The following is a 72,089-nucleotide window of genomic DNA, read 5'->3' on the forward strand; positions in this document are numbered from 1 at the left end:
TAAGTCTATGTTTGACATTTTAGACCTAAATGTTTTAATAAGTCTAAGTTATTTTTTTTAAAACAGGTAGTCGGTATTCGACATCTTGAAACACTTCACCGTATAATGGTGAAATCCTATACGTACTATAGACTACGAGATATAGACCATAGATCGTTACAGGTGATTCAAGAAAAAAAAATCCACAGACTTATCACTCCTAAGAGTCAAACCCAATTACTTGTGAGAAAAACCAGAGATGCATCTGTTAGTTGAGCTAGCTTCATTTGCGTCTAAGTTAGGGTTAAAGGTTTTCAACTTGTCAACTTTAAACCGACATTATTGATAACCATAGATTTAAATGATTGTTGGAAGGAGGAGTTACGTTGAATATGAATTGAGATCATTTATAATTAAAATAATATTGTACATGTATAAAATTAAACAAGAATCAAACCCAAGATCTGTGGGAAAAACCAGATATGTATATGTCAGTTGAGCTAGCTTTATTTGCGTCAAAGTCAGGGTTAAAGGTTTTCGACTTGCTAACTTTAGACCGAGATTATTGATAACCATAGTTTTAAATGATTGTTGGAAAGATGAGTTACGTTGAATATGGATTGAGATCATTTAAAATAATATTATAGATAAATTTATACAAGAATTAAATATAGGGGCAAAACTGAAAATTATATTTGACTTATAACTATTAATTTTTATCAAGGGTAAACATCTCCAATTTTAGGCGGTCTTCAAATCTTCATCAATTGAATATTGAGAGGTTTTCAATTGGTCCTATTGGAGGTAAATTACGGTGGAGATTCAAAATGAAAGTTTGGTCGGTCAGTCGGTCAAAGGATTATTTTGGTGGAAATTGAGTCAAATTAACTAAAACTGTTCATCAAGACTCCAAATGTATATTCGTTCAAAAAAAAGACTCCAAATGTATTAATGTAAATGGTATTAGTGATTTTTATTTAGGCTTATTATTATTATTAATTTTTCTAAAGATGAATTTCGCTTGAAATTTGGTGTCGCGATTCGAGAACATGAGGTCTAATATATGTTGTCTTAACCGGGTCCGCGCTAAAGAGTTTTCTCGAAGTATAAATGTCTATTTCAAATACCAGGAAGAAAATCCTCTACTAATCCGCCTAAAGTCACGACAATTAATAGGGGTAAACTCTGCCCTTCTCAGACTTGAACCTGGGTATACCCAATCCAAACCCTCATAGAGAAACTCCTATATCCTCCTCAAGATTTGAACCTAAAATCTCTTAATGAAGGATCTTTATAGAACCAATGATCTAATTTCAAGGGCTATTTGCCCAAGGTCTTGAGTTCGATTCTTATGCATGGCAAAACCTTGGGGATTTTCCCTCTGAATACTTGTAACGGCCCATGGTCAACTTTTCGTTGTATAGGATACGTGCAATGTTTCACCATTATACGGTGAGGTTTCCCCAATTTTGTGTTCCGACTGAATCTTCAAAAAAAATTTAAAGTTATACGAGTAATAACATGAAAACGGACTTCTCATATACTCAAAACACCCACCCATTTGAACAGCCAAAAGAACCCTATGTATTGGGAACTACCAAAACCCTTTCATTATCCAATGCATATGAAATGAATCATTCAATACCCTTTAACTTTTGCTTCCTATAAATAAACATTACATGAACTTGTCATTCTCATTGTTAACTTGTAGCAAGCATTAACCTCATAAAATTTTTGTAGCTCCAAATTAAAGATCAATGGCTGACTGGTTTGCGAAGGTGCATAGTCAAATTCACAATACGGTTGCTCAAGCGATCTCGGTACCTTCGGTTGCAAAGGTCCATAGCCAGATTCACAATACGGTTGCTCAAGCAATCTCGGCACCTTCGGTTGCAAAGGTGCATAGCCAAGTTCACAACGCGGTTTCTCAAGCGATCTCTTCACCAATGGAACTCGCTTCTGTAGCCGCGAATGTTGCTACTGTTGCTACCACTGTGTCAACGATAGCAACCACCGCTGCCACGGTTGTTCCAGCGGTGGGCGTGTTGGTTGGTCCTGCTGGGGCTGTTGCAGCAACTGCAACCGTTGTCAAACATGTTTTGAAGCCCAATTAGTGAATCTTAATGAAATAGTAGTGTGCTTTAGTATGTAATGTTTATGTTGGATTTTAATGGAAATGAATCTTTTGGTGGTGGTTTTTTGCTTCTTTGTTATCTTTCTTATATTTACTAGTTAAATTAAATCAAGGAAACTGATATAAATTAGAGATGTTGGATGATCATTCGGCAAATAACAAATTCATAGCTTCTTTTATATATATATATATATATATTGATGATGTACCATCTCCCTAATAGTTTTGAGATAATAATCTCTCTTTTACCTTGTGGAGGCTACTATGATCCAATCCAGGCGTAGCCTCCGGACTTGAGCATGGTTGCTCTTGAGAGGCTTCGGACATAGCCTCTGGATTGATCCATAGAGGCTCCTAACATAGCCTCCGGACCCTCCTCCATTGAAGCTCCTGACATAGCCTCCGGACTCTCCTTCGTTGAGGCTCCTGACATAGCCTCCGGACCTAAGCTGCGGAGGCTCCTGAAACCTTCAGACCTGAACATGACTTCATCTACGTTAAGTCATGGGCTTGATTTAGGTCGAAGCATGGAAAGCCCATGACCCAATATCATCAAACCCTAGAATCTACTCCCTATAAATAGAAGACAATAAACATCAAGCTAGGGGACTTCTCTCCCTGACTCTCTCTTCCCCTCAATCTCTTACACACACTCTTTAGCCTACTTTGGCTTGTGGCGTCACATCTTGTGGTCACCAATTGGGAACCGCCACCCGAAGTAGCAACAATCTAATCCAGGATTAACCCCCAAGTACTTAAAAAATGTTATACCTAAATAGGTGTAGACTTATACTTAAACATATATGATTTAGTTTTAGCTAAAATGGAATGCATCATATAACTGTGTTTGTTTTCAGAATACGGTCACCAAGTATGAGCTATAGAAATAAATCTTGCAATATTATCCGTTAACTTGATGATCATTTTAAGTGTAACACTTATTACATAGCTTTTGTGCGAATAACGACATCAATGACCAGTTTGATATTACCCGAAACAGGGGCAGTGAACAGAAAGGATAAATATTGACAACCGTAGAGAATCGAGCCCATTTAATTCTCCGAAGATTTCTTTTCCAACCCGAAGATCCGTTGTTCTGTTTTTGATTTTGTGGACATGTGCTCGCAGATTTATCAAACCCGAACCATTGTCTTTGATACTCCTTTTGTTGGCTTTAATTAGTTTAGCGAGTTCAACTTTGAGAATGTTTTTTTTAAACGTAACTCAAAGAGGGCACACTCAAACTGCTACCAGCAAAGACATTGTATTTATGTAAAGGGAATGAGAATATAAGATAAGTTTATATGTCGGACACTCACATATTAATTTTTTAAACTATAAAAATTATGAGGGCCCAAACATTTATTCATTAAACAATAAATAATAAAATATTACTCCCTCCGTCCCATTTTGATTACGATGTTGACTAACTTTGACCGTAAATAACTTTGTTTGTATTATATATTAGTTGATGAAACTTATATGAACGAAATGTACATTAAAACCCAATTCATTCATATATTTTATATCAAGTGTTACATGACACAAACAAAGTTATTTACGGTTAAAGTCAATCAACATGACAACTAAAATGGGACGGAGGGAGTAGTATGTGAAGGTTTTAACACCTAAGGTTAGGTGTCAGACAACCTTATATTCCTTTTTCCCTTATGTAAATAATGTTTTTCAAACCGTATACTCTCTATTAGATTGATTTCAATTATTATTGCTACCAACTTTTAAGAACGGTTATTAATTTATTACGAACCATAAGTAAAGAAAAAATAATTTTCAAATATAATTTTTATAGTTATCACTTATCACACTTATATGTCAGACCAATCAAGTCAGCAGTCATGGTATGGTTTTTATTACGCTCATGGGGATTAGGCAAAGGACAAAGTGGACGACCGTTCGAGGTCCGATTTTTCATGGCCCATATTTTCAATTTTTATATATACGTATGTGTAAAAATTATATTTTATATATTGTTTATACCCTATACCGTTATTAATAAACTACTAGCATTTGGATTAATGGTTAAGACGTTAGGTACAAACACATTTTGGTTTTTAGGTCCCCAGGTCAAATTCGTTGTTCTTAGCTTGGGGGCTTTTCTTCAAGCTCGTTCTAGACCCAAGTTTCCTTAAAACCGGTCTTGGTTACGTTGTATTTTTTTCTTCTTTTGCTTTTTGAGGCCCAATTTGGAGCATACATAATGCACCCAGGTTTGTCAATTTTATAGCCCGTGGCAACTACACAGGGTGGTGGGGACATTCACTATGCCATTGGTGGCGCCAAGCCTGACCTCGACAGATGGCGTGGGAGGAGCGGGTTGCGAGATTTTGGTGGTTTATAATAAAAAAAATGATAAATGCAGCCTTTAGGGTTGCACTTAACGTTCGTGTTAATAAAAAAAGTTGAACCTTTTGTATAAAAAACCCATCCCTTAAATAGAAAATAAGTTTATTGTTGACGTCACTTGATAGCGCAGAGGTTAGACACCCTCCCACCCCGGATGTTATACCACGGATCACACGTTCGAATCTCATTTTGAGCATTGTTTCTAGCCAATATTCTTGGCGAACGAGTTGAATTTAACGGGTGGATCGGGCGGTGAGAGGGGATTGGATAGGCCCACGGTATTTAGTCCAGATACCCATGATCTGACCCTTCGTTGTTCTAAAAAAAATTTAGCTACAATTAATCCGAATGAAGAAATTGCTAATAGAAAAAACTATATTATATTGGATTAACAAATCCAAAAGTTTAGTGTCATAGTGATTAGTGATATAAATATTTTCTTAATTTTTTTTATAATTTTTAAACTGTATTAATTATATACTGAGAATAAGTAAGATCTAAATTCTTGATAAATAAATTTAGCAGTGTTATCGATGCTGTTAGGTCCGTAGTTATATTTTCCATCATGCATATGAATATGTTTGATTTTGTTACCAACGACTATATTGTTAGATTTATAGCTAAAAGCCTACAACGTGTTTAATTTTTGGTGCACAAATCTTATGCATTATACAACATTTACGGCCCGGACATAATAGCCCAGTACAAGCTAAGCTACAAAGTTGTACCTCAAATGGGCCTTGAAAAGGGGCCTTAGCGATTTTCAGATACGGACATATAGTAACTCAAACGGGCCTTAAAATTTTACCACGTCAGTGCTTTCAAAAAACCTCCGCCAAAAACTGATCAATATGGTGGGTAAAAAGAGATCTAAATTCAATAAGAAAAACACTGCAACAAAATTTAACTTTCATGTACACAAAAACTGATCTTATGTTCCAAAAACAAGAATTTACATCTATATTATATTACAAGATGAACTTAAATAAACAAATACATTCTGTAACCATTTCATAGCTTTTGAAGTAGTCGAATCTTTACTCTATAATACTACCTAACTTTTTGTATTCTAGAACACAAATTACACAAGAGTCTAGAAAATCATTACTACTTTTACTCTTTAATAGCAACGAATAAAGACCAGTTATCCGGGGTAACCCAAAGTCGAAAGACAACCTCATATGCTCGTGAAACGCAGATAGATCGAGCTTGATAGCCCAAAGTCCTCCATCTCCTAATCGGGAAACATATTACTAGATTGGCCGATACCACTACACCAAATTGTCGGTGGTCAAATCGATCATTACTAATTACAAATTGATTGCCTAAACTTGATTTAGCAATCTTAATAGCAGAAAGACATTTTTAGTAATGGTGGGACAATACCAATTCATTACAATTTCAACTACCAATTACATTACAATACAAGAATTCAATTGAAATCAGAAGTTCATATATGTTGGTAAAAAAACAAACATACACCCCATGTTGACCTCTCTGATCATTTTCACCGCTAATTAACATTAAATAATGAAGTACTATTTTTACCACGTGAAACTACCAAATAATTCATTTAATTACTAGAAGTAGTATTATTTTTCTCTAGCTCCTTACGAATTAAACCAACAAATAAAATCATGTGTGATAAATTTATGTTATGCCGTTGGATTGGCATTCAACACATTGCAAGACACATAAATCAACATATAAAGATGATTAATATAAACATCACAAAAAATGACATAGAATAAGTCATAGAAACAGAATATATATGAAAGAATTACAACTGATAACGGTTTTTTCAGAATGTATATATATTGATAGAACAACCAGAAAGACAACATTATTTCACAAATTTACAACATCATTTACCAGTCCTTCATCACCTCAGCTTCATTTTATCATAACAAATTAATTTTGAATAAAACATTAATTAGCTAACATACACCCATATCTTATACCTCTTTTTGTTTTTCATTGTGCTCTATGATATGGATACCGTTGTACTAATCCGATTACTAGTACTTCATTTCTCTCATTGCGGCTTATCAAGGATGCCGTTTGAATCCCAAGAGTTTGATGAAGCTGAATTTGCATCAAACTCGTTAGACCACCACGTCATCATGTCCTTTGAAACATCCATGTCCTTGAAACAATCAAACTCGTTCGCATTTGCTTGATCTAGTGACACGGAATTATTAGCTCCTTTGTTGCTTAAGTATTCGTTGATTTCCGCTTGGAATTCCATGTACTGCTGGAATTCCAAGCTTGGTTGTTTATTGCTATCGGATTCTTGTACTTGCTTCGATGGACTAATGTTGATTCCATTCATGGAGTTGTCTATTTGATTGACCAACATATTATGAGGTTGAGAAAAAACCGGTGGAAGGAGGCTATTAGATGGTCCAAAAAGTTGAATCTTTTGAAGAGAATCATGTAAAACATGTTGTATCATTAAAGGGTTTGATGATTCATTTAGAAGTTGAAGACTTTGCATCATCTTTTCTTGAGTTGGATTCAATTTGCAAGGCCACATAGTCGGGTTATTAGCACAATGAGCCAAATTAGGGTTTTCAAGGCTTTGGAGTTGCATGTGAAGTTGAAGCCTTTCAATAGCAGAATTACTTAGAGTTTCCATTCCATTCCCATCTTTGGAATCTTGGGTAGTTGAACCATTGAGCCTACTAGCATTAGACTGTTTACGACGACCGAGCAATTTCTTCTTCAATCTTGTGTTCCAATAGTTCTTGATATCATTATCCGTTCTTCCAGGCAGTTGGGCAGCAATTATAGACCACCTATTTGATTTTGCAAGTTATTTAAACTTATTTTAGATAATTGCCTAAAAAACTAAAAGAAAATTTAAAGTATGGAGGAGTGCACAAATCAACAATAAACTTGTGCATGTTATGACATATAGGTTGTTATATATATATATTCTTTGAACAAAAGCATCATGGCAAGTAGAAAGGACAAGCAAAGTTTGGTTGAAACTTGAAAACCTGACCATAAAAGAGTAATACATACCTGCTGCCAATACTAATATAGAGGTTGCAGATGATGTTGTCTTCTTCTTCAGAGAATCCTCCATGTTTGATATTAGGTCTTAAGTAATTCAACCACCTAAGTCTACAACTTTTTCCACATCTTTTTATACCTACATACATAATAATCATTGTTCAAGGTTATATATAACTTCAACAAACAAGATATATATATATATATATCTTGAAAAAGGATAAGATGATCAAGAACAAAGGACGAAGAAGCATACCGATCTTTTGTGGAAGAGCGATCCAGTTTCCACCGGTACCATATTTTTCGATGTAATCTTTGAGTTTAGCATCTTCTTCAGGAGCCCATGGTCCTTTCTTCACGTTTGCTTTGTCACAACAAGGAGCTCTTCCCATCTTTATTCTTTAGTACTTTCCTTTAATTTGCCTTTGTGTTCAATTAATTAGTCTTCTATCTCTCTAGGTATCTCTTTGGCGTCTGGTTTGTTTGTGGAAAAATGAATGAGGGAAGACCCAAGCTTTATAGTGGGTATGACAAATGACAATTAGGGTTGGACAAAATGCTTTTTCAAAGTATAAAAAAAGTCATCCCCTATTAGGGTTTTCTTTGACATATATTTGACAACTTTAAGCATTATTATTATTAGTTATTATGTATATATAATTAGGAGGCTCATTCTATTTAACAGACAACGAATAAAATCGAGCTACCAAAAATAATTTAGTGGCGAAAGGCGACTTCATACACCCTCAGAATTTGAACCACTAATCTAATAAGTATTAAAAATTAGACGTATTACCGGTCACTACTACTCCAGCTATGGGTAATTAGCAATCCGAGACTCATTACATTTGTGTTTCTATACTCTAAAAAAATATACGTTTTACTTACGTGTATAACAAACTACCTTCGAAACTAATTTTATTTGGGTCTTCAAAATAGTTAAAACCATTTATAAATTTTTTTTTTATCAAATGTGCAAAGTATAAAAATAAAGATAAAACCAGATAAACAACTAGGCAAATAACTTTTTGGTATCTTTAATTATTTTGAATATTTTAAAGTTAACAATGCATAAGTAGTAGTTTTATTGTATAAAGGTAATGGTGCAAGTAAAATCAAGAAAGAAACCTCCATACTCTTTGTTTGTCGCCAACCTCTTGTGTATTGTTCCATTATTAGCCATGAATGTTTTTGTGATTAAAAATAGCAACTGTCTCAAAGTTTGGACCATTTCTAACTTTCAAAAAGTTAATACTTGATTAATTAGTTTTCTTAAATAGAAGAAATTGGTCACGGTTTTCTGACATTCACAGGCGGAATAAAAGAACTTAATTAATCACTGGTGTTTACAATAAAACAAAACGAATGAGGATATATGAAAACCATTAAATTGATGAATGATATAGATACCATGTTATTTGATATATTTACCATATAACATGCAATTATAAGCCATAAGTTTGAGTGATAGATAAGTTTGACAAATATGTCAAACTATATGATATTATATATCATCTCCTATTAAAATTAGAAGGAAATAAAAGCTAATGTTATCTAGCTAGCTTGTCTTCAGTAAGATTGTATAAACTTCATGTCAACATTACAGAATTGCCACCTAACTCTTGACTTCTTGGATTTTTCCAAGATCCTGCTTGCACATATATATTGTGACGGTTTGGGGTTGTTAGTTTCTTAATCCAAGTCATACGAAAACTAAGAATAAAAATGACCGACTCTAATGTAACTTTAATTTATTCACAGAATTTATCGTGATTGATCAAAACAATCGAGTTCAACAAAATGGACATAGATATTTGATTGATCAAATATATATATATATATATATATATATATATACTAGATTGGTGTGCGCGCAATGCAGTGGCGGTAACGACGACGGTGATTGTGTGGTTATTAACATAAAACTAATTTCATTGCGGTCGGAGATGTGATGAATTGTTGTGTGGGATACGAAAGCGGGGAGGAGGGGAAGAATTTTGAGTTAGGGTTTTAGCTATGTGTTTCTGCGTGAGAAAGAGATAGTGGTTGAATTTTTTTAAGGGCATTTTAGTCACAGTTTATAAAATGAAAATAAAGATGTATTAAGATGAAAGGCAAATGTATCATTTCAGGTTCTTAAAATTAAAGAAGGGGAGGGGGAGTTTGTTTTATATATATCGTGCCTAGTAAAGGGATCAAAAGTGAGAACTAAAAGAATAGGAAGAATCGCTAAAAACAATCTCTAAGGACTGAGGCGCCCTTAGAGACGAGGGTTATGCCCGTACCGTATCCAACCGCCACCATCTTTTGGATCGCGGCCCATCAAATCCAAATTATGCTCATATGCGTCAGGTGACAACCCTTTTAGACCGGATGAGGGCAACACCCATACCGTATCCATACGTTTTCAACACGTAAGCCATATGATTCTTTTTTTAAATTAACTTTCTTTTGGAATGGGATTTTATTAAAAGAAAATTAAAAAATCTAAAAATTAAAAAACCATACCAATTGAAAAGGAGAAAAGAAAGAGAGAAATTAGTGGTTTTCATGTTTCTCTCTCATGTTTTGGTTTCACATTAACCCTACCCATCGTGCCTATATATAACAATCGAAGAAATATTGCTAAAGATTATTTACTTACGTCTCCACAAAAAAAAGGTAAGATCTTTCGTCTCAACAGTAGGTGTCTTTGTGAAATTATCATCTATACTCTTTTATAGAACAAACTACCCCTCCCATTATTGTTCCACACACCACATCTATCCAAAATATGTCTAAAATATTTTCCAACCTTATCAATCCAAACTATTTATCTTCTTTTTTCAGTAATTTAAATATTTTCGCCTAATATATTTAATTAATTATAATATTCTTAATGAGATTATTTATAATATACATTTTTTAACCCTTAAAATAACTACACTACCCCTTCTAACATCAATTACATTCACATTAATAATCACACCGTTACCGCCACCATCGCCGCCGCCGCCACTACCACGCATCGCCGTGATCGCCGCTGCATTGCGTGGGTACCCCTCTCGTTAAATTAATGTTAGCGTTAATATATACCTATTGCTATGTTAATTACAATATATGACATAAACATACTTAGCTGTCCACTAAAAAGGAGGAATTGAAAGGCAAAAGCTTAAAGATTAATCTATTTAATGGGAATGCATTGCAAACTTCTTCTGCTTGGCTGCTTCTTCTTTTTTAATTATTCTTTGATTTTTTATGCCCTTAAGCAATATTTAAATTAATCCAAAACAGTTTCTGTTGATAAGAATAAAAATTAGCTAGCATGTCAAATGGCAAAATGCTTGGTGTTCTGAAGATCGATATATATTACCTAGCTAGAAATCAGTACTTATACATATTTGTATATATAAACGTATACGTATTCGTTAATTTATATTTATATGTCAAAATGGCATATATATCCGCCAATATCTAGAGCACGTACATCTTTGCTTTAAGAAAGCTAGGCTTTTAAATTCATTAACAATAAACTTATATTAAGGTTACAACTTTTAATCTAATCCAGAAACCAATTAATAATTAGCCGTGGGATTTCTTAAAGTAGGACTTTATAAAATGTGTAGGAATGGGCACCACCTCATTGACCCGTGTTTCCAACATGACATATTGTTTAATTTCTTGTATTGTGAATTAAATATGATTAACAAGAAAAGGTTAGGAAGTGAACAAATATATCCATGAAATAGAACAAGCACAAAATTATAAGAAGTTTGAGTAAAGTTACTCACTCCCACAACTATTTATATATTCTATTGATATATTCTTTATCAACATATTGACTCAGATTTGTTGAGATGATAATGAGGCCTTCCTCTTGTCCTTCTTTCAACAACAGATTCTTTTTTTCTCTCTAATATGTACAAGTGATGAATACGCATAAATTATCAATGCATGCATTTTTTTCATACTTAAATATGTGGAACAAAAAATTCGCATTAATAAATATGTACAAATCCTATATTTATACGCATTTTTAAGTATCTTTCCAAAAAAAAAAAAGAGGTTCACTAGTAAAGAAATGATCTCTTGTCATAAAACTGTTATTCTCAATTTTGTGTAATAAAAGTATAAATTAATTGCAATATTGGTCTTCTTGTTTTGTATGTTTTTGCAATGGGGTCCTTTTTTGAGTATCGTTGTGATGGGGGTTCTTATTTAAATATTTTTTCGCAAAATTGGTCTCTTTTTAACAAAACCGTTAGCGGGTGCCGTCAAGTATGCACAAACCAAAAGGGACCTTTATTACTAAAATGAAGAAACCAAAAGGATCAATTTTGCAGTTAAATTTGATAATACATATCATTATTTATTTTTATTTTTTGTTTATATATATACTACAATAATATTGGTTAACCAATTAAAAACCTTAATTAACTTTTATATATAGTTTTACATGTATCATAATTAAAATTATTATTTAAAAAATATGGACCCATAAAAAGAAATTAATTATTAGTTATTAATAATTGTTGAAAAAATGTTATTATTTAGATTTCTTTTGTAATCCATCACTAAATTATACATTTTAATTTTTTCATAAAAAATAAATGTAACAAAATATTAAATTTAAATATAATTATTAACACTTTTTAGCATTTAATATTTATTAACTATCAAATTACTAAAACATATTTCTATAAAAAAAATCAAAAATTTATAAATGTTTCAATTAAAAAATTGTTAACATCTATATTAAAATAAATTTTCACATATATTTAATAATTAGTATTTATTAATCAACCAAATGCATAAATTTTTAATATGTTACATAAAAAACTAAAATACCTCATATGACATGTATATTATTGGAACATGCATGTTTGTTTTTTTTGGATATCAAATTCCTAACATACAACCTCTTATTTTTTTTAACCTTAAATAATAATAGTTTTGTTTAATTAAGTATACAGAAACTTACTAATTAAGGACCTGGCACACGAACAACTGTATGATGCAATCACTTGAATTAAGTAAAAAAGATCCTAATATGTTAATTGCAATTGAGTTTACTAAAAGAATACCCGAGCAATACGACGGTGTAGGCAACGACGTATCGGTGGTGGCGGTGGCAACTTATCAATTAGGTAATGAATATACCTAAAGTTAAAGTAAAGTGTGAAATGTGGAAAATCGTTCTAGCCTTAGTGTTAGTGTGTAATACGTATGAAAGATATAAATACGTGGGAAATGTTATAGTTAAATACGTGAGACTGACGTGGGAAGTGTTAAGCTTAACCCGTGATAGTTGTAAAGCTAGTGCGTATGTGGTCGCTTTAGTGGCTCCTTGCGACATAGTTACGTGGAATTAGTGTTTCCGAGTGGAGTGACTAATCACCAATGTTATAAGCATAACGGGATACTATGGAAATGACTTTGCCTTTTCTAAAAGTAAAGACGTGGAAAATTGTGCTAGTTGTAAAGCTAGTGCTTAATATGTAAGTTGTAAAAATATGTTGATAAAGACGTAAAAAAAAGAATAAGTTGATTAAGATAATATAAAATGTGTGTGAAAGAAGTATATGTTATAATTGTAATGGCAACAATAACGAGTAAGATAGATAATTGATGTAAAATAATTCATGTGATTTAAGAAGTTAATGAAAGTCATTTAATAGATAAAAAATGTATGCTATAAATGTTTTAAGATATTAAAAAATTAGAAAAATAGAATACCTAGTATAATTATAAGGGAGTATAGACTAGCAATGAGGGTTGCTTCTGTGTTGTATGAAATGACAATATTGCCCCTGCAAGTGATGGGTGGACTTAACAACACCCGCTAATGATTTTGTTACAAAGGGACCAATCCTACAAAAAAATTCTCAAAATATAAACCTCCATTTGAACGATATCGAAAATTAAAGAGACTTCATTGCAAAAATGGACAAACCACATAGACCAATCTTTTCAATTAACTCTAAAAGTTATATAAACTAAAACAACTTAACTAAAGCAATTTTTATATAAAAGTAATTTTGAAGACGAACGCATACTTAACAAATGATAACCCATTATTAAGTTGTGTTGAAAAATTACAAAGAGTGCTTGCCGAAACAAATAATGACTCATTAAGTCCTTTTCCATCAAGGTTTTTGAAATGCCACTAATAATTTCAACCAGAAATATCAAAAGCATATGATTATACTTTATACTTAGATTTTTTTTCAAAAAATTAAAATTACCAAATTTGAAAAATAATAGATGAATCTTCTTAATATGTTAATATAAGTTTATAGTATAAGTTTGAGGTCCGGAAAGGCCTAATGAAGCCTTGACAAAATGTTAACGAAGATCACAGAAACTCATGCTTGTTTGTTCCAGCTGTCAAGATACAAACGACCATCAATTGCAGCTTCATAAATTTGACACCAAGTATCGTCAACATTGACTATCAAGTTAGACCGTCCGGAGTAGCCCGTTCATTTTCGAAAATATCACCCGGAACGCCCCCTGAACGCCGGACATCGGTCTCGGGGGGCGTTCCCCAGGCGTTCCACACGTTCCAAATTGAAGCCTCCGGATTTTGAACGGGCTCCTGATTTTGTTTTTTTCTTCATTTTCCCCTTCCCAATGCAAATCTTTATTATTATTATTTTTTTTTAAACTCTAACTTACACAATACACACTATATATACATACACATAACACTTATTATCAAACCAATTCTCATTTTATCTCCAAAAACTTCATATTTCTTTCATTCTTCTTATAAAATTTATACACTCATACAACAAATGGCTAGAACTTGGACAGTGGATGAGACTATGAATTTAGCGAGAGCTTGGCTTGACGTAGCCGAAGATCCAAATATAGAGGCTTTTCAACAACAAAGAACTTTTTGGAGCCGTGTAAGGGAGGTATTTATTAATCTCCAAAATCATCAAGGCGAGCAAAGAAGCCTTGAGAGTGTGCAAGGAAAATGGCGGAAGATGCGCCACTCTATTCACGAGTTCGGGCACATCTATGCTCGTTTGCACGTCTACGAAGATGACCCGAGGCGTGTCGAACTTGCTTTAAAGGAGTATCGTATGACGCATCCTGATTTTCAGTACCTCCCAGAGTGGGCATTGCTACGAGCAAGTGCAAGATTTATGATGTGATGTTCTCGAAGATATTTAAGTTTCTATGTTTTATGTTTAAAATAAATGTGTGTTTTATTTATGTTTAAAATAAATGTTTGTTTTATTTATGTTTAAAATAAATGTATTTATGGTTTTATTTGTTAAACACGAAATTATAACACTTGAAACATTACATTTATTAAAAATGAAATATTACAGTTATTTCAAACACTTAACACTTAACAGGAAATTAAAACACATAACACAAATACATTCAATAAAAATTAAACATCAGGAGAGAGTGGCGGGTAACGCCAGCCATAAAGGGAATCGGTCGATGAAATGTCACTGTCACCGTCATTACGGCGCTGGTATTCGTAGTGATAATCTTCTTCTTCCGATTGAAAATCGTTGACGTACTCTTCACCAGGATCAGTCTCGTATCCTTCAGGTCTCCCGTCATCATGAATTCGGTTTTACCCTGGAATGCATGTCCTAAGTTGGCCGCTTTCGATTTGAGCTATGGTAGAATCCCATACCGCGTTCAGTTCTTCATTAGTGAAGTCGTCTGTTGCTTGCAGGTTTACGCGGGTTGAAAACTCCGTCGTCAATGTGAACTCCAGACGACAAGGATGCAGTCCTTCATGTTGAACTCGTGGTTGAAAAGGTGGTGGAATGGGTGACTGAACAGGGGCACGAGTTGGTCCGCCTCCTGCTCTGTCTCGTGTGGGTTGCCCTCGTGCTCTTCCTCGTCCTCTGCCTCGTGTGTGTTGCGGTTGTCCGATAGGACGGGTTGGTTCATCTCGTCCTCTTCCTCGCCCAAAGTTCATCTCGAATGTGTGTGTTTTTGAATTATTTGAAATTTTGAGTTGTGTTTTGAGAATGAGAGGATGATGGAGTATTTATAGATGAAAATTCAGAATTTGAAAAGTAGTCGTTACTGTTTAATATATCCGTTAATATGTAAGATCTGTATATTTTTATATTTAATTTCAATATTTAAAAAAAAAAAATTTAAAATAATAAAAAAATCAGGGAATGCCCTTGGAGGGAATGCCTCCACTCCAAGGGAATGCCTCCAATCATTGATTAGGGACATGTGTCAAGAGGAGAGTGGTGTAAGGGCATTCCCAAAGTGGAGGGAATGCCTCCACTCCTAGTAGTCTTATAAAAAGCCGTCAACAACAGTTTCGATAAAACATGAACTTTTTGACGTAATTCAGTTTTCTGACCCAATTCCAAACTTTTCAAAACACTTTGACTATTTAAATATGAAAATGATCAATCAACTTAATTTATATGCCTAAAACTCAACTTAAAACCTTAAAATTTGTCACGTAGATTCCACTAAGTCTCTATCCTTATCTTATCCTTTGACTATTCCACATGTAATCATCCTATGATTAACTTGATTTTTAGACACATGAATTATGTTGATTAATCATTATCCATTCAAATAAACTAGAAACATGTAACTAAACATTTCAAAGCTTTCACTTGTTCAAAAGAACCAAAGTTACAACTAAATGGAATGCTTGTCCAACATATTCAAAGATAAAGATTCATAATTTGTAATGCAACAACCTTGTGACAAGAAACTAACAATTACACCATACAAAATACAAAGTTCCGGATACTTGTGAACACATAGACTATATGGATCATCTAACCATCAAAAAAAAAACAATTACACTGTTGGTAGGGATCGAACCGCTTATCCAAAAGCTTCACAAAATAAAAATTTTTACCTCATCTACTACCTTATATAAAAAAAAAGTAAATACTAAAAAGTTAAGCAAAACGTTTAATGAATGCATACATAACATATATTCATATACAAGTCAACAAAATCAACAAGATTGTCATGCAACCTATAAGATGAATATTAATGCTATCTCTTGCATACAAATCACAACAATAACAAAAATTATATGGATTCATACAAAATGCTAGAAACCTACTAGTCTTTAACAACATGAATATGAATATGTGAATATACACTCACCTTTTACTTGGTTATTTGACACAACTAAACGATCTTTTGCACAACCTATAGTATTACACATAACACATATACATTAAGGTGTTTGGCTTGCTCAAGGTTTTCAAAACTTGTCATTTCACATTTTGAAAACTTATCATTTCACATATTTTTGACAATTTAGGAAGCTTGTGTTGTGTGGAATTTCAGTTCGAAACAGATTGAAAAAAAGAAAGGCTTTACAAAATAAGATCTTGAACTTATAATTTTGGATTAAAGCAAGATAAAGTTTTAGGTTGTATAATTATTGAATTGTTATTATTACTAGAAAGAGGTTTGCGCAATGCGATGGAAATGATGGTGGTGATGGTGACAGTTGACGGTTGTGACGTATGACGGCGGTGGTGGTAGCGATGTATTTAAATGGGTAAAATAGATTGTTTTGGGTTAAGTGGGTTGACGGGTTGAATTATGGGTTACTTTTGGGGTCAAATAGGTTGTTTTCGGGTAAATCGGTCGCTAGTTAGATATTGAACTAGTAAATAACTAATAGAGAAATGAATTTCAAAATATGTTTTAAGTTAATTAGATGAGAAGATAAGTATGATCCTCGATAGCCTAGTAATAAAACAATGATTATTACACTATCATTGGTGTTAACATATATTGACTTTGTTGTATCTTATAGATATTTTAGGATTTTAATTGTCAATCATAGGGAAATAGAGAAGACTTTTAGTTAAGCAATAGTTTTAGAGTCAAAAAGGCAGTACCCAATGCACACATAGGGTTAAGTACATTTGCTACTCCATTCGTTTTTTTGTTTTGATTCACTTTGTCTTCATGGTTTTATATCTACCACCCAAAACTACAAATATATTTTGTGTTTTTATGCAACTAAATTAAATTAATATATGTTGTGAAAGTCAAAAGATGAGTGGTTGTTAATTACCGTTAACTTTATTAACCAAAAGCATATATTTTGAAGCTCATAATAAAAATAGACAAACGTACACAACTAATAGTTGCATCTTTAGTTTTTTCATAAGTTTTATGTTTGACTCTCTGAGTTGTAATCTTGCACCAAAATTTATAGGGAAGACATGTATTACTAGAAACTTATATGGATAAGAAATCTTAAGTTCATTATTTCAAACAAGTTACTGTATTACACAATCGTGCATCATATAATTGTCAGAATCAAATCATCAAGAATATTAACTAATTAATACTATTATTAATTAAACATCTGGTTGGATGATGTCCACTTTGATTAAATCAAGACAAATAAATTTGAACAAAATAAGACATAGAGGGATGATGTATGTCCACTCTGATTACAACATTGCCGTTGTCCAATTAGAAATTTTTGAGGAGTAAATAAAGTTAAACCAATGGGGCCTTTTTTCTCTCCTACCTTTTAGCTCATCTGAATTAGTCACTTTGTTTCTTCAACTTGATATTTCAATGCAACTTGCCAAAAAAGACTAGCATAAACATATAAACAAGGGTTAAATCCATAAAAAAGGCAACCTATTTACATGAATTTTCTATTAAAGGTAACCTATTTTGTTTTCGTCTATTTAAAAGATCTTATTTTCAAAAAATTCCTAATAAAGGACCGGTATCTCGTTAGTTTTTGATAGACGAAGCTCGTGAAGTGCCACGTCATTAGTTTTGCTGACGTGACACTTGAATTTGACCGGTCAAAGTCAAGTCAAGTGTCACGTCAAAGTCAAGTGCCACGTCAGCAAAATTGATGACGTGGCATCGATGAAGTGGCACTTCACGAGCTCTGTCTGTCAAAAACTATCGAGATACCCTTTATTAGAAATTTTTTGAAAATATGATCCTTTAAATAGACGAAAACAAAATAGGTTACCTTTAATAGGAAATTCATGTAAATAGGTTACCTATTTATGAATTTTTCCCTATAAATAAACAAGATTTTTCTTATTTAAGTTATGGAGGAATGGCTAGTCATTTTTTCCTGATTAAGATCCAATGTTTTCTCTCTAGTGACTTGCTAGAAATCAGCATTAATACAATTCTTATATTTGAATTCATTTTTGAGTCAATCCGGCTTTAAGAAACTATTAGGTACAAAGACCGACAACAAAAGGTTTCAAGAAGGCTTGATAAACTTGCAAGGTAAACTTGAAACCGGTGTTTCTGCTCGATTCGTACTTGGCAATAATTGAAGATGGATTATGCCCAAATAATGACGCAACTTTGGGATTGATCTAGAGTGATTATGTACGTTCAGGCTGGATGTCAATTTGCTAGATTGATGATATTACATTACAAATGAATTGGCATAGAATATAGTCTATAATATGAAAATATTGAACAAGTAGTAGTTGATCTTCAATTATACATAGAACTTTCGCTGTCTAGAAGCCAAGAACCTCTTTGGTTTACCTTTAATTTCAATATTATGTATTAATATTGATCATATTAAGCTAATCTAGTTTAGGTCAATTGTGTAGGCATGGCTTTTGGGCCAAGGAAGGAAAACTTTCTTCACAATGGTTGACAAAACTAAATTAGTATTATCCTTCAGATGCATGTAAAAACAAATAAACTTCATTTAATAATTACTAATATAATCCTTTAGGTACACAAAAATTATTTGAAAGAGACACCTAATTATCGACCAACTCCCATTCCTTTTATTAATTAAATTATAATCAAAATGTTGTAATATATTTTCGACACTTTAAACCCTTTTTTTTTTTTAAATCTTATAATCAAATTTGTTTATTCAACTATTATCTTTAGCAAAGCTAAAGTAATTATCGAGAGATTTGAATTTTGAACCTAAAGACAAGTCTATGATACCATTTAAGACGTATATATACGGTGCAGAGAATATTAGGGGCAAGGTGTGGTGCCGATTTGTCAAAGTTTTGGCAAGGTTACACTCAATCACAAGTGGACACATGACCAAACAAAAAAGAAGCCAATCTTAGCCAAAAATAACCAAATTAGAGGGTGTCCAAATTTCCGATCGGCATGTTTTTGGTTTCAACACAAAAAACAAAAAGTAGGTCCCTCCCTATTTTTATGAACAAAAAACTTGCCAAAGAGTACCAACAATCGGTCAAAACTAACCGATGTTGCTTGCCAAAATTTGTCGATTAAACAAGCCGATGCATGTGCTATAGGGTTGCCAGTCAGCTGATTTAGCCGATGCTTTTTGCCGACTACACCCATGCCCTTTAGAAACCAAGTGAAAACTAATAGAATGACGATACATATATCTAACCAAACAAAAGTATAAAGTCAACAACAAATATTAAAAACCAAGTGAAAAATAATAGAGTGGCGATATATAGACAAACACTTTTAGCCGTATGCCCTCAATTTGTGCATTATATATGGTGTTGCAGATTTGGTGGTATAAAACAAAGAATTTAGGAGTAAATTGACACATAGGTGTATTTTCAGTGTGCTTTGTTCCTCTATTAATTTAAAATTACATTAAAAAAATAAACTGCTTACTATCGCCTTACATGGGTTTTGAGCATCGATCAACACTTCGACGGTGTATGTGGAGCTAGGTTATGAGATCCTAATAGTTAGTCGTTAAAGTTTAAGGTAAGGCGCCTAATCAAACCATTGAGTTTGATCTTAGATTGCTTAATTGCGTGTTTTGTTTAATTTTTATCCTAATATTTTAAAACCTCAAAGTGTTCTACTTTTAAATTTATAAGTTAAAAAGGTCTTTTTATAAAAGCTTCACCATCATGGCTTTATGAAAAGGGTTTCGTCCCAAATAAGTCTAAAGGCAAAAGCCATTTGAAAGAAAAACGTTAACTGAGCCTCGTAAGTGATTTGTACATCACCATATTTTGACTATACATTATACACCACTAATCATGTTATATAGTATTGTACTGTAAAATACTCTAAAACACACTTAGTGGTGTATGGTCAAAAAAAAGTGATGTACAGATCACCACCCATATTTATATAATTAAAAAAAAATTGGTAGGAATTTAAAACGGACTCACATTCATAGTTTCATACACACTCTCTCCTCTTCTCCATTTTGTCGAATAAGGGAGCGCCTCTCCTTATAAGGGTTGTTTCTTCCCCACTTCTTCCACTATTCATCAGCTTTCTCTCTCCAAGAACACCCCTCCTTATAATACTCACTTCTTCCTCACTTCTTCCACTATTCATTTTATTATTTTATTATTTCATTTTCTTTTACAAAAAATAAATAAAAACACATTTTATTATTAAAACAAACACATTACATTTATTATAAAATTAAATATTACACTAAAAAACATAAAATAAAATAAATTTTGAAGAACGACATTATTAGGAAATTATAAAGTAGACATCAACGTTGACGGCCGTGTTCCGGGAGGTTCCAAACATGTTCGATTAGAGCATTGCGGAGTTGATGGTGAGCCGTTCTATCGCGCAGCTCCCCGTACATACGAAGCTGCGTTGAACACCTTTCAGTCCATGTACGGGTTGGGAGTGTAGTATTAGCTATCAACTCTTCTTCAAACTCTGTAATTGCACGCCCGTTATCTTCAACGATCATATTGTGCAGAATCACACAACATAACATGATCCGTTTAATTTTGTTGGTACTGTATGGCCGCGCAGGACGTGCAATAATCTTCCAACGACCTTGAAGAACCCCAAATGCACGCTCGACATCCTTTCTTGCAGCTTCTTGGTATCTTTTGAACTTGGTGGTTTTCGGCTCCATCGGGCACTTGAATGACATAACAAGAGTAGCCCATTCTGGATAAATACCATCTGCTAGGTAATATCCCTTTGTAAACTGCTCCCCATTAACCGAAAACTCTACTTTAGGAGCCCTGTCTTGTAGCAAATCGTCGAACAACTCTGACTCGTTGATGTCGCTGTTCGAACCAGCAGGACCAAAGTAGGCATGCCAGATCCACAAATCATATGAAGCAACCGCTTCAAGCATGATTGTTGGATGTCCCTTGTCGCCTCAGGTGTACTGCCCTTGCCATGCCACTGGACAGTTCCTCCAACCCCAATGCATGCAATCTATGCTACCAAGCATTCCCGGAAAACCATGAACCTGCTCATGTTTGGCAGTTAACCATTCGATATCTGCTTTCGTTGGCCTTCTCAAGTACTCTTGTTGATACAGGTGTATCACACATTTGCAGAAAGCGTCTAAACACTGGTAGCCCGTATCTTGAGTCATCAGCAAGTACTCATCTAAAGCATCAGCCTTATAGCTATACGCTAACTGGCGTATAGCAGAAGTACATTTTTGGAAAATGTTGAAACCGGGACGACCACTAGCATCTGTCGCGCCTTTGTGGAAGAACTGAAAGTGTTTCGGTAGCGGTTCGCTGCTTTCAAAGGAGTTTATGTCTCGCACTATGCGCAGAAACATTTCTTTTCGCATTCGGAACCTTCTACAAAACATATCAGGTGGGTAAGTGCAGTTAGGCGCAAAGTAATGATCGTAAAAAAGCTTTGCGGCACCCACGTGATCTCGCGAGATCACCATTCTAGTAAACTTGGGTGTTGAAGAACTTGACGCTTCTTGGTGTTAGTTTTCTTCTTCTTCAAAGATAACGTTAAGACACGCACCTATGGCTTGGTGATTGAAAACAACATTCATTTGCGTAACAGCATTATTGAGTACTTCGTAATAGTTTGATTCGTAAACGTCACTAGAGGCCGATGATGATGAACTAGACATTTTTGGTAGTAGAGTGTGATGGAAATGCTTTAAAAGTTATAAGAATGGATATGTTTAGATTGTTGTGTTTTGAAATGGTAATGTAAATGAGGTTTAAATAGGAGTAAGAAAATAATAAAATAAAAAAAGAACAAACAAATTTGAACCAACTAGTCGTTGGATTCAAATTTTTAAACAAAAAATATTTTTTTTTTATTTATGCAACGGATAACCACAATCGGGACCCACACCCACCAATGCCATACGTCTAGATCTAGAAGAAACACACAAGACGCGGGCCAAGACGCCGTCATGCTTATAGCAGCGGCACCGTAACACGCGACGGACGCGGGGAGGACGTCCTATAAGAACCGGCCTAACAAACGAAACACAAAGAAATTGAAAATTGAAAGGGTATGTTTACGGTGTCAATTTTTTAAGAGTTGACGAGCAAACCTAAGTGGCCTATAGGGAACCCTCTAAAATTTGGACTTTAAGTGTTAATTTACTTAAATTGATGATATAAAATGTAATTACTATTTTTCATAACTGTTACTCGTACAATGTTATATTTTATCAGCATATTATTGTGTAGATTAATTACAGTAATATTTATGAGTAGTAATTTAAATCCAAATTGTCCTCCCTCCGTCCCAATTTAAATGTCCTATTTTGACTTTTGAAGTCTTTCTTTCGTAACTTTGACCGTAAATTGTTTCATGTGTGTTAAGCCATAATTGATATAAAATATATGAATAGATTGAGCTTTGGGTGTACTTTTCATTGATATAACTTTCATTAAGTATTATATTATACAAATAAAAATACTTAAAGTCAAAGTTAGAGAAGAAAGACTCAACAAGTCAAATGTGGACACTTAAATTAGGACGGAGGGAGTAATTATCTGTTATTATGAATTATTATTATGACATTAGTTAAATACCAAATGCAAATTGTCAACACTCCATCTCCTCAACAAATCAAATTAATTTCCTTTAGTATCCAAGAAATTGACTTTACCTTTTTGTTAATATTATTTTCTTAGATCTTCTCTAACTTTTCTAGCTAGAAAAAAGAGAGTATATATATATTTGTGTGTGTGAAAATTAGCTAAGTGAAGATATGGCAACAATCTTACATATTTCTAAAAGAAGTTGTTAAGAATTTTGTATTTTCAGTAACAATTAAAATCTGATGACATCAAAAGTTTTAATTAATCACAAGCTTAGTTTTTAAACAGAGAGAATTTTTTATTCATGTTCACCACAAACTTAATATGTAGAATATTTTATATAAATAAATACAAAATTATTTCTAGAACTTTTCGTCTTATGTGTCATGACAACATTTTCTCTTAAGTTATTTTCTATGACATAATTAATTTTTTTTATTTTCAAAAAACTATTTTTTATATTAAGCCCTATGTTATCTCTTTTTTACATATTATTTTTGTAACCTTATTTTTTAAAAAGTTAATATGAAAAAACATTTTCTCTTAAGCTATTTTTACAAATTTATAATGTCATAATTACTTTACTTTATTTTCAAAAAACCATTTTTTTTATATTAGGGCCTATGTTATCTCTTTTTTTCATATATTAGTTTTGTAACCTTATTTTTTTAAAAATTAATATGAAAAATGATTGATTGTATAGCTCTTTATTTTTAATTCTATATCTACCATTGATTTATGATAGTTAGTTTTAGTTTTTATTACCTAATCGGTTTATGAATATGTTGTTATCTTCATATCAAAAATTATAATGTATCGACAACAAATTACATACAACAACAATAACAACAACGGTACTCCGTCCGGTTGGGGGAGTTAGAATATAGGCAGCCTTACCCCTACACAAAGGTAAAGAGACTTCTTCCAGAAGGATCTCCGTCCAAAAAGAGACAAAGGATAGAGAGTGTAAAAAGTTTAGTAATCATACATGTCGGTCGAGTATCGTCTGACTACATTACAATTAGCGAAGAATAGCAAACATCATATAACACACTTTAGAGTAAAATGGACAATACATAGCAAAAAGGACATTTAAACCTATTAAACGTCAACCTGCAAATGTAATAAACATGTCCATGTGCATACAACCAAGTAAGGATCCAACAATTACGAGCGGTATGTGCAGGAACTCCCCTAAATCCCCTCCCAGCAAGTCAAAGAAGCAAATAGGGTTGAACCAGATATACATAGAACTCTCTTAAATTACATACATAAGTCTATTTATTTTTTGGTTTTTACTTTTTAATTATACGGCATGGGTTGAACCCGGGTTGATTAGCTAGTTTTATATGAAATATGTATTCCACTATCTTTAAAAAAATCTTTAATTTTTTTTCCTTTACAGATTATAGATCATTGGTTAGCCTAAAAATGAGTGTTTTTTGCTGATTAGCCTTATTTTCTTTGAAATGAAATATTTGCTACAATTAGATAAATAGTTGTTGTCATTTTAGTACAAATCAAGTTGCTCTATGGTGGACATTGGGTGAAGTCAAATGGCAAGTGACAAGTTTGACTTTATTGGATTCACAAGTCAAAATAGAGTATTAGGTATGAAGGTTTTGGGCATATTATCGGATTCTTTTTGTTATATTTTTCAATTCTTGGATATCCATATCCATATAACATATATATAATACTATCGTCTTTTTAGCAAAAATAATATGATGAATGAGGTCATGCTTATTGACCCTTTTAAGTTTTGTTTGTTTGTTCCTAGCGAAACTTCATTATACAACTTATAATAGGTTCCTTAAAAAGAAAAAGTCAATATCAGGGTACAAAATAAATATTGTATCATAAAAAATATCATGAACTATATTGGTTTAGACTTTGGTAATGCATATTGGAACATTAACTCTCTAATGTGCAATCTCTTTATCGTTAGTAAGGATATGACTTCTCTTACACCCTCGATACTCTTCATAATAGGAGAATCGGTAGGTGTTGTTAATTGTGATTGCTTGCAACCAGGCAAATAGTAGTCAAGAAATGATCACGCAATCCAAGTTGAAAAATTAGAAGAAAAACTATATGCTTCATGGCCACATAAGTTCACTTATGATGACTTCGGACTACCCACAAACAGGTGGCCGCCATGAAATTAGTTGGCCCGCGAAGCGAATCAAATACTCAAGTTCAACACAAAAAAAAATGATCACGCAAAAGTTTAATAAAATACATATATGTTATGTACCTCTTAATAAGTTTGTCAATACTTAGCATACTTAATTGTTGTTTGTTTAACCTCTTCAAGGTTAAGCATGTACCGTTCACACGCACACATACATACGTGTGTGTTCGCTCAAAATTCTATTTGACAATCATAAAAATCATATCATATCATATAAAAATAATAATATAACAGAATAGAAAATGATGTAGTATGTGTGACAATGACAACCCAAACAAAGCTACAAGTTTTATGAAACCGGAAAATACGCTGAAACTCGTTTCGTTAATTAATCTAGGAAAGTTTTTCATGTTTGTCGTGGTCAGGAGTCCCAAAGTCTATGGTTTCAAAGTCATCAAATATAATGTTACTTTAATATATATTATTTACTACTACAACATAATATGTATTTAACCAAATAGTGAGATAACATACTGTTGCACTAAATATTTAAGAAGAAAAATAATCATACTGTAAAACGATATCATAACAGAACAATATTTAATCAAATATATAAGAAACATCGATAGTTACGAATAGATAACTTTCATTACCATATTTGGCGATCTGTTAGTACCATGTCACACCTTAAAGAACTGAAAGTAATTTTGATTGTGCATAAATCACGCCTCTTACAGGAAACATGTAACTACAGGCTCAATCTTATTCCAATTCAATACTATACTAAGCATTGTTGATTGTAACTACGCATTGGTTTTTCAATCTATACATCTTTGTTTCTTCTATAACGGACTACGTTAGACCAACAATCAAATGTAGTTGACAAAAGTAACTAAAACAGCAGGAAGCACCCGTCACGTTAGCAATTTAAATAATGGATAAAGTTTTAACAAATTACATTTTATCTCTTGCAAAACATATCTAGATTTAAAACGAATTAAAACATACATTGCAATTGACATACAATTACAAAACAGTTTTTTTTCCTGTGTCCCCCCAAAAAAGAGGAGTGAAGTCTATAGAGGGATGTAATGTGAGAATTATGCGATCTAAATTGATCATCATCATCATCTATGTTTTACACGGAGATGCTAAATATATTATTGCCTGCTAAAACAATAGACAATAATAATTGCGTCCCGTGGGTTATTATATACAGATGCACTCCTTTACGGGCTGCAACCACTCTCGAGTCTCAACCTGCAAGATTCCATGTCCACTATTGTCCATGGCGACCACTTTGGAACTACTCAATGAGTAATCCATGTCCTTGGTAATATTGGATCAATCCAATACGGTGCAGACAATCTCATTTTACGTTGATGGCTGCAGCCATAGTTCTCAGTTTCTGTGAAATTTCTGAAAACGACGGTCTTTCTGCAGGATCAGCAGACCAACAACTTCCCATTAAAGCTTTCCATTCGGGATCACACCAGGTTGGGATTGTTGGACGTAACGAGTTGTTCACAATTCCTCCTACATGACACATCATATCATGTTCAAACTTTTGTTTTTAACTAGTAGCAGGAAATCTACTCAGCTTTTTTTCCCAAATGTGGAGTATATGAAATGAGAGCCTGCTTTATATATAGTATTATTACAAGTATATTCATTGTTCAATATCTTGTGTTGTTGCTAAAGATTATGTGACATACTATTGTCATGTAACTATGTAAGACTCGTTTGTGCATAATATCATATACCTCAATGGTAGAAGTAGCAAAAGGGAGGTCGGGTGGGGTTAAGTAACATGGCAATATGGGTGCTCTTCGTATGGTTAGGAGTTGAACAGACCAGTACCACTTTTTGTAGATTAGCTTTACTTATTTTATAAATGGTTTAAGAGTGAAATATGATTACAAATTTACAAAAGACACAGTGAGATAACAATCTAAATATTGAACAAAATGATTTAGCAGGTTTCTGCAGAGAAAAATAGAGTTTGGGTGTCTTTCAACCTATTTCTGCAGAATGCCAGAAGCTAATTATTTTTTCTTATTATATCTGCTTGTCCCATTAGATATAAAACACAATCCCACATGTGCCATTAAAAGTACATGGGTTGATATTGCTATATGTACATGATGTTTGTTGTACACGACATACAAATGAGACGACACTTGATAGAACCTAAAGTTGCCTATTCACTTAAATCAGGGCTGCTCAGGTTTCATTACCTTTAAGCATTAGGCTTGGAAACTAGCATATTATATTTGATCTCCTTATCTTTAAACTTTACTCCCTAATATGCAATCACAATATCCTAAACAATATATACTTCCCTTAATAGCTTTGGACAATTTTATCAATAAAAGTAACATCATAAACTAATATGAATTAGGACATACCAATTATGGAAGCACAATGCATATCTCCATAAGGTTCATCTCCGGTAAGCAATTCCCACATTACTATCCCGAATGAGTAAACGTCAATCTAGATTTAAACATTAAAAGATATATGGTATTGTAAGAACAATAATTGCGAAGGAAAACCTACCAGGTAAGGGAATTTTCTTTATAATTTAATGCTTGGTGATTTACCTTTTCTGTTACCATGTGACTTTTGCCACTAAGCAGCTCAGGTGCCATCCAAGGCAACGTTCCTCGAACACCTCCAGACACCAAAGTGTGTTGCTTTACCTTTGATAGGCCAAGATCTCCTATCTAAAAGGAGCACACATATATTAAGCTCAACAAAAGCCTCAAAGCAAACATAGAAACGAAAGTAAAGTAACTGTAAGTAGCAAAATGGGCCGGATCAGGCTAGTTGGATATCGAAGTAACATGCAAAACAGGTGCCGATCCAAACTAGTAATTATATATGCAGGTTTAGATGGGTCTGGTTGGATGTGCTAACCAGACAGCAAATTGTTCATTTTTTTATCTTTGTGAACAACAAATGCATTAAATATGCCGCTTTAACAAAGTACAAAAAACAATAATAACTTTTTTTAAATGAAAGGTTTGGGACATTCCAAGTACTTAAAACACTTCATTGAACATTTGACCCATTCCATTTTTAGCTAATGTCTTTATATTTTGCCCATTTGACCTGCTATTACCAACAAAATACAACCGATTTACATACAAATGGGAGATTGTTGCCACAAAAGTGAACACTCACGCACCACATACCTTGCAAATTGGTCGATGTGGATCTCTCATATTGACTAGTAGGTTCTCACATTTAAGATCAAAATGAACAATATTCTTTCCATGCAGATATTCCATTCCAAAAGAAGCATCCATAGCAATAATAAGTCTCTTACGCCGATCAATAGTTCTGACACCATATCAATCCCATAATAAATGCAATGTTTCATAGGACACAGGTTGATAGAAAATTTATTAATGCCACTGAGCCAAATGTCTTGTAAATCAAAATCAATGATATCAATGTTTTCCAATGACTATAAAGTATATACTAAAACTTTGCCAAAGAGATCTTGCCCTTATTTTGAGGATCTTGGCAAGTAAGATTCAAAAAGTGTAAATACAAAACATGTTTTTTAGATAGTAAGAAGCTTGGGGCAAATTGAGAACAGAAAAATTGACAAAAGATCAAATAAAACTGATACCTGTCTTTTTTCTGTAAGAACTGCTTTAGAGATCCATTAACCATGAACTCTGTTACAGTTGCCAATGAGCCATCCGGTCCATCTCGGACTATACCATAGAAAGAGACAACATTTGGGTGGTGCAATGAGCTTAATATCAATGCCTCCTTCCAGAAATCAGCAATCTACACATAAATAGATGTACAAATGATTAAGAAGAGGGACTTGCAGAAATCTTCTAATTGCTGAGTGAATAGATCCAGCAACACTAAATTACTGATACGACTAAAGAGTAACTGAAGAGTATCAGTTATAGAAAGTTGAGAAAATTTGAAGAGTTGCGGGGAAAAAATGGCCCTCTTTAATTAACGTAACATTCGTCTTAAATATTAATAATTCTTCAGATATTAACAAGATAGTGCATAAGACTGATGATTACTAGCTGTTCCCATTTCCTCATATTGAGCTTTGGACTGTTAAGACATAACTTGCTATAATAAACAGCTTACTCTGAGCAAAATCAATAGCAAAAATGAGCCACTATCTCTTACGCGTCAAGTTAGGCTGACCAAAAACATTAATTGTCAAGTTCTCTTGTTACCTATTAACCCAATTAATATGATTACAAATGCTAAATTGTCATAACGATAATGTAATTTGATCAAACAATGCAAATTAATATACTCCATTCATTAAAAGTACATGGTGGTCAACTTCGACTCTTTTGCTGATTTTAGTAATTTGACACCTTAGACATAAACCACAACCAATTAAAACCATTCATAAGTAAATGAGTCGGAATTCCCACTGCAAAAAAAATAAAAACATTTTAGAAATGATGAGCAGAAGCTAGGATGTTTCTATCATGTGTGGACACCTGCTATGGGGTTGTAGTTCTTCGAGATGATAACAGATGTTCTATGTTAGATCTTAGATATGTTATTACAACTTTGTTTTTATCTGCAAGTGAATCCATCATTGAACAACTTAACTAAAAAATAGACCCAAAAAACTAATAAAAGAACAGACAGGTAGGGTAAAAAAAACCACAGTTATCTTCCTAGGTGTATATTTTCTTGCACCGCTTTCATCAAGAGGTGGCAGAACGGACAGGTAGGGTAACCAGTCAAATATGGCAATTTTTATATGGGCTCACTCAGGTCGGATGACCCACTAACACCTTTTGTCCATCAAACTTATCTAAGTTTTCATAGAAGAGATTTAAGTAACCTGATTTATTTCAATTTTAGGTAAAGAAAGCGGAATTGCCAGTCCTAAATTTTTAGGTGCAGAAAAACTTTATAGCCTCAAGGTCTTCACCCAAGGGAGAAAGAATAACCACAACTCTTTTAACCTTTTTAAGAAGAATCTAATAGATATTGACAGTTTATAGAGGACACTAAAGCACTTTATAGCTCATACATTCCTTAAAATCTGATATACTAGAAAACCTGACACCTCTCCCATATAAAACCCAACATCATAGTGAGATGATTATAAGTAGTCATCTTTAACTTCACTAAAAAATAAAGATTAAAAACAAAAAGTTGCAGGTAGTGACCATGGGAGCTCAAGATAGATAAAGAAAGCAGAACTCAGAAGTTGTAGCAGATTAATGTAAACAGAGCTACATATACTTCTAAATCTTGGCACAATTTCATTTCCTGATATTCAAACAGTTGCAAATACATGAAAAGACAGTTCTGTTAGGACCTAGAAGAAGTTAAAAGGATCTTATCCATTGTGTACAGGTTACAGAAATTTTTGCAAGAAATTAATGGTATTTATGACTGGAGAACAAAAATTTGACTAGTGTTAACTTATGTTTAACTAGTTGTCAAAATTTTAGTCAGGAAAGAGAACTCAGCTAATGATAAAGCGAGTAAAACAATAGCTATAATCACACTATGCTGTTACGAGAAACAGGTCATACTCAATGGAATGTGTCGCAAGATAACAAAGAGTTTATAATTAGAAACAGCTCATATTAAAAACGCATGCTTCATATTAAAAGCTAGATGTAATTTTTGTGGTAAATCAAACTTGCAATCTCTCACCAAGTATGGAAGTAGACACTCACTAATGTATATTTTAGAGAGGAAAATATGGAAGTAGACCCTCACTAATGTATATTTTAGAAAGGAAAAGAAAAGCTTAAATAGCAGCTATACTGAGCATTTGAATCATAAGAAACTATGATGATCATAACAACCGATCTTACCTGTTGTACAATCTAACCGCACTAAATTAACAAAAGTGAACTTTGAAGGGAGTCAAAGATATATATTACTCTACATATTTCCACATACTAATCACTACAAAAGAGGCAAATGTATAAACTAGATTCACGTGTTACATAGAGAGCAAATGTATAAACTAACAAGCAAATATTAACTAGTTAAGCAAAATGACCAAAAGTGGAGTATCAATTAACATACCAAACGTTCTCTTTCAGATGGCCTCCCAGCAAAGCAGCTGGCTTTAATTCTTTTTATTGCCACATCTGAGCCCTTCCATTTCCCATGATAAACAGCTCCATAGGTACCAGATCCTAACTCCCGTATTTCCTCCAGATCATCATTCTTTATAGTCTACGGAAAAGCATTAATCAAGATATATATAAATCATTTGTTTGTAAGTTGAGAATTAAATAATATATATATATATATAGGTTTTGGTTCAAATAAAAGAAGTATTAAAGTAAAACAAATAATACAATCCTTTTCTATGAACTGAAAACTGTTGTGCATCATGAAAATCATTGTGCATCAGTTGTATCATGATCCAATCAATGGTCAAGATTTATATCCTATTTGCTTTATTAGTTTACTTTAATACTTATTTTACAATAACTGGCCCCTATATATATAGAGAGATAGATTTAAACCTGCAAACCACGAGAAATAGCTTCCTCCTCTGCCTTTGTTGGTTCGATCTTTGTATTATTTTTGGTCTCACTGTCAGAATCCAACTCCAAATCCGCAGAGGGGTCCTAGAAAACAAATAAACAAATCTAAGTAAATAAAGAGCATGGGCAGAAAAAACGGAAGCTCACTTAACCCGATGTGAAAAACCTTTTTTTTCACTTTTAGTAAATAATTAATACAATGATATGATATGATTCAAAAACACTTTTTTTATAACAAAACTCAAACTTTGTTATTAAAGCGATTTAGGAGGTTGTGTGCCTCAAAAAAAAATACTTCACACAAATGGATAATTGACCCATTATCGGCCTCCTGCCGACAACCAGTTTGACACATTCCTTTTATAGCTGGAAATACTAACGAGCCCATTAAACCAGTTTCAAATAACCCAAATGGACCCACTCAGAAGTTAGTACCCTTTACTCACCACTACATCTAATTCCTGTGCAGTTCCTTCATTAACTTTACGATCAATCACAGCAGAAGAAGCTGCAATTTCTTGAGTTTCATCTTTCACCTCCTTAGCATCTTCTGCAATCTTTACAGATCTAACACGTTGAGGCATATGAGTCAACCCCTCAATTGCAAGTTCCTCGTTTTTCAGAACAGGAGCATTTTCTTGATCAGAGTTCACAGCTCCAACAATTTGTACCGTAGCTGAAATCATATTTTCTCTATCAAAACCATCTTTTCTGCTACTGGAATTATTCACTCCATCTGTATTCAAGCTGTTGGAAAGCACAATATCATCAACCAAAGCAGGTGCTGAATCAGACCTTGTGGCTGGTTCTATAGGAATCAAACAGTTCGGCAAGTCAGGAGTAGATTGGACTGGTTCTAAAGTTGATTGAGCACCTTCAGGGGAAAATTGGATTGGGTCGGGAGTTAATTGAGCTGAGTCAGACGTAAGTTGAATGGGTTTAGGAGAAAATCGAACTGGATCGGGATTAGGTTCGACAGATTCAGGCATAAATAGCACAGGTGCAGGAATGAACTGGACGGGTTCAGTTGGTAACTGATGCTGATTCGGACTTTCCACCCCGACTGGAAATCTAGGACTGGAATCCATTGTAGTCCTAACATACCCTAGGTTATACGTACCGTTTTCTTGCAGTGGGACACCCGATGCTTCATAAGATGGATGACCATGTATTGGACTCTGACCATTTCTCCATAAAGCATTTGCAGGCAGATGACCATGCGATGGTGCCGCATGGTACATATTTTCGGCCCCATAAGCATTAGAAAAACTCGTAGCAACACCCTGATCATGAAACATCTCGTTGCCAAAATCAGGGCCATGACGAATATAGCGTGGGCGATCATCATGATAAACATAATGTGATGTCACGTGACTTCCATCCGGATATGCACTCTGCCCAATATTCATATTCATACCATTCCCATCTACAACATAATGATCATTAAATCTCGGTGGGTTATGTAATCTAGGTTCCTCAACTCGCGGGCTTGACTGATGCATCATCCATCCTCTTTCATGCGGATGAGTCTCATTATAATAAGTTCTAGGAGAGCATTCAACACACGGATTAGAACCATTCCCAACGTTAGAACCTTGAAGTATATTACCCGGAAACCCCGCCTTCTCACCTTGCGTCGGTGGTAACCAAACAACATTCTCGGGTAATGGAGACTGTTGCTGGTCATACTGCGGTTGATGCCCAACATGCTGCTGCTGCTGTTGCTGCTGTCTAAAATAATCATCTGAAGGACTATGATAACGTGAAGATGAAGAAGGTGAATTCAGAAAGTCATTACCATGATGCCTAGGAGAATAATATGCAGGACTCCACGGTGACTCCATTTCACTATAACGTTGACTAAACGACTGTTGGTGAGGTATTCTCACATTCTGCAAGTTAACTGGAGACATGGGTATCTCAAAATTCCTCGGGTTATAACCATTACTACCCGTATTACCATTCCCATCCAAACTCAACTGACTATAATACTGTTCAAGTAACCCGTCATCTAAACCCAAACCCGGTTTCCCAAACTCGGGAGAATCATTATGACTATTCAACGCATCAACATACCGTCTCTCATTATCCCTCTCGTCAAAATGCACAACCAAGTTATCATCTTGATCACCACTCGAGAACAAAAATATCCTAAGACGAGTAAACCCATCACCCGACCCCAACTTCTCATACTCTTCCATCATATTCGTAACATCGTCATCGTTCACGACGGAAACCAACGCGTCGAGATCCTCATCGGGTTGTTGATATTTCAAAACACACACATCCTCAAACAATTCTTTCATCTTAATCATAAGTTGTTCATAACCTATATCTTTCGGGACATTAACGATCCGCGTCTCACCGCCTACGTATCTAAGTTTTCCGTCTAAAGGTCGAGGTAATATACTACCATTAAAACTACATAAAAACTTTAACCTAGGTTGTTGTTCCTCATTCGATTTCGAACTACGAACCGAATTCGGACTATCCATTTATTTATTCCTACTAAAAAATGCCCAAACCCTAACCCTAACCCTAATACGTATTACAACAATTATTATAATTATAATTATACATAATAATAAATAATATTAACAATATTAAGAAAAAAAAAAGTAAATTAAAATGAAACGCTTAACTTGAATATAATTAATTCAATTTGATCTGAATCTGTGTGGTGTGAAATTGGAAAGATAAGATGATGGGAATTGAAATTATTTTATTTTTTTATATATATGTATATTTTTATATATATATATATAAGAAATGAAAATAATAATAATAATAATAATGTGATTGATTTTTGTAAATAAAGATATAATAAATTAAGGGGGGAATTTTGATGAGATTTGATTTGTAATCAGTGATTGTAATTTGAGAGATTAATTAAATAATTAGGAGAGAGTGGTGAGGGATTAGGGCCACACGGTGGACATCGGATTCTTTCTTTTGATTTTGAGTTGATATGAAAAAAGGAAAAATTGTGATGAAGGCATCAATATTTATATCTGTTGGATATTCGTTGGATTTGATTTACAAGAGCATGAAAAGAACATAAACTTTTTTCTTAACAACTAGGTATTGTTGAACTCGAACTTTGATGAATTTTCTTAATTCAAATACTTACTAAGGTAGGTAGGAGAGAGTAGGAGTCGGGTAAGGGGTTGGGTACGTGAAACCCAATCGGGTACACCACCCCCACCTATCGGGTAAACATCGGCTAACAAGAATCGGGTATGAATTTGAGCTAAGTAATCGAGCTTGGGTTCAAAATTGTAACATTACACAGCGTGGGTCCCCCCCCCCCTCAACTGCTACCTTGACCAGATTTTTTTTCCCTCCTTTCCTTCTTCTTATATATATATATATATATATATGTATGTATGTATGTATATACCTATATGTATATATTTGTTCTTCACCATTTCTTCTTCTTCACCACCATGGAACCACCAAGAGGTAACAAACGAAACCCACCACCGAATCGTCATCAACCACCACCACCACTGAATTGGCAACCACCACCGAATCATCATCAACCACCACCACCACCGAATCGGCAACCACCACCGAATCCACCACCGAATCGGTACTATACACCACCACCACCATCGACTCACTACTCCCAAACACACCAACAACAATACTATACACCACAACTTACTAATCTAGCCTACGGCTACAACATGGGTCTACCGCCAATCGTCATCGAACCACACCACATTATACTTGCACAATCGAGCGACTTTGGTGCTTTTGATAATCTCGCCACTGACGATGTTGTACCTGAAACTCCAAATCCAACTCCATCCACAACTCCAACCGGTTTGAATATACATATATATTTATACACTTTGAATATACATATATATATATATATACACACATTCAAACTGTTTTGTAGAAGAAGACGACGACGACGAGGTTGAAGAATGTGATGCTCGTGGGAAGAAAAAGTTTGTCGGGAGGAAGCCGCGTGAACTATGGACGGAAGAACAAGAGGTGGCGTTGGCTCAAGCATGGATTCAAATCTCGGAGTGTAAGAAATTTGGGAACGAACAAAAGGCGGAAGGGTTTTGGAAGCGGGTTCTTCAACACTATGCTAGTACCTTGAGTTCGACTAATCGAACCTTTCATAGCTTGACTACCAAGTGGAAGGTGATGAATGCGGAGATGGGTAATTTCAACGGGTTGTGGATTCAAGCGGTAAAAATATGAACCATTGTTTATGTTCTATATCGTCTTTCCGTTTTGTGTACGTTTGGTTTATGCGAGTTTGTGTTTTGGTTTCTATATATGCGATTATATATATAGTTTTGGTATATATGAACCATAGTTTATGTTTTCGTTTTGTGTTTATGTAGTTTCGTGCAAAGGGGAGTTGATGCAATGACTTGGATATTACGACGACCGCTTTGTCCGATTACTATACCAAAACGGACAAGCATTTTACGCATATACCGGCGTGGAAGGCAGTGAAAGATCATGATAAGTGGAGGCAACAAGAATGTTTCTCTAATATTGTAGGAATGGGAATCCCGACGTCTACCGGATCTTCAAAGAGAAAGTCATCGGATTTTGAAGAGGCAAGCAACGACAATGTCCTACCCGACATGAATGAAGACCCCTGCCCGCCCCTGCCGCCAAAAAAGATGAAAAAGAAGCAAGTTGCATTGTCCTCTAGCTCGGCGACAAGTGTGGTCGATGAACTCACGAACTACGCACAAAGGAGGACCCGATATATGGAGATTAAGGAGGAGAAAGAAAATTTGGCGAAGCGTTTGATGGTTACACAACTCGAGGGGGAGATGTTCAAGAACCGCCAACGTGAATGGAAGGTGTTTAAGGAGCCGCATGATGACATTGTCAATCCCGTTTTGTTGGAATGCATTCTGGAGGAAAAACGCGCCCTCAGTAAAAAAACGGATGACCATATAATTTTTAATTTTTATTTGAAGTATTATGTGTTGAACTATTTATTTTTTAGACAATTGTGGTTTGTATGTTTTTTTTTTTAAAAAAAATATGAATGTAATGTGTGTTCTGTGTTTTATTTGTTAAATGTTTTAGTATTTATATTTATATAGTTTAATTATATGTATTAAAAAAAGAAAAAGAAAATAAAATTGGGTAGGATTGTGTATGTATTGCTAGTGATTTGGGTAAAAATTAGGTAGAATTGAGTTGGAATGTTTTGATTGGTAGATGAATTGGGTAGGATTGGGTATGAAAATTGTGTTCCCTCCTACCTAATGAGCCATTAAAATATTGGCTAGAAAAAACTTATTTTTAAGTTATTGTAAACCAGATATCCCATGAGACATTACGTGTAAATAATTTTTGTTAAAAAAAATAAATTATTTATATTTATTATCATAATATGGCTCGCAACAACTATTTTAACGACGATCTAAGAAGAATAATAAATGTTTTACAAATCTATATAATTATTAAAATAGTCCGAACAATTTTAGAGCTTCTAAAAATCAAACCTATTTTATAAAATTGCCACATAAGATTATAACCTATGTGGCATCTCCATGTGTTTTTATACAATATTTATCTTATAACCTCTATTTAAATATTATAAAATAACAATAATATAATATAATCCATAGATTTATTCATATCCCGTATAAATAAAAATAAACTATTTTGGCAAAAATCTTTCAAATCCCACAAACTCTTATTAATTAATGACAAATATTTACTTCTCGAATACTTTTTTTGATAGATATGAGCAGATCTCTACTTCATAAATATAATTAAACATCAACATATTATATCATAACTAGCTAGCTAGCAAATAACAAAAAGAAAAGAAAAAAAGGAGACACGAGAAAAGCCAAACAGGACAACAAGCAAAAGAAATTAGTTAACGGCCTTTGTGCTTAATGTAAGAGTTAATTTAATATTACGTCAGAGTTTGTAAAATTTATAAAAGATGTTATTTAATTTAATATTTAATACTAGTATCATATTAGAGGCCTAGAGTTTGCAAAATAAGTCTACATAGTTAGAGTTTGATTTGCAAATAGACAAACGGTTTTTTAAGACTCTTGGGAGGGCATTGCTTGCTTTTCATATTATTCGTACGGTATGTTTTCTGAAACTAATAGCGCGTTAATAGCTAATTACTTACATTCACTTAGATGACGTAAACATGTCATAGTCTTTTATTTTGTTATTCATGATTGTTTACTTAACCTTTTTTTTCTTTTGGTCAATTTTGTTATTTAAGTTTTTTACTTTATTTATTATGTATTTTTAGTATTAGCTTAAGATCATCATCGTCTTGAGTTAATTATTCGTCATTCAAATAGCAATTACGTACATCATATTTAGTGCTTTTATCCAGGAAGTTTTGTCAAATTGTTTCAAATACATCATGTCAAAATCACACAAAACCAAGCTCTTTAACAATTTAATAAAAACTATATCTTACAAATTTTAAAAAGAGATTGTAAACTTCAATGACAATTATTTTTAGAAAAAATATAAAAAGATCTTTAAGAAATAGTTTTTGATTATTAGACATATTTACTATCAAAACTCATTTTTAAATAAAAACAAGCACCATTTTATTTAGACTTGAGGATTCCATAAAGTTACTAATAACTTGATAGGTCAAGTTAGAGTAATCTTGATCCTTGATTTAAAATCAAGGGTTAAGATTAAGTAATCATCTTTTAATCTTTTACAAATATGATATGAAACAATAATAGAAAGAACAATAGAATGAAGTGTTTTTAATATTATACATTGATATCATATGTTACAAATAATTGCGTTAATGAACCAACACTTGAAAACACAAAAAATTTTAGGGAAACATGTAACATTCTTCTAATTAAAAATAAAACATATGGGAAAAAAGAAATCAAGTTGGCACGTACTAGTAAACATGAATATTAAAATTTTTGTGTAAAAATGAAAAGGGTTCGTTGAGCGCCTACAAATTAAAAATGAAATCCTCAGTTCATAAATGTAAGAGATCGAAAATTTTGATGGAATGATTTTTGAAAAAGTAATATAAAGAAAATATATAAAAAAGAATATTTTGTCATGCCCTGTGCTAATGACGTGCCGCTGAGTCCAATTACCACCGTTGTTCAAAAAAAAAAATATATTTAACAAATATGTGGGAATATATATATATATATATATATATATATATATATATACACTAGAATTTGTTCCCGCGCGTTGCGTCGGGGTTAACCACCTCTTTGAAAAGACTTCTCGATTTGTTCCGGTATTACACGTCATGTTAAAGTCACTATAAAAAATGATGTTAAATGTTAAATAATTTGAAGTAACATATGTTACTACTTTTTTTAATGAGATTTGCAAATTTATTAGTTTTTTATAATTGTAAGTTTGTTAGTTATATTTTATATTAATATTAATTAATTCCATATGATTAATTAGTTGCATGGTAAAATGTTAATGAATTGAGACTTAGAAAGATAGTAATAATAATAATAATAGTCATAAACTATCGTAGATGGGTTTTTGAAACTGTGGTCTCCTTTACTACTTTTGAGTGTGTTTTTTAACACCAAAAGCCTAAAGCCAGTTAACGTGTGCTGTTAAAAGAAAAATATCAACAACAACAGGACCCAATTTATGCGCGGGGTATAAGAGAGGTAAGCTATAGACAGTCTTATCTCTACACAAAGGTAGAGAGACTGCTTCCATAGGGACCTCCGGCCACCAAGGAGTGCAAGACGGAAAATGAGAAATGTTTAGAAAATCATACCTGTCTGCCGAGAATCTGTAAAAAAGAAATACCTGTCTGCTGGGTCCGGCTACTATGCGGGTCGAACGAGTATCAATCATGCGCCCTACCGATATATAGAAACATGTTTGACAATACAAATACAAATACGAAAGCAACCATATTAGGCATAGAAAACAACATAAAAGTAGCAAACTAATAAGTAACTCGAACAAGTAGTGAAAAACAACCAAGACAAACATACATATAAATAAGAAATGACAAAACCTGAAAGGACCCTGATTGGGCCAAGGCAGTAACGACTTCTAAACAACCTATGGAAAAAAGGAACTTAGGCCGCCTAGCTATACTAATCCTAGTCCTCTCACATGCTCTTCCAAACCATTAAACTACTCCTAGACACCTAGTCCTCTAGATAAACTCTCATTGGTCATGTCCTCCGATAGACATTTTGGGGGAACAAACACAAGAGTAACCTCCCCTCTCGGTTTAGGCCTCTCGAGACTCAAGGCCAAAAACCCCTACGAAAGGTCACAGAGAACCAAAGTCTAAATAAAAAGTCTACTTAATCTAAAATCCATATGCCTTACCCTCGCATTCCACTACCTCTACCTGGAAGCTCCTCTAACACATTCGGAATTTCGTACTTCCACCTCCATCTACCTACCACTCTTTCTGTCACGTTAAAGTCCTTTGTAGCGTAGCCGAGCCACTTCTCTAGGCCCAACCCTCACAAACCTCCTTTGGCAAGGCAATATGGGAAAAGATGACTATATAGGTCGCCCAAAAATCCTACCCTAACCTAATATTCTACTCTAATCCTAGTTTTCTATGCCGTCCTATCCGACGTCATGTCCTCCGACAGGCCAAGTTCTATTAGGTCCTTCGCTAATCGATCCTCCCACCTCATCTTAGGTCGTCCCCTTCTTCGTATGTCATCCACGTGAATAGACTCCGCTCTCCTTAGTGGTGTAGTTTCATCCCTTCTCCTAACATGGCCAGACCATTTCAAGCGCTATTCCCTTAGCTTGTTAATGATGGTCCCTACTTCAAGTTCTGCTCTAAAAACTCCTGTCGGGATCCTGTCTGCTAAGGTCTTCCCGCAAGTCCACCTTAACATCCTCATCTCAGCCACCTCTACTCGAGCCGCTGGGCTTTCGTCATCGCCCAATATCTTAACCCGTATAGCATAGCCGGTCTAATAGCCACTCTATAAAACTTCTCTTTCAGCTTTAGCGGGATCCTCTTGTCGCACATGACTCTAGTAGCTGCTCCCCACTTCATCCATCTGGCTTGGATTCGATGTGTCACGTCTTCGTCTATCCCCCCCGATTTGTGTATCACCAATCCCAGGTATCTAAAAGACTCCTTCGGACGTAATATGCGGCCCCCAATGCTAATAACCTTATCCCCATTTTGTCTTATCTCCTGCTTATCGAAGTCACATCTAAGGTATTCTGTCTTCTCTTGGCTCACGCACAAACCATGGTCTTCAAGGGCTTCTCTCCATTTCTCTAGCCTCTGGTTTAGTTCCTCTGTCGATCTCGCTATCAGCGTAATGTCATCGGCAAAAATCATACACCACGGTAGTTCCTCCTGTAGGCCCCTGGACAGTTCGTCTAAGATCAACGTAAAAAGGTATGGGCTAAGCGCCGAAACCTGGTGTAGGCCCATATCTACCGAGAAAAGTTCCGTGTTCCCTACAGGGGTTCGAACACCGGTCCTCGCCCTATCGTACATATCCCTAATAACCCTAATGTATCTCCCGGTAACCCCTTTCGCTTGTAGCGTCCTCCAAATCAGCTGTCGTGGTATACTATCGTATGCCTTTTCCAAATCTAGGAAGGCACAGTGTAGCGCTTTTTGTCTTTCCTTATATTTCTCCATAAGGCTTCTGGTGATGTGAATAGCCTCCATCGTCGACCTACCAGGCATAAAACCGAATTGGTTCTCTGCCACCTTTGTAACCTTTCTAAGCCTCATCTCTATCAAATATACTCGTATATATATACGTCCATGCCGTTCTAAAAAAAATATTACGTGTTTATTAGGCAGCTATATTCTAAGTTTTAAGGCCCATGTGTTTTATTAGCACTTCTTCCTAAAACAACCCTTTTTTACAAACAAAAAATAACGGACATCACTCCCTAAAACATCATCAGTACTCTTTAAACCTCATCAACACTCTTTTGCAAAGTTTATGGACGGCGATGTTGATGGTCGTGGTAGGTGGCCTTTAATCAAACGGAAAGTGTTCAATTGGAGGACTCCAAACGGTCAGAGAAGTTGGTTGGCCGGATTAGGTGCCGCCACCGTATTGGCAGATGATGCAGCAGCAAATTGCGGTCAATGGAGGATATTACGCCGTTAGTTGTTACCGGTGACGTATGTTTCAGGCGGTGAAAGGAGGCCGGTGTTTGTTCCTTTGACTGTACCGGAAGCGGTTTTTCTTCGTGAATATCAATTGCGATGAAAGAAAACCGCAGTTGGTTATCGACGGTGGTTAGTTCCTGTGGTTGTTTCAGGAGGCCGATGATCGTTGTCGGTAGCTATCGAAAGGCTTTTGTGGTTCTTGTGTGTGTGTGTGTGTTATGTATATGTATATCTATCTATATACAATGAATAAAGAAAGGAAAGAGAAGTGGTGAAAGTAAATAAAGTAAAAAAAAAAAGTCTGCAAGGGAAGAGACGTGCAAGATAAACGACAAAGAAAAAAAATATATAAAAAGTTATGTTTTCATCTAAAACATATATTTATATAGATGTGTACACTAAAAGGACAAAAAATTTAAATAATTAACATATTACAGTTTATAAATAATAAGTAGAAATGTAATATGATATAAATTAAAATATAATGGGTTCGGTTTGGTTTTTGATCGATTTTTTGGCATATGAAACCCCTAACCGATTCGCTCGGTTTTTGAAAAACAAAAACCAAACCAATGGATTTCGTTCGGTTTTGGTTTTTTCAGTTCGATTTTATCGGTTTTTTTATTTTTGGTTTTCCAATTCAGTTTTTGCTCACCTCTATGCAGGTAGCTTACTACAAATATTTGTTCCTTGCGTAATAATGTAGTATAAGTTCGTGTAAGTTAATGCATGGTTTAATGTATTTTTTGAAATTTCTGTTTTCAACTATTAAGGTTTAATTAATATTTAGTAAACCTATTAAATAAATAAATATAATTAGAGATAAGAAAAAAATTGTTTAAAATTAGGTGATCCTAAACATTAAAAAATTACATATATTTTAATTTAATATAATCATTGATATAATAAAGAATAATCTAACAGATATTTATATGATGGGATTGAACATATAATGAAATTATTATTAATAACTACAATTAATTTTTGGATATATCATAAGGCCGCAACAATACTAGTATATCAACCAATGAGGTTGGTGACTCATTAGTAAAGTTTTTGACCTTGTATTATTCCATCAAAGTTTGAATCGCACTTACTACGTTTGTAGGGATGGATTATTAGGGGTAAAACCTTTACTAAAAATATTAGTACATTATGAAAATAGAGAAAAATCTTTTGGGTTTAGTATTCAATGAATATTTATTGTGGTTTGTAAAACATAAACAAATAATAAGTTGAATCAAGCTTAGCTTTAGAAGTCAGTAGTCATGGGTTTTAATCTTGCTAATGGCTTTTTAGTATTTTACCCTAAATTTTTCGTATATATTTTCACTCTTAGTTTGACTGCCCTAAAATATATGGGTATGTTTGACAAAAATAGTTATAGTTGTAAGCTATAGCAATAAGCTGTATATCTCATATTTATTCAATGATTCGGCCATGTAAACAATCATTGCTTATGGAAGTGAGTCACCCGATTGTGAGTAGATTGAAAAATGACAGATATTTTAAAGCCAGACTTTCTTTACTCATATCTTATTTACAATAATCTCTGCTATTTCTAGATCAAATAGGCCTTGTTCTTATTCTACAAACTTCTTGTCAAAAGAAAAACCGATTAAAAAAATGCTACATGGATAAATAGTTCTTACATGCTTCAAAAGATGATAATGTTTCTACTTTTTGAAGTTAAAAAGATATATTTGTAAATTGATAGGAATAGTATAAGCTGTAGCGATAAGCTGTTTATCTCATATTTTATTCAATGATCACCATGTAAACGATCTTTGCTTATGGAAGTGAGTCACCTGATTGTGAGTAGCTTGAAAAATGACAGATATTTTAAAGCCGACTTTCATTGCTCCTATCTTGTTTACAATAGTACGTCTCTGCTATTTCTAGATCAAATCGCCCTAGTTCCTTTTCTACATTAAACTTCTTGTGAATAGAAAAATCGATTAAAAAAATGCTACATGGATAAATAGTTATGTTTTTATATTTTGAAGTTAAAAAGATATATTTATAAATTGATAGGAATAGTATAAGCATTTTTGAGATTATAAGAATTTCAGTTAGATACCAATAGATCAAAAATTAAGGAAAATTATATACAATAGCACCTCTATAAATCAATACTTATATAAATTAATAACCTAAATAAAATAAATAATTTGTTTAATCTCAACTCAAAACCTTTAAAAGAAAACTCAAAGAATATAATTCTAGTTATACTCGATATATAGTAAAGCTATTAACATATCTTTATATTTATATTAAATAAAATAAAATTGTTATGACATCACATTTTACAAAAATAACTAATTTGTCACCTCCAAATTTTTTCTTAAAATTAGTTCTTTTTTATTTAAATATATTTATGATGTCAAAAACACCTTCCTAATTAAAGTTTATTTCATTTTTATTTTGTTATTTTTGATGTCTTTTTTTTATTATTTTCTTTTGAACACTCTAATATTTTATACATGGAACTTTTATATTTTCATCATATAAGTAATTTTATGATAACATAATTTTAAACTTTTGGCATATCATACAGGTTAATAAACTAATTAAATTTATTTGAAACATAAGATATAGTATTACGAGGTTATGAGTACCGCTGGACTATCACAACTTAAGTATCAAATATATGTTTTTACAAAACTTTTATTACTATTCCCGGGTTAAACCCGGGATACTTAGCTAGTAAATTGTAATATAGGATGATTTGTTATATATAAAAGCCTGTACAAATTCTAGTTGGACATGTACAAAATTAGTAAAGCTATAATTGAACCAGAGCAATTATATGTGCATTTGTTATTATATTATATTTTTATTGAGTTATTAATGGTATACATAAATTATAAATAGTTAAATTATGAATGGATCTCTAAATTATAGGGTTAAGAAGTGTGAGATGTTGACTATAATGGTAGCTTTGTGAATTTGTGACGTCGACTTGTATCAAACAATAGGTAATATGGGTTAGAAAACAATTAACAATCATGGGGTTAGATCAAATGGCAATGGTTTGTAATTATTTCCTTTTCATCTATGCACGTTCGAATCTATGAATTAGAAGTTTTTTATGCTTTTTAAGTTAAAAAAGGCATAGTTGCTTACACGTGGCTGCTTAGGTGTCAGCATTTGATAGATTATCAATATACGAACGCTACATAGGAAAAAAATGATGTGGCGGACAAAGAAGTATGCCACATGAGCGCTGAGAGATAAAGAATCTATAATATAACTAAAAGAGGGGGTGGGGGTACACTTGCCACCCCTAATCCCCTCCTTTATCCTAATACTTCTTCCTTATTTATCCTTTATTTTTTTTAAATATTAATCTAAATTAATTTACACTTTTTGGTTTTCCATCACCAATTTACACTTTCACCCCAATCTAAAATAGTTAATTTACATTTTTTGGTCTTCCATCACCAATTTACATTTTAACCTAATTTAAAAATAATTAAATTACACTTTTTGATTGTCCATCACCAATTTACACTTTAACCCAATTTAAAAATAATTAATTTACACTTTTTGGTTTTCCATCACCAATTTACACTTAAAAATAATTAATTTACACTTTTTGGTTTTTCATCATCAATTTACAAATTCACCTAATTTAAAAATAGTTAACTTAGTTTTCGTATTAATTAAGTTATTTTTAAGGAATTTATTTCTTTTAAACACTTTTTGTTTCTCTTTTGTTAAGCTTAAATCTAAATCGTTTTTTCTAAAGTTGTTGGTTGTGTTTGTAATAAGTTTAGATATAACAAACTGCGGATCTTTATTTAACTAAGGTTGAAAAAAATGGGGTAAACTGGAATCATTATTTATATGGAGTTATTTTTCATATGTTTTTTTTTTGCTTTCGTATTGATTAAGTTGTGACATTAGTCATATTGATGGTTACTCGAATCATACTCTACTGTGTAAAATTTAAAATCGTCTAAGTTGTGCATCTCTTTTTTTTTATATCAAGCAACTGTTTTTTATGGATATTAATATATTTTGAGACTACCTGTCCATTGGACGGGTTTGAACACTAGTTATATATATACAAGTTTTTTACCCGCACGATGTGCGGATATTAAATTTATTTTTTAAAAGTTTTAATATTGACATTGAAATCAATAATATATATGATGTTCAACATTTAAATACAAAAAAAAAAAAAATTAAACTTAGTTGAACATATTTAGAAACCTAATAGTGTTGTGCTACTTGGATAGTGAAAATTAGTTTAAATGAGATTGACAGTATCTTGGGTTGCATATTTGCTCTAAATATCGTATTTGATCAGGAATAATTATAATTACAACCCATGTTTTTATTAAAACAATTGCTACCCGTGAAAGAAATGAACCCGCATAACCCGTAACTTCAATGAATCAAATTGTGATATCATTATCTAGTTAGAAATATTTAAATTCCTATAATGAAACGATTTTGATAATATACGATTTGATTAAATCAAACCAAGATCAAAAAAGTTAGATAAAGCATATTGCTTTTACAAGGAAAATTTAAACTCATATTTAAGTTTATACGGTTTTAGTTTTCTGTTTTGCATATGGGATTTGTTTCTTAAATATAAGAGATTTGGTTTCTTAAGTTTGTATATAAATATCTTTTTTATTTAATATTTAACGGATAAATATTGTCAAAAAAATGTGATAATGACACATAGGATAAAAACCTATGTGGCAAATTTTAAAAATAGCTTTATATTGAGGAGGGTTTTAAAAGGTTAGGATTCCTATTGTTTTAATATATATATATATACTAGGTTTTTGACCCTCGCGATGTGCGAGCTGTATAAAAAACTATATAATATACTTTATATATGAAGAAACGATAGCGAACATATTTTATTAGAATTACGTGATGTGAACTATATAAATAGTTTAGTAATATAAACATATGAATGAACAGAAATAGATTCAACCAAAAGCTTGACTAAATATGAACTTAAAGAGATAGAAGGACTTAAGCTATTAAGCTATACTTTAAATTATCATTAAGAATTTAGTAATATGTTTTTCTTCTAATAATTCTAGTAATTTGCCTTTTGTTGCCATTAAATGATCTACATCTAGAACATGTATCATGTAGTCGTCTTGTTACAATAGAACTCAAAGACATACAATCTGATCCTTAATGTAGAGTGACAATTCCACTACATTTCTCTCCAAAAAAGTTAAAAGTCACATGAAAAATTACAATTGGCTGGATATATAATTCAAAGAGGATAATTTGACTATGCCTTATGTGTTGAATGTTCTTCTTAACATCCAAAAAGTAAAACAGTTATATTCATTTGAAGGTGTTGCTGCAATTTTTAGAAATGGATTTAATTTTGACTATGCCTTATGTGTTGAATGTTCTTCTCAACACCATGGTGGTTTTAATTTTTGTTTAATCTAATTGACTAATCCAGAAGAGGTAAAATGTGTCGTTCCAAAAGAGAAAGAAAAGGAAAATTAGGATGTAGAATTTGGTTTAAGGGTGGGGTAGGTCTCGAACTCCGGGTGATTTACAATTACTTGAATTTATATGACTCAATTTTTTTTTGGGTTTTGCTAAACGAAACCCTAAGGGTTTTTGTTAAAGTCTATTAATTAGTTGTACGTTTACCATAAAACCCATCTTATTTGTACTTACTGGCTATTGGCAAAGAAGAAGGTATACACCAAGGTAGTTTTTATACTTAAAAGAGGATATTGTTTATTAAAACAAAAGGTTTAAATTTGGAACATATATTCAAGGTGTAGTTATTATAATGTTAAGATTTATGAGTTTCGATGTTATCTTTTAACTAATTAAATCTATTTTTTACACTTAATTTGTTTTATTTTTGTATATTCATATAGTTTTGAAAACTTCCATATAATCATCATAAGAAAAAAAGGAAAAGAACTTTATGTAATGTTGAATAAAAAAGATAATGAAATATCATTAGGTATAGACGTGATTTTTTAATTAAAGAGAAGATATCATTTTATCTAATGAGAAGATCTTAGATTTTTACAATATATTTATTTATTTATTAATTAATATATATATATATATATATATATCTATATAATTATTAAAACAGTAGGAAACCGAATGATTTTAGAGCATCTTTAACTTAAAACTATCTTATAATATTGCCACATAGGATTAATCTTATGTGTCATCTCTATATTTTTCTCTACAATATTAATCTTTATATTGGAATTAAATATAGAAAAAAAAAGTGAAATAAATTTAAAATCATTATAAAAACATCATATCTTTTTTATAATTGATTCTACCTTACGACAAAGTTTAGAAAACTAAACTATGAAATTCATTTGATTTGTTAATATACTCCAGATTCTTTAATTTGAATGATTTAGATATTTTTAATTACTATATAGATATAGAAGATATATAAATAAAGAAACTAATTAAACATTAAAAAAACCGAAATTACTTTAATAACAGAATATTAAATTTATAGGAAATATATATAGATTTTTACCCAATTCTTAAATCATATGTCCTAACATATAGATTTTTGCATATATATAAATAGATGAATGAATGTAAACAACGTAAATTTTTGTATTGTTTTCTTACGACTCAAAGTGAATGTAGTTATGGTTTTTAGGTTTTATATTTTCATGCAAATTAGTTTACTATATTAATATGAATTGGTTGTTTATATAAACAGATTTCAAGCTAAATGTTTTTTTTGGATGTTATTTTTGTTAGATTTTCGTTAACTAGACATAGAGGTTGCAGATTCTTGGTGAATAATAATTTTTTAAAACATAATTATACAAAAGAACTAGATATATTCATTTTTGTGAGTAATAAATGTGATTTTTTTTAAGTCGATTATTTTATTTTTTAACTTTGTTAACTGTAACAGTTAGATTCTATTTTTTTAAATTTCTATTTACATAGCTAGCAAAATAAACAACACAATAAAATTACGATAACTAGATCACGTTTTTTTTTCTAAATATATAATTTATTTTTGAAAAAAATATGGAGTTGACAAATAGAATAAAATCCTATGTGGCATTTTTTCAATATAGTTTTAAATTGCAAGAGGGCTTTAAAAAGCTTGGTTAACTACTTTTTTATAAGAGTTATAGATATATATATATATATATAGAGAGAGAGAGATAGAGATAGAGATAGGGAAAAGATAAAATGAGTCCAGTTTGTTTTGAGTCCATTGATTTTTTTTCCATCTCCTCAAATTCCAACCACCTCCTACCACCACCACCATCATCTCTGACCGCCACCATGATTTTCCGGCAACGACGACCACCGCCACCACGACTTACACATGTGTAAGTTAGTTTACACATGTGTAAGTTTTGTAAGTTTTACAACTTACACATGTGTAAGTTACATGGACTTTTTTTAGACTCAAATTAAACTGAACTCAATTTATTACACCCCTATATATATACATACGAGAGCAAGTACCCGCGCGTTGCAGCGGTGAGATGGTGGGGTTAATAGGTCATAGAGTGTGATAGTCAAATACCTTAGCCGTATGGGCTCTGTCTTCGGTTTTAAAAATTCGTCGAAAGTATATCGAATGACATCTCTAATGAAAGAGCATGAAATTTTAAGAACACCCATATAAATTTTATAATTTATCGATGCACGGTTTTTGAGATAAATGATTTTGAATAAATTGGAAGAATAAATGATTTATGGGGGAGAGAGGAAAAAAAATGATTGGTTGAGATTTGAGGAAAAAGAAAATGTGTTAGGTAAATATAGAATTGATATATGGGCATTTTGAGAAAAATAAATGTTGAAACTTAAAATGTAAACTGAAGAGATTTACTTTATAATATAGTATAGATATACCCATAAAAAGGAAAAAACAATAATAAAAAAGGATATGTGAGCCTTACCAAGAAAAAAAACAACAGCTAAGTTACTAGTTATTAAAAGATAAATAAATAAGGGAAAAAATGTTAATCATATAAAAAAAAGTTAAAAAAATGTTATAAATGAAAAAATAAAAAATAATGAATATCTTTTATTATACTAAAATACAGTTGCTCTAATAACTTATTAACCAATCACAACTCTTAATTTCTTTAAATTTTTAGTTTTGACTTATGTTGACTTTTTATTATACAAATTAATAAATATTTAAACATATAATTATATATGTTAATGTCGACCCTAACTAAAGATAACTATTATATTAATTATAAATCCTAACTAAAGATAACTATTATATTATTTCGGTAACCCCACAAAGGAAACAACCCATCACTTACCAATTTGCTTAATAATTGTGTGAGTAAATTTTGCACCCTCCATACATTTAATTTAATAGTATAAATAAATAAATCTCATTAAATAATATTTTATCTTAATCTTAATTTTAATGTATATATAAGACAGTTGAACTAATGACTTATTAACCAATCAAATCATTCAATTTCATCAAATTGATTATCGCTTATGTCATCATGTAGATTAACTATAAGTAAAAAGTGCTAATAATCATTATCCAAATATATTATTATATTAGTATTAATATTAAATTAATTTGTAGAATAAGTCTCATTATTTTTTTATTTTTTTTCATCAATAATTTATATTTTTTAGCCCTGAATAGTTAACTTATATTTATTTTTAGGCACCAACTTGAGATATTTTTTAAAAAAGTTAAAAAAAAATATTTATATTTAATTTCTTATAGTTATAGTTGTTACTCAAATCAAGAGTCCTAATTTTTATCAAAGAATATGAAAAAACAATCGTAATTGTTATCTAATTATCGTAGGACCGGTGATTGAAATAAACCTATTCATGTTATGGGTCGACATTATGATCAAATACATACACTTGAATGTCAGGTACAAGATCACAATTATTTTTATATTTTAATTCTTATATATCTTTCATAATAATATCACATTATTCGTACAACTGGTTTTAAAGATTCCATAATAGATAAATTATTGTACCATAAATATATTTATCAATATGTCTCAGCTAATAATGACGGTGACAAACCTGTGATTATTGTAGTACAACTTGCAATTTATATAACACTTAGAACCGTATATCTTCCAACTTATAAGCTTTTATGAATTAAATGTATGAAAATCTAATATTAATAATATCATGAATCCTGTGTCCAGTGTTGGACACAGGTCTAAAATTTAATGTGAGCTTAAGAATCAGTTTATGAGGTAAATATTCTTCAAATTCTGTGTGTTTTATTACTAAAAATTATTTATTTATGTGATGACCTTGAGTAAATTAAAATGGTTTATCAATATTCCTCTAATCACTTGGCTCCACCCATTTTTATAGGGGTCTTCCTCATTTTTGCTTTGCAATTAGAAGCTAATATGCTTTGTGTTACTACTAGAAAAATCATTGATCAAGCAAAACATCATTTGACCCGTCGAGTCTACGACAACGACGTTGTAGCTTGATTGAAGAGGAGGGACCACCTTATACATTATGTTCAGTGAAATCTAATGAGGTTCGACATTTTTCTAAAGAATGGCAAGAAAAGTACGAAAATGTCATAATGGTTTTCGAGTGAGCCGGAGATGTACACTCCGTTCTTATATGAATCAAGAAAGGAAAGAGTTGGGATTTGGAAGGAGCGGAGATGATTGTATGCACAGTTTATAGTTCATTCTGTTCGTATTTGGTTCTCGAGTGTTTGGGTTGTATCCGTTTTTTGTGTGTCCACAGATTTTATACGTCCGAAAATAATCCAGTACGCACATGCTTTTCGATCTAAAACAAAGTCCGTTATTTTTATTTTTTAAAAGATGTAAAAGTGGCAATTTGACCCATTTATTTAAAGGACGTGATAAATGTACAGAGTAGATTAGATTTTGATGGGTATCGTTAATTCGTTATACCCTTCTAACATTTAATCATCCAAAATATCAACAATAACAAATTTATCGGCTATGTTTTCAGCTGTTGGCTTGCACCATCTCACGCCCATCATGGCTCAATGCCTGGCACCATCTCAAATTTTCAATCCACTATTGGCATCATATATTGCAAATGAGGCAGTCTTGCCAGTTATATAGTCAAGGCCACATTTATCTTTTAGAATAACAATTTACGTAAACATACTTTAGATAATTCGAAGGAGTATCCTATAAATAGTACATAAACATTCTAGAATTAGTCCGTTATTCAGTGTTGAATAAGCCAAGCCTATTTGAAGCGAGCCTCCAAAAATTGGCCCGTGCCATCAAGCTCGCATTACTAGATGAGCTAAATACACCCCAACGCCACAATGCGTAATACCATACAAAGGATTCATGTTTGAAACTTGATTCCACAATGCGTATACCTAAGGAAGGCTTAAATTAAAGAGTTGCAAGCTTGAAACAAAGAAATGCAACACAGGCTCTGGTAGTTGCTTATTGCCAACCAAATGTATATATAATCTAATACTAAACATTTACATTGTATATATACAACATATAAAAAATGTTGCCTCCTCTATAAAATACAATGGTGTTCTTTTAAAGTTATTACCAAAAATGGCACCTGCAATTAACACAAAGTATCACAATTGTTAATCTTGCACATGAAGTAAAATAAAAGAGTAATGAAAAAGATAGAATGACGTTAGCGACACCATTTTGGTCCTATACGGGTATTATGTCAGTCCCTTTCAGTCTTCTTTCTAATAAGGGTTTGGTTTTAACTTTTAACGGACTTGACCATATGGCATCATTAACGAAAACACATGATATAGCCAAAAAAAACATATCTTCCAACCACTATCAAATCTTATTGGAGCTGGCCACATCTCTAAAGGAAAGAAGTTTTACAAATGGGTTTAGACTCAAGACAAATTCACAAAAAGCCACAATGTGAATATAGAACTCTTTTTTGTGGAATGTCACAAAAGAAGCATTAATCTTCCTTGTTGATAAAGTTTCAATGTAGAATGACTGCTATACTCTTTCATTATCATACACAACATTAGAATCTCTGATGTAGATTGATTTCAAGGGGCTATTTAGATTAATGACTAATATCACGTATGGTAAAATTACATATATATTGTACATGTGATTATGAATATATTATCTTAGGCAACATGAGATCACCAAGCAATGGAAATCTGGAATACAATACCTTGCAACGATCTTTCTAAACATCGAAAGGTGTATACTGTCAATGCCTAAAGCTTTCTGGAAGTGACGATTCTGTAAAATACTCCTTTCTCACATCATCCGCCGAGCAGAACCTTACCTTTAGAAGTTTGTATACATAAAATACAAAGAATGAGGGTACTACTGATTATGATTGAAGGTGGGCAAAAGGAGAGGTCAGTTCAGGTTGAATGAGTCATTTTTTAGTTCGGGTTGATAAAGGAAAGGTTAAATTGACCCGCAAAGGCGCAAAAACTTAATGGCCATTGAATATAAACTAATGCGATATTATGATTACAAAAATGATGATGACAATAATAATCTAAATTTTTGAACAGAATGATTTAGAAGGCTGTATAAATTAATGTGATAACTGATAAGTACGATTACAACACCCATACTGTTACAACAATAATCTAAATCTTTGGATTGAATGATTAAGGAGGTTTTTATGCATTAAAAATAGACCTTGGTCGACATTATATATTCAGATTTACCGGTTAGCCACTTAGGGAAAAAAAACTTTGGTCGACCCTAAGATACAACACGACCCAAATTGACTCACTCATAAATAAACGGGTCAATATCACCACATCTGTTAATGGCACGAAAAAAAAACGGAAATGATATAGAAAAAACATACCAGAGAAGCATATGACTTTACTATGGGCTTGGCAAGCTGCCAAATTGGTTGAAATACAAAAGGAGCATCAACAAATAGAACTTGCCCCAGCCGCCTTGGGTAATAGTAATACAACACATCAAACTGTCCATATTAAATAAGATATTACTTTGCATATCCCTAATTCTATTGGTACCTGACATTGCCAGGCACAATCATATGTGACATTATATAAAAAATGTATACACAATGACCAAAGAGATGCTTTTTAAAGTGAACTGAAAGAATACCAAAGGGAGGTTTCATCATGATTCCTCACAAGACTACCAATATATCTTCAACTAGATTACATACAGGAAAATTGCCTGAGTTGGTAATGGGGAAAAACAGGAGAACTTTTAGTCAAAAAGAAAACAGGCAAGGACATCAGGTCAGGCCAACCAGCAAACACTTTTCGATTCATTTTCTAAAAACTTACATTGAGTTTACTCATTAAGTATGACTATTATAACTATTTTATCAAAGTATTTTCCTTGTAAAATGAATTAGGAGGTTTTATGTAAATGGGATGAGATCATCACCCCATAAATAATGGCAGAACCAAAAGACATCAAGAAGCTCGTTTATAACTTACCAAAAATGTTAAGAACTTAAGATCCGAATTCTTCAAACCAAACCCACGAAGATCAAATATTCCAAGTATCTCATCTTTACCATCCGGAAGTTTAGCTAATGCCTTCTCTAGCAAAAACACACATAACCTCTCGTCCTCAGACCGATCAAACATCTGTCGCAACTCATACAGAGTCAAACAAAGTTCCACATGACAGAAAATGTAAATAGTCACAATCTTAAGTGGCATAAACCAACAGAGTTTTCAGCTTAAAAAATTTTCATTTAACCCATTTGACATGGTAGAGAAAAAACATAATCAAAATCCGCCATTTATAAGTAACTGGATCAACTCTAGTGATAAAGTTTACCTCTGGAGTATGTTTTGATGGCACTACTATTAGTACTGGCCTGCCTTGGATATCAAGTGAATCATGAACATATGACTTTCCAGTTGCAGCTACTCTTCTTACTGATTCTTCTGTCAGTTCTGACACACGAAAATCTTGTCGCCATTTCTGAATATATCATACACGTAAATGAATATTTTGAATACATGTAAATGAACAACAAATGTAGATAAAGAAACAAGAAAAACTATCTCTCCAGGATTAATATAACAAGTATTCACTAATAAGTAAACTGGTAATAACAAACATACAAATAGAATACAGAAATGGGTTGTATTCAAGAGACAGTCGTTTCACAAAGCGGATGTAACTTAATCCTAGATCAATAATCAGATAAAGGATAGTACTTGACATCACAAAACCCCTAAATATCATTGTTGCCTATTATAATAAGGAAAATATCACATCACAACTTTATAAGTGACAATGCTACAAGTTGGTCATTATCTATTTGCCACAAACAAGAAATTATGTGATACTTGAAAAAAATAATAAATACAAGCTACTGCCAAGTAAGGGTGTATTCAAGAGATTTACACACAATTGCTTTGGTCAGTTTAGAGATAGCCTCGTCTACTTCAAAACGACGGTCCTTTAAAAACCAAAGAATGAGCTCCTCGTCATCTCTTCCATTTTTCCCTGTAGGGAGACTGGAATGATCTTTCTCAAGCTTCTCTTTCACCTTTAATACTAGCTGCAGAATTCAGAAACGTAAGTTCAGTTAGGTAATTCACTTCATACCGCCATAGAAGGCATGTTAAAACAAACCTACAACATGAATGTAAGCAAAACTAGTGAGCGTTTACGATATAACATATAAGATTCACACTCAAATTTAATCCAGATTCAGATCTTAATCTCACATACATCTACAGGGATACCTACTTTCAATTAACTTGCCTAACATTCTCAACACAAACCAGATGGGCTACGGAGTGTCTTAGCCCACCCCTCCAAAATTTTCAACTATATTTTGAAATTCTAGAAGCATGACCACGCTGTGATCATACAGATACCACACCGAATTCTAGAACCAGTATTTTTCTACTTCAATCTAATAAAATTTACTCATTTGCCTGCTGCATCATTATCTCATATAAGCCTTCTACCCTTTTGTAAAACTCCTATACAAGTTCATTACTCTACCGAGTTATCGTCTCGATAATTTAAAACCATTCATCCTCAATTTCATATACATAGAAAATATAAACTACTCAAAAACCATACACAACAACAACAACAACAACAACAACTGGACCCAATCCCTGCGCGGGATATGGGGGAGGTAAGCTGTAGACAGTCTTACCTCTACACAAAGGTAGAGAGACTGCTTCCATAGGGACCTCTGGCCACAAAGGATTGCAAGATAATATATAGTTATAAATATATAGTTATAAACTACTCAAAAACCATACATTATTTGAAAACTGTATATATAATATATAGTTATAAATTAAAAATATATAAATATCAGTAGACAAAATAATTATTATTTAATATCATCTTAACAAGATATAATAAATAAATACATTAAAAAGAAATAAATATAGAAACATATATACATATACATATATATATATATATACCTTGCGTGAGTTGTTGAGAGAAGTATTGGCGTCAGAAGAGCGATTTTGGACGGAAAATTTAACAAATGATTGTGGTTTTCTTGATTTAGTGTTGAAAAAGGAGGATTGGGTGTTGCTGATAAAGAGGTGGTGGTGGTGGGATGGCGGTATTCTTACTGACATTTTTTTATTTTAATTTAATTTTATTCTATTTTTGTTATTTTATTCAGAGAGGTTTTTATTTAATAAATAAATTTAAAAGTTTACAGGAAAATTTGAATACATGAACCACATTTAAGGAGTGATTGGATTGAATGATAAGTATACCCCCGCTTCCCCGCATGCTTTAGTTTAGAATCTCCCTTACGCCACCTCTTTTTCATTTTTATTTAAGTTTCCTTTCATATTTTGATAAGAAAATGATTAATCCTCCTAACTAAATAACCTAAAAATCTTTCTAAACATGTAAGAGGCATGATTAAGAAAGAAAACTAATAGATAACACATGTCACATTATTAATGTATTAGGAGGATTATTAGGCTATTTGGTTAGGAGGAATTATCATTTTTCATTTTAATAAATAGGTGTTAAGGTTATAGAATTTCTATTTGACGATAACGGATTGGACTCAACGAACGTCTCTTTATTGTCCGGGAGTGATCAACCCCGCACCTATAGCAACTAGTTAAAATTAGTCCTAATTACGGAAACTAGCCTAAAGTTAGAGGGACTAAATAGGTAATACCTTACATTATTTTAACTAGTAAACTTCGGACCCCGCATTGCGGGGCCTCAATTGTCTTGTTGGAACAATTGTTATTTTGGTGTATTTGCATTAAACCTTCAATCATTGGAGTTTTAATTAGAATCATTTTCTCATGAATATGTTTGTTTAAAAGTGTGCAATAAATCAAAAAGTAATTTTACCATATCAAAATTTTAAATTTTTGGCATATCATACGGGTATTAAATTTATTTGAAACATAAGATATACTATTGCGAGTTATGAATACCGTTGGACTGTCACAACTTCAGTATCAAAGATACATTTTTTACAAAACTTTTATTACTATTCCCGGGTTGAACCGATGATAATTAACTAGTTTGTGATGTAAAACAAAAAGGTGTAAATTAAAATTAAAATGAAAAACAAAAATCAACTTTAGAAAATCAAAAGCTATGATTGGTCAATAAATATTTAAAGCAATACTCTATATCCAACCAACCACCCCATTTTTCACGCAATGGGGATGGTTTTATAGATATGTTTAGTTAGGTTTCATTTAATTCAATATGAATGGTTTTAGTATGATCATCCATGTTTTCATATTAAGGGTAAAGAGTACTAAGGTAGTTTAGTTGTAGAAAACAATAGCGATAAAAGATGCAATTTCTGTTTTTTTAGCATTGTCTTAATATATCATATATCACCAACGATCTAAACGACCAAACATCAGGTAATATTAACATCGCCAATGTTCATTGTAATCCATTTGATTTGATAACACCATTCCAAGTGTTTGGCTATTTATACAAGATTCTTAATATCTTTTTTTAATACAATACGTTTTCATCCTGTTCTTCAATTTTATCACTTAAATTCTTTCATTACTTTGCCCTTTTTTAAGTGTCACATCAAACATTTTTAAACTGTACCAACAACACTTCTTAAATTCTTTCATCACTTTCCCCTTTTTTCCGTATAATTAAACACTATTACCAAATGAAACATACATTTATAAAATAAAAACATTACATCATCATAATAAACATTATACCAATAAAATTAAAAATTAAAAACTTACTCATCTTAGACATCCTTTACAAGTTCGTTTTTCTCCGAAGGTCACACACATAAGAAAGATAGGATGGTATTCCATAACAAGTAAATAACTAAATTGACTAACAATAACAATAAAATTCTATATAATAATCTACACCTCATAATTACAGCCCTAATATTATATTTATACCAAGGGAAGTGATCTGTACACCACTAAATTTTGACCGGACACCACCAAACATGCTATACAATGTTGTACTGTACAACACTCTAAAACACATTTGGTGGTGTACGGTCAAAAACAGGTGGCGCACATATCATCTCCCTTATACCAATCCTATAGCTTGGTTGTCAAGCTAACTAAATAATAAAAATAATAATAAATGTATCATAAAATATATTAGTTTCCTAATAATAATAATACCAATAGTACTTAATAAATAATAATAGGGAGACGTATAGGTAAGTCTGACCCAAGTTAGCCTTGCTTGTTATGTCTACGATGACAGTTCTCTCCATATGCATATTTACGAGGATTAGTGTTTAGAAAATCTAAGACAACGCATCAGCCATGATTGCACGTTGAGAGAGCTGTTGTTCGTAAAGCTGCCTGAATATCTGGTATTTCGCATCATGGTACTTCTTCACTCTCGGATCTTCCGATGGATGAATGACCTGTAAATATAAAAGAGATGGTTAGATAAACTCAGTTTTATCTTTTCCAAACTTCTTGTTTTGCCCCACAATACATATAACCTTCCAATTACAAATGGCAAAATGGACAGGGGAGCCACCAGAGGTGGCAATTTAAACCAGTGGTACTTGATTACAAACAGGTGCCGTGAAAAACTATGCTAGAAGGGTAATCGGTCAACCAGGTTGAAAATCACCTAAAGTTATGTTTGTAGATAAAACCTTCAGGAAACTGTTCAGGGATTTAGACTAATTTCAAAAAATAATATTAGTTTTGTAAACTTAAATAATGCATTAATTTATTTATAAACAAGGGGTCAATGGAATCAAAAGAGTGTTTTGTTAATGCATAAAACCTTATAAATTGTATTAAGAAAATGGGTACATTCTGTAAACTATATATCTTTTGGAAACATATCCAGCTGGCCAGCTCATCAAATTTTATTAATTTTTCTGGAACCCAACTTAACACGTCAAATATATACAAAATTTTCTATAAGATGGACATGAAACTGCTTGCTGGTCAACCCAACCAAGTTATCAGATAACCCGATCAACCCAGAGCACCCACTCGCCACCAATGATGTACATGTTAAGGATGTAGGTGGAGCAAGGCCAACAACCTAATTTTGATTGTTTAATGAATAAAAATGCGTTCCGGACAACAGGTGTACTAAAAGTTCAAATATTCTATTTACTTTAGTAGCTAATGCATAAATGGACCAAGTTATGCATAATCAAGATCAGCATAAGCAAAGTCTTAATAATGTGCATAGCAAAATTCATCTAAAATTAATAATAGTACCAATGAAACCAATGACGTTATTAAATACCTGGCCAGCTGCATTAAGTGCCTTCATGGCCCCCCTGATCCCAGAATATTTCTTTGCAGCAACAGCACCAAGAATAGCAGCACCTAATAGTACCGACTCACTTTCCCGTGGAAGAATTATCGGACAACCTGGATAAACGTGGAAATAACATAAAAACTCGATAATATGCCTACTAAATGACAAAATACTAATTCCACGTATTTAAGAACATATTGGGAGACCTAAAACTCCTTTGACTTTTAACTCCTTTAAGTACACTTTTATTTTACAAATTTCAGTCATCTAACCAGTTGATTAAAAAAACACGATTTGAACAATGTTCACATAAATGGTTCAAAGATCTACTTTGTATGCATGGAATTCTGTGCAATGTACACACAGAGAGAGAGAGAGAGAGAGAGAGAGAAACCAATGATATCGGCATGTTCTTGAATGAACAATGCATTCTTTGAAAGTCCACCGGAGGCTAGCAATGTATCAATCTGATTACACACAAAAAAAAAAATGATGGGTAAGAGAGTGTGTAAGGAGAGATTTTGACCAGTCAACTTTGTTCCACTCTATGTTGCCAGCACAGTCATGTAAACAACAGTGCAGCATACATGTTTGCATGATAGTTTTAATGGCTAATATCCTTTTTTGGAATTTGCACTTGTGAATTTCATATGTGATATGTGTGCACATGTACTAACCTGAAACGTTTGTGTTTTTTCTAAAATCGTTTGTGTTTTTTTCTAAAAAGCATACCACCCATAAACAAGAAATAAGTTCATACGGATATACTAGAAACTATGAATCAATAGTGAACTCTAATCCCACATTAATGTAGCATCTCTTTAGAAAATAGAAACGAACACATACTAATGTGTTCGGCTGGAGTAAGCTGTAAGCCACATTAATCCACTTTTACGGTGTGCCCATGGTAGAGGAGAGGTGGCCATCTCAACCAATTTGGTTACCAATTGGTCAATCTGAGGCATGCTTTATATTAAATGGGTCAAATTTTTGTACAATACAACGGTTTGAAATCAGTGGGGTTAAAAAGGTTCATAATCCATATCGATGCATTCGAAAAGAGAGAGACCAAAATTGCTGTCACTAATATCATCTAATTTTATATCAACTTATACTGATACTGAAATAACTCTTACTTTGTGTCCGTGCTCATTGCAATGCTCTATGATATGACGTGTACCATATGCAAGGCCCTGTACAGTAGCATAGTATTGAAGAGCCAACTGTCTGTCACTTGTATCAAGACTTAAGCCACAGATCATTCCTTTTGCATTTGGGTCAGCAATAGGAGATCTAGGAAAAAAGTTTAAAGCTTAGCCAACTCGACTAACGAAAGAAATATGTAGAGGTGACAATTCAGACCCATTTATAACGGTAATACTTACCTCAGTGGGTCAAACAAATTTTAAAACATTGTCTTGAATTGAGATGATTAAAAAGTTTCAGATGCGTGTCATAAAACCTCCTAAATCATTTTACTCAAAAACTAGGTTATGTTTAAAATGATTTTTCCATTCATAAGACAAAATAAGTACAAATAAAATTATGCACCTGTGCAGAAAGTGTTCTAGTCTTCCCAACCGTATATGAAAATAATGTAACATGAATCCATATGGCAAACCCATTAATATAATAAAACTTAAAGCTTGCACAGGAAGTGATTAGATCAGCCGAAACCCATCCTGACCCATTTGACCAGCTATCCAATCCTCCTGACCCATCCATTTTGCCACCTCCAGATATACGCTTCATTACCACATTTACCTGTTACCGTGGAAATCAGGAAGTATATGTAGATCAGCAGTTAAAGCAGCAACAAATGGAGTCTCCATGTCACGCATCATTTGTGCTACTAGGTCGTTCAACATTTGAAACAGAGAAATATCTGGAACGTTTACATGAATTTAGGACCACCTAAGCATAAAGTAGCTTTTCTAAGAAAAATAAAGGACTTTAAAAATAATTAATACAAATACACCCACCCTTTTGAAAAAAATACTGGAACGTTTACATGAATTTAGGACCACCTAAGCATAAAGTAGCTTTTCTAAGAAAAATAAAGGACTTTAAAAATAATTAATACAAATACACCCACCCTTTTGAAAAAAATACTCCCACCCTTTCAAATTACACTGGTCCCATTTATATGAGCAATATGATTCACCAACTTTTTAATTAATATTTACACATTGCTTTAGCGTCTTGTTTTTTATAAGTTGAAAAGCGCTCGCCAGAAAGCTTACATTTCTTTCTTCAAATCCTTTTTTTAGTCATCATTTAGATGCTGCTTAAATGAGTGTCACTGGAATATGTTGCAAATAAAATGACAGTTTCAGAATACTCAATCAACTCTTACTTTCGGAAGCAGCACGGTTCGCCAAATGTGAGGATGCAACATGATTATCAACTATGTAGTCCAATAGAGAACCAGTCGCACTTTGGCCTGCTATTGTAAGCCAATACTCAGGAACCATCGCTACATGTATTGAAAAAAATTAGAGTGAGACAAGAGATTAAATAATCTCACCGTGCTAAAAGCAGATGGAATAAAGGTCAATATTAATTTCACATTAACAGGGAGGAAAGATAAGAAAACTACGTATACTGAACTCTCCTGTCACGGGTCAAATGTGTACCTGACCAGAATGGTCCCCAAACACCTGGGATAAACAATTTGCTCTTTGAAATAGCCATATGACAGGTGGATGTTCCACATACCAGCACCATACGTCGGCATATGGCATCATCATCATCATCATCATCAGATTCTGGCAAGTAACATACTAATCAAGACAAATCAATAAAATATTTCAAAAGGTAAATTTTGACCATTCACCTACATAAATTGGGATGCATTCTATCTAAAATGGGTCAAATCACAACATGTAGCAAAAAGGGACGGGACAAAAGGGACACACAAGACAAAGAAGTTGAAAGTCATCCAATTTATATGTTGATAAATTGTACTTCCGAAAGAACGGGAACGAGATAATAAGGTAACTGAAGAATAACCATTAGCTTTGGAGTCGGGCACACTTTCCATAACTCCAACACCACCAGCATGAGCATCAATCAGTGATGTTCCTACTGGGGTTCCTGCTAGAAGACCCAATTCCTGAAAATTTAAGTCTATTAATGAGTATAATTTATAGTGGTGGCACTCTAACCCATGTAACATGAATTTTGTTTGCACCCTAATAAGTCAAGCCCATGAACATAAAAAAAAATATTATAGAAAGGAGACAAGTCAAATGTTGGCAGAGTTTTTTTTCTTGTGTGCAAAGCCTCTTATATCATATTCTTTGAAAAAAGATAGAATATCACGGAGATAAACTAATTTTGTAATCATATTCAACGTTTTTTTAAAATTACTTATTTAAATATATTTAAACAACATTGAGCGCTAGCCCAACCCGTTTTAAAACATTCATAAAATATGACCACAACCTATTTTCCGACTCTTAGGCGTGGAAAAGCATGTATAATAATTATCAAATTCCAATGTAGTCAGGAAAAGAACGTTCATAATCTCAAAATTACATGATTTTGTTTTCTTAATTAATTAACCTCAATGGAACGCCACCAGAAATCAATGTGAATTCTCCATGGAAAAATTTCTTGCCTTTGCAGCATCGGGGCTCAGACCATTGCCAAGGGAATGACCAGCGAAAGCAACACTTCTTCCTGTAACTCAAAGAAAACAAAATGAGCATTTCGATCGAGAAATTGGACAAAGAAGAAAGAATTAACAATCTAGCTGTTTAAGCCGATGTAGTTTACAAACAGATAAATATTACATGGTTGCTTGAATTCGTTTCTCAAGTCCATCAAATATTAAATAGGTGATGGAGACATAGATGCAAGTTAAAGGTGGTACATGCAAGTAACAAAAAACGTGTTCCTCCTATCTGTTAAAATAACTACAAAACTATATATTAACATATATTTCACACTAATACTTGAAACTTTCCAATATAACAAAACTATATATTAACATATATTTCACACTAATACTTGAAGGTCTAATGCATAATAAGACATTTTGGATGACTTTTAGCACAACTTTACCCACTCACTCCAGTATATATACAGGTTAAAGGAGCCACCACTGCTGTAAAAACAAGCATACCTATTTTGGAATGATGCCCATCCACAAGGTCACGAAGACCAATCTCTTCCCAAAAGCCATCATCCCAGCGATGGGTTTCCATGTCTCCGGAGCTGTTCTCATCAATGTGCTGCATCTGTGCATGACCCAGATATGTCCATTTGCAAAACATTTGCAAACTGCGAGTATCATCTCCTGTTGCTCTAGAAAGATTATGGAGGCCAAAAAGAATGTTACAATTTCTGATAAAGAACAAAAAGATGAATTGACAGAGAGCAAAAAATTTTAATATAATAACTACTGATTTTAGAAACTAAACATACACACAGTAGCTTATTCCTCAATTTTTGCATTCTACTCTAATTCTAAGAGACGCGAGCTGCTTATGAATTATACCAAACCATTAAAACTACCATGAGGGCAAGAGAATACATAATTACCAAAGTGAAAAGACAACAATACCCCACTAAAACTTGGAATGAAGTCGTATAATTTAATAATAGAAATTTTAAATACTTCGTGTACGTGACAAAAAGAGGGATAAATTGAATTAGCAACAAAAAAGGGTATGCAGTTTACCTGTATGACAACCAATCACTCAAGTCCATCCACCTCCACGTCATTGACCAAGATTCTGGTAAATTCTCTTTCACCCACAATAGCTATGATAGCAGTAATAATATCCATCATCAACAAAAATGTTGCAAAACAAAATAGAAGCGAAGGGATGCATGGATGGAAAGTTGGTGACTGTTAAATTTTGAGCAATTAAATGTATATTAGTATATGTATCTGATTATCACTGTTTTGGATCATTTGTTCCATGCATGCTGCACAAAACTGATTAAATACGTATAAAATGAACTAAGCTATTTCACAATATGCCTCTTCTATATAAATAAATATCTTGTGTAGTATTTTTATCTCATAACTTGCCAAAAACACTATAACGACTGGCTTATCCGATTATTACAGTGATCCAAACCCATGTCATAATAGGCTCGTATCAAGGCATAAGCTAGGTGTAAAACTCACCTCAAAAAGCTAGCTCAAAGAATGAGGGGACACCTAGGCCTATAGATCACCAACAATTCAATATTTGGCCGACGTGGGATCGTAGCATACAGCTTAAAACAACAATAAATACAAACAAACAAAAACAACATAAATACAAACAGATTACCTAACCGTAACTAATATCACATGATCACTTTCAAAAGATTCCTCTCTCTCTCTCTATCTCTCTCTCTCTCACACACACACTCCTTGAGTTATGGACGAGATAAATTGCTTGCTAAGTATACGAAATTTCTTAGAAAACAGAAGAGTAGGTACAAGAAAAATAATGTTCCATGTTTCCACTAAAGTGCATCTCCAATATACAAAACTAACTGATCCAATTTTAAGGAATTACATAAGACATAAAGGAACAAATACTTCTTTTTATCTTACTTCAAATGTGAAAGCAAATATCTGTCATTATCTACTTAAATACCTTTGGTGGCTTCATTTCAGGAGAAATTGAACCACCATAATGTTGCAATACAGGTGAATTGCAGGAATTTATTCTTTCAGCTTGCTTTACCGCTCTGTGGTCCATCCATACTATCACATTTCTCCTAGTATCACCACTCCAGGATACTGACACAGGTTGACCTTCAGAATCCACAGCAACTGCATAGCGATAGCAAGCCATATTAGAATCCGACCTGAGTAACTACTAACTAGTAGAGGCGTAAACATGGGCAGGTTGTGTAGGTTGGGTAACAGGTTGAACAGGAATATGGTAGGTTGTATGATTTGGGTTGACCCTGAAGCACTTTTAGTCCAAAATCTTTAAATTTAAGAATTACTATAGTGTCAAATTTAATTAGAAGTATTATATATTATTAATAAATAACCAAATTCTAAAATGTTTTGGCGGTTCCATGCATTATAACTACACTTTGGGAGACTTAAGATGAGTTAAACCCATTTTCTTCTAAGTTAATTTTTTTTATAAAACCAGTTTGACCCGCTAAAGATAAACAAAATATGTATATAACTATGTAAATGGGTCAGAATTGCCACTTCTAGAGCTGAATGTGAACTAACCAAGAGAACATGTAGCCGCAAAACCCATCCCAGTTACTTGTTCACCAGCAATGTCAGAAATAGATAAAGCTCTTTTAACGGCAGTGCAGATCGCAAGCCAAATATCAGTTGAAGATTGCTGGATTTGCAAAAGAACAAATATTTATTTACTTGCTATTTTGCAATATGCGCAAATTAAAAGTCAAATATTACTCATATGTAACATTTTCAACAAGTTCAGTCTATATTTTTTATGATTGTGGACAGAAAAAATTAAGGGTAACATGTGAGAGTAAAGTACAATCTATTCTACTTAATATTTATTTCGTACACAAAATATTCAAAGATTAAACATACTACCAACGAAACCATTTTTTCTTACCTCAACACAATCGCCTTCTTTCCAAATTTGTATCGGACTGCTAGCAGAACCCAGAAGTTTTCCAATCTCATCAAAAAGGCCTGAAATACCCGGTAAGCTATAAAGACTGACTGAAACACATAACAAAGTTATAGAGTTCTTTTCCAATTCCAAGGGATAAAATGCCCCATGTTCTTTTCTAAAAGTATGCAAAACTTTAATTTATGGTGATTTTTTAATCCTACTGAACTTCCATGCATTCGTATGAACTTTGATTTTAATTTTTTTTTCTTTTTTTTGCCAGTATAGACAATTGATCATAATTAATTGCAGGATTTTTGGAATAATACCAAAAAAAAGATTTACAAAAGTATGGCTTCCCTCAATTAAAAGTATATGACTAAATAAAACCAAAATATAAGGTTGATATGAGTAAATAGATAAAAACAACAATTGAGTAAATAGAATATGATAAGACGCCTTTACATAGTTCATTCACTACATAGTTGTGTGCTTTCAAAACGACATATAACTAAATAAAATCTAGCAACTCCATATAAAATAATGGCATTACAGCGTAACATGATATAGATATACAAGTCGTTAAATGTAGGAATGAAACAATTAATCTATCGACATTTTTTTAAAAGAGATTTATTTTTGTGGAGGCAAAGACTTGCAATGTTAACAGCCTACCATTTCCACAGATTGTCTCAAATGGGACTTGAACCTACATCTAAAACCACAAGGCAAAGGCTCGTTAATTGCTGAATTGAGAATGATTATATAAATAAATTAGATGAATATGACGCTTTTAAGAGTTGCAGTTGGTGCATAATTTCTCTAATCAACAGTAGACACAATTAGATACATATACACATCCCTAGTATATAAGCTATGTAATATGTATTCAGGGTTGGTTCCAGTGCAAAAACGTCAATGCAAGAAGTGTAGTAAGGACGTGTCCCCGCCCAAAACAACTTCATTGATGCACCTGACTTTACTCTTTAACACATCAACACCACATTGAACCACCTTTTACCCACCGATATTTACTAATCTAAAACTAAAAAATGTCTCATACATAAAATTTAGTAAAAACTACATTGAAGCCACTACGACGCTTGATAGTGTGACATCCGACGTTGTGGAAGCTTTCACGTCGAACCCCTCCTCCCTTCTCTCTTGTGGCGTGAAAGCACCAGAAGGCTTATTACCTTTTATCAACATATTATATATACATATATATATATATATATATGGAGAATGTGAATATGAGGCTGTTTCACACCCAAATTAGGTGAAAAACCCTTCACATACTATATTTTAATACATAAAAACATAGGGACCAATCATTTATTCAAAATATTAAAATATTAGCATGTAAGGGTTTTTTCACCGGGTTGAGGTGGGATCGGCCCGTGGACCGCATTTTCATGAAAATCAAGCACGTAGACCGGACCACATTATACCAGGTTACGTTCCCGGGCTGGTTCAACGAATTTAACGAGTCGGCCCGCATTTTGATCACCCCTATATATACTAATAAGGGAAGGTTATGGTACGAAGTGCTTAATTTTCACCTTTTACTAGTTCTCATTCTTCCCTACCACCGGCCTTCTTCCCAGCCACCACCACCTGCCAATGGAAACTATGATTCGTATCAGGCTACGCCCTTAGGGGTATTAATAGAGGGTAGTTGGTGGGGGTGATCGGTGATGGGGTAATCTACCTGACGAGAATCGCCCTTACCCGTCATGGCTCCGCCCAGAATGGTAAGTTGTATCACAGTCTCTATAAAATGTATGTCAAGACTAATTAAGTGGCATGTTAATAGTAACTAGTGTTGATAGGAAAAGAAGTGTTTGACTGAAAAAATCCTTAGTAGTAATGATAAATTTGTATATCGTTGTTTCGCATACTTCTCACTAGCATAATAACTCACATCTATAATAATACCTATATATATATATATCAGAATACTATAAAGAATAATGATGACAAATGAGTGTTTTTTAACAATAATTAATTCTGATAAATATAAGAGAGAAAGGGATAGAGAGACCTGCGCGCGCGCTGCCGGTACCGACATCGACACCGAGGAAGACAGAACGACGAGGAACAGACGAAGAAGAAGGGGAAGACAGGGTGGCGGTGGTAGTCGTCATGTCGGAACAAAGTGATTGCTGGCTGATCGTCGTAGTTAAAATGGCAGGTGAAATGGGAAAGTGAGGTACTAGAAAGTGAAGTGGGTGAACGACTAACGTGGGGTCTGTTTCTATATTAGTGTAGTATACTCTTGGATTAGGATTGAAGTTGGTTGGATTAAATCCAATGGTAACTTTTAATCTTAACCCATCACCTATGAAGTTGGATTAATTTTAGGCTGCATTCTTTAGTTTTTTTTTTTAACAGAAAACAAAGGGAAAGATAAAAAAAATCACATTTATGTATTCTTGAGTTTTTTTTCCAAAAGAAAAGAAAGTGAAGAGAAGGAAAAATTAAGGTTTTTCCCCCTAAAAGTTTTCTGGCCATTTTGGCTTGATTTGGAAGGAAACTCGTGGAAGTGGTAGTTGCAGGTTTCCGGTGGTGGTTGCGTTGCAGGGGTGGTTGCAGGCGGTGGTTGCAGGTTTCCGGTGGTTGTTGCAGGTTTCCGGTGGTGGTTGCGTGGAAGGGGTGGTTGCAGGTGGAAAGAGTGGTTTCCGGCGGTGGTTGCAAGTTTTCGGGGTGGTTGCAGGTTTTCGGCGATTGTTCCGATTATTTTTCTTTCACTTTCCTTTCAAACTCAAGAATGACTTTTATAAATCTAATCTTCAATCCTTTCTTCCCCTATCCAATCTTCCCCTTTATTTTCTTTAAAAAAAAACTCAAGAATACACTCTTAGAGAATCTTAATCCATACTTTTAAGCATTGATGTTTATAACTTTTACTTTTTACATATATCTGGTATGGTGTCTGTATTTGAAATTTTACATTTGTATAATTTTAAAAATTAAAAGATTCAATCTAAATAAAAAGCTTTTGAAAAATTATTTATAACATTTTATTTTAGAGTTTTTATTTTTTAAATATAAATGAAACTAGTTACATTAAAATTAAAATTTTAATATGATAATACTATATAAAATCAAAAAATGAGCTTTTAAAAATCTATTAGCCAAATATGTTCGAGATAGCTAAGACTTAAGAGTTAAAGACTAATAACGTGTAATTTTAATTTCAATTTTAAAAATGTATATTTTATCTAATACCAAAACTTTTATTTAACATTCACTCTTTCTTTCTGAAATTGATATTCACTCGAGTAAAACCTCATTTGTTTTTCTATATTTTCTTTGTATTTTCTCCTAAGTCTTATTCGGTCAGAAGTTTCAAAAGTTTCATTCGTTTCTTATTCAGAGCCACAAACCTCTTAAGAATCTCTTGTTCTTCCATATGTTTTAGAAGATGTCTATTTTATCTACACCAATGTTTTTATTTGACATTCACTCTATTTTCCCAATTTGATATTTACTCGAGTAAGGCCTCATTTGTTTTTCCATGTTTTCTATAAATTTTCTCTTAAGCCTTATTCGGTCGAAGTTTCAAGAGTTTCAGTCCTTTGTTTTTATTCGGAGCCACAAACCTCTTAAGAACCTTTTATTCTTCCATATGTAAAACAACATCTTGTTTCGTTCTGAAACCTTTTGTAATACTTAACCACTAACCACCATCCACCCCCAAGTTCCCAACTAAAACCTTTTCCATCTAGAATATTAGCTAAACAATAGATTTATGAAACAACTCCTATAGGCGTATAGGGATTCAGAGCTCATAGCTTTGGTACCAGATTTATGCCAAACCTATTTAGTTAACAATAAATAAAGTGAGAGATTCATTACTATTCCACATTGCGACAAAGAAAATAAGCCTTTTCATGGTAACAAATTTTCAACAATTACGATGCGACATACCAACATAAAAACCCGAAAGTAAAAACTTAGTATTATGAATTAACCTTTACCCTGGTCGAATCTCAAGGCCACATATAATAAGGCCGGACATAGTTCCTTCATAAGTTATGAATTTCAAATTCATATGAATATGATCATTTCTGAGATCAGAATTTGAATTGAATTTCCACATGAGAACCTCCATCCATCCATCACCCCTCTCTTTTGGAGCCCCATTAGTATCCGGTAAATTCCAAGGGCTTGGGGTTCTAAAACAAATAAGACCAATCTCTTTCTTATCCCAATGTAAACCATTTCTTACTTTCACCGGACAATGCATCCCTTGACAGTGATCTGAAAGCTTATATACAAGGTAACACATGTAATCTGTATCCGGTGACAACGTTTGACTTTCAATCTTGCCCTTAATCCCAAATACTTGTTGCTTAAGAAGCTCAATTCCCCCTTGAAATCTGCATGTACACTATATCATGTGAATATATAATCCTTGAAGACCAAGTAAAGTAACAATGACAAAGACAGAGAAAAGAAATGATGTATCATTAATACAGTATATATGCTCTGCTGATTCTGTTGTTTCAATTTAGTTTTATCTACAACACTATAAGAAATTCAATTATGAGATAGTATCAAAGTATTTTATTGCAAAACTTTATCCATTTTGCATAGCTGAGAAATGTACAAGGAAAAGTCCATCATTTAAACAGAGAAAGATGTAATGAGTTGTTTTCAAATACCAACCTCGGCTCAGCTAAATACTTCAATTGTAAAGGCTTTGCTTTTAAAGCAAAAGACAACTTGGCTGAATATCTAGACCGAAAATGCTTCACTTTTGAATGCTTCACCTTTGAATAATCGTATGGAACGGTTATTTCTATAAGAGTGAAACAAATCTTTTCATTCTGAACTTGTTTTAGCAAAAACCCCTATTCACCAAAGTTGAGATAAATGATCACCAAAAACACAAAGAATAAGTTACTTATTCTCTATAAATATATTTAGTTAGATATCAGAAAAGGATATTTTCTACCTTTTTCTCATGTCCATGGCACTTCAATATTTCCTTAGAATCAACTGGATATTGTTGCACCTTATCACTGTTTAAACATGATTTCAAGACTTGTTGGTTTTTATTTAGTTTCTCGATTTCTTTAGACCCATCTTGTTCGTATACCTGAATAAAGTTTACACTGTTATTTACTTGTAATGTAGAGCATGAAAACGTATCCGATTTATCTACACCCTTAATCTACGACATAAGGAAACAGAAAACTTGCATTGTCTATGGTCCGAAACTCAATGCCTTCAATATAGACAATTCTTCCACAATACCCTCGCGAAAAACTTTCCAAAAATACCTCAAAGTCAGTGTCTTCCTTGTAATCTAAGATTTTGCCCAATTCAATCATCATCCAACCGTCTTCTCTCCACGTGGCGAAATCCACATGTAACTTATCACTCCCCCTCTTGTACTTTAGGTTCACATACGTTCGTTTAGCTAGACGTTTTTTTGGTTCACCAAATTTGAAGACTAGATAAACACCATAGTTGTCACCCGACAGTAAAACTTGAGGTTTTACCTTGATTCGGATCTTAAGATTTGAACTATCTAACATTCGCACTGCTACCTTGAACCTGCACAGTGCATGACTTTAATTCCATGACCTAATTTAAAACCTTTTTTTTCCCTTTACAAGCTTCTATATAAGTAGAGTTAATTTCACAAATCGTCCTTGTGGTTTAACCAAAAAATCACGTTTCATCTTTTAAACTTCAAAATGACACTGGTAGTCCTTTATACGCGGAATATGGTCACTTTTCGTCCTTTAATTTAACGGATAATGGTCACATTTCATCCTTTAATCTAACAGATGATGGTCA

The 72,089-nt window shown here is 33.0% G+C and overlaps 6 protein-coding genes across 6 annotated transcripts; all 6 read right to left on the bottom strand.

The window, feature by feature from the left end:
* Positions 1-6,512: 6,512 nt before the first annotated feature.
* Positions 6,513-7,887, bottom strand: LOC122602148 (transcription factor MYB36). Its single transcript, XM_043774872.1, has 3 exons — positions 7,752-7,887; positions 7,505-7,634; positions 6,513-7,275 (listed from the first exon to the last, which is right to left on the bottom strand). The coding sequence occupies exons 1-3, from the start codon at positions 7,885-7,887 to the stop codon at positions 6,513-6,515; spliced, it is 1,029 nt and encodes a 342-aa protein (XP_043630807.1).
* A 13,049-nt stretch (positions 7,888-20,936) lies between these two features.
* Positions 20,937-21,545, bottom strand: LOC122601079. The gene has a single exon (XM_043773851.1). It carries the CDS (start codon positions 21,543-21,545, stop codon positions 20,937-20,939), a length of 609 nt encoding a protein of 202 aa, XP_043629786.1.
* Positions 21,546-21,569: 24 nt separating this feature from the next.
* On the bottom strand, positions 21,570-22,103 carry LOC122601080. Its single transcript, XM_043773852.1, has one exon. The coding sequence runs from the start codon at positions 22,101-22,103 to the stop codon at positions 21,570-21,572; it is 534 nt and encodes a 177-aa protein (XP_043629787.1).
* A 4,246-nt stretch (positions 22,104-26,349) lies between these two features.
* Positions 26,350-34,416, bottom strand: LOC122600051. The gene is made up of 8 exons (XM_043772701.1): positions 32,337-34,416; positions 31,870-31,974; positions 31,421-31,573; positions 29,004-29,167; positions 28,561-28,708; positions 27,967-28,089; positions 27,772-27,859; positions 26,350-26,899 (listed from the first exon to the last, which is right to left on the bottom strand). The coding sequence occupies exons 1-8, from the start codon at positions 34,383-34,385 to the stop codon at positions 26,733-26,735; spliced, it is 2,997 nt and encodes a 998-aa protein (XP_043628636.1). The 5' UTR covers positions 34,386-34,416; the 3' UTR covers positions 26,350-26,732.
* Positions 34,417-52,375: 17,959 nt separating this feature from the next.
* LOC122600255 (CRAL-TRIO domain-containing protein C589.09, mitochondrial) lies at positions 52,376-56,612 on the bottom strand. The gene is made up of 7 exons (XM_043772948.1): positions 56,409-56,612; positions 55,364-55,516; positions 54,784-54,930; positions 54,435-54,587; positions 53,822-53,944; positions 53,162-53,278; positions 52,376-52,564 (listed from the first exon to the last, which is right to left on the bottom strand). The coding sequence occupies exons 1-6, from the start codon at positions 56,568-56,570 to the stop codon at positions 53,201-53,203; spliced, it is 816 nt and encodes a 271-aa protein (XP_043628883.1). The 5' UTR covers positions 56,571-56,612; the 3' UTR covers positions 52,376-52,564; positions 53,162-53,200.
* A 1,679-nt stretch (positions 56,613-58,291) lies between these two features.
* Positions 58,292-68,497, bottom strand: LOC122601940 (FGGY carbohydrate kinase domain-containing protein-like). The gene is made up of 15 exons (XM_043774667.1): positions 68,320-68,497; positions 66,276-66,355; positions 65,915-66,032; positions 65,316-65,494; positions 64,400-64,482; positions 63,842-64,023; positions 63,335-63,396; positions 62,725-62,827; positions 62,349-62,480; positions 62,069-62,188; positions 61,477-61,597; positions 60,849-61,005; positions 60,107-60,179; positions 59,698-59,825; positions 58,292-58,846 (listed from the first exon to the last, which is right to left on the bottom strand). Exons 1-15 carry the CDS (start codon positions 68,420-68,422, stop codon positions 58,724-58,726), a joined length of 1,764 nt encoding a protein of 587 aa, XP_043630602.1. The 5' UTR covers positions 68,423-68,497; the 3' UTR covers positions 58,292-58,723.
* Positions 68,498-72,089: the final 3,592 nt, after the last annotated feature.

This window comes from Erigeron canadensis, chromosome 5, assembly GCF_010389155.1.
Source record: "Erigeron canadensis isolate Cc75 chromosome 5, C_canadensis_v1, whole genome shotgun sequence".
Classification (NCBI taxonomy): domain Eukaryota; kingdom Viridiplantae; phylum Streptophyta; class Magnoliopsida; order Asterales; family Asteraceae; genus Erigeron; species Erigeron canadensis.

Coding starts and splice junctions, on each gene's coding strand:
- LOC122600051 (XM_043772701.1), bottom strand. CDS start 34,385: ATGGATAGTCCGAATTCGGTTCGTAGTTCGAAATCGAATGAGGAACAA. Junction 31,574..31,869: donor CTATTTCTCGTGGTTTGCAG/GTTTAAATCTAT, acceptor GCTTTTCCGTAG/ACTATAAAGAATGATGATCT. Junction 28,709..29,003: donor TTCTTACAGAAAAAAGACAG/GTATCAGTTTTA, acceptor ATATGGTGTCAG/AACTATTGATCGGCGTAAGA.
- LOC122601079 (XM_043773851.1), bottom strand. CDS start 21,545: ATGCTTGAAGCGGTTGCTTCATATGATTTGTGGATCTGGCATGCCTAC.
- LOC122600255 (XM_043772948.1), bottom strand. CDS start 56,570: ATGTCAGTAAGAATACCGCCATCCCACCACCACCACCTCTTTATCAGC. Junction 54,588..54,783: donor CATCAAAACATACTCCAGAG/GTAAACTTTATC, acceptor GAGTTGCGACAG/ATGTTTGATCGGTCTGAGGA. Junction 53,279..53,821: donor TAAAGTCATATGCTTCTCTG/GTATGTTTTTTC, acceptor AAACTTCTAAAG/GTAAGGTTCTGCTCGGCGGA.
- LOC122601940 (XM_043774667.1), bottom strand. CDS start 68,422: ATGACGACTACCACCGCCACCCTGTCTTCCCCTTCTTCTTCGTCTGTT. Junction 66,356..68,319: donor TACCGGCAGCGCGCGCGCAG/GTCTCTCTATCC, acceptor CGGGTATTTCAG/GCCTTTTTGATGAGATTGGA. Junction 66,033..66,275: donor AAGAAGGCGATTGTGTTGAG/GTAAGAAAAAAT, acceptor TTGCAAATCCAG/CAATCTTCAACTGATATTTG.
- LOC122601080 (XM_043773852.1), bottom strand. CDS start 22,103: ATGGTGATCTCGCGAGATCACGTGGGTGCCGCAAAGCTTTTTTACGAT.
- LOC122602148 (XM_043774872.1), bottom strand. CDS start 7,887: ATGGGAAGAGCTCCTTGTTGTGACAAAGCAAACGTGAAGAAAGGACCA. Junction 7,635..7,751: donor CGCTCTTCCACAAAAGATCG/GTATGCTTCTTC, acceptor TTATGTATGTAG/GTATAAAAAGATGTGGAAAA. Junction 7,276..7,504: donor TATATTAGTATTGGCAGCAG/GTATGTATTACT, acceptor AAAATCAAATAG/GTGGTCTATAATTGCTGCCC.